Source organism: Amphiura filiformis, chromosome 13, assembly GCF_039555335.1.
Source record: "Amphiura filiformis chromosome 13, Afil_fr2py, whole genome shotgun sequence".
In the NCBI taxonomy this organism is placed as follows: Eukaryota; Metazoa; Echinodermata; class Ophiuroidea; order Amphilepidida; family Amphiuridae; genus Amphiura; species Amphiura filiformis.
The window spans coordinates 37,327,823-37,389,344 of NC_092640.1; the positions used below are offsets into that span (position 1 = coordinate 37,327,823).

At 34.7% G+C, this 61,522-nt stretch overlaps 1 long non-coding RNA gene across 1 annotated transcript; it reads left to right on the forward strand.

Annotated features, from left to right (window-relative positions):
• The first annotated feature begins 11,920 nt into the window (after window positions 1-11,920).
• LOC140168299 (uncharacterized) lies at window positions 11,921-59,240 on the forward strand. Its single transcript, XR_011861191.1, has 3 exons — window positions 11,921-12,258; window positions 16,638-16,799; window positions 58,783-59,240. It is a non-coding gene; the product is annotated as an uncharacterized lncRNA (long non-coding RNA).
• Window positions 59,241-61,522: the final 2,282 nt, after the last annotated feature.

Genomic DNA, 61,522 nt, shown 5'->3' on the forward strand with positions numbered 1-61,522 from the left:
TGCTTGTAAAGTGTCAAGGGCTACTTGACTTTTATATTGCTGTTATTGATGCAATGAAAACAAGCTTTGAATACGAATGTAATATCTGGCGTGACGATGTAACACTTTCTCGGCAAGTACTGACTTTAACTTGGTTGTGTAGGGGTATGTTTGGGGAGGCGTGTGCCTTTAAATGATATGGGTAGGTGGCGTGAAAGGGTGAGTGGTGTGTTTGTCCTTGGTTGTGTGGTTGTTTGTATATACCCGTGATTTCTCTTAAACAACACCTAATTCCTGGGCGAGGTACTTAATTATGTATTCAATTGATTGAGTGTCATAGGTTTAAGAAGATATAAAACAAACAAGCAAAAAAATATACTGCATCATTTAAAAGAAATCGTATTATATGTCTAAAAGAAATCAACATGATTTTAAACTATCGATAACTTTGATTACAAGTTTGTGCAATAAGGACGTTATCTGACCATGTTTTTCAATATTATTTATTTCAAGTGTGTCAAAATGTGGCCAAAGCTTGTAACTTTAACCTTGGAGATGTGGTTGGGGTGTAATTTTATTCCTTTTGCCCTTACCAAATTATCAAATTTCTATATAATTTCCCGTTCTCCCTCATTAAGGCGGGTTGAAGAGGAGCATCACCTAGCAGTTTTTGCACTTAATATTGAGTCAAATAAAGCTAACACGCAAGAGAAATACATGTACCTTACTGTGGGTTCTATAATGATTCACATGTGCCTTGTTTGTGGCCTGAGAATGATTTTTTCTCGGGAAGGTGAAATCACCCAAAACTCTTTGTTTGTGTGTTTGTTTGTTTTATTTATTTATTTATTCTTTTGCCTGAGTTACTCATTCAGTGGATGTTTTAAGGTATCCTCTGTTCTTCCATGATGCCCACGAGGCCCTGTAAGATGAATGTGTTATTATCAAGTATTATTTTAGTTAAATGGCTAAAATATGGCTTCAGACATCCCTCTCTGCGATAGCAATATCCATCGTACTGTAACTGGTGACCTTTAGTCATAGTCATAGTCATTACGTTTTTGCGAGTGGCAATATTTCATAGTTATTTATAGTTCTAATTTATAATTAGTTCTAATTTCATAGTTATTTATACCTGGATGAATGATAATCTTCATAGTCGCATATAATAAATAATTTCTGATCGGAGTTTGCTTAGCAAATACTGAAACAATTGTAATTTTTGTATTGAAAATCAAATTACTTTAGTATCAATGATAATGACGTATTTTTTATCTGTATTCCAAGTTTGTTTTCCATTTGCTACAGGAAATGTATCAATCAACAAATGAAATTAAATTGAATGGAAAGTTGATGTCAATAAAATAGAAATAAAATAATGCATGACTTGTCTTTGTGATATTCTCCAGGGCAACAAGCCACAGGTCATTCATTACTACTAATAAAACTGCATAAGCCCGGATGTGACTTCGTTAATTATATTAAAAGGTGTCTAAAATTATTGGGTCCGTCACGATTTGTGATGTAAAATTATCTTCGTATTGCTGCTTCAGTTAACCTTTATCGTGTTGTTTAAAGTTTTTGCGATTATATCTATGTCTAAGGCTCGGGTGGAGTCGGGCCGTAGATAGCTGGTCGGACCAATTTTACAGGGCAGGCAAGTGTAGCCAACAATCCGGCTTATTACCCTGATCGGAACCGACTGTAACGAGGTATTTTATCATGAGTCATCTGTTTGTTTTTGTTTTTGTCCTGTGGGGAATCGCACCCGGGGCCTCTCGCACCGAAGGCAAAGACCTTAACTTGTGTGCCACACTGCTCCCGCGTGGCACACTGCTTTGAAATACACTAGGCCTATTTGTTTTTGACCTAACCAATTGTAGGTCTTCTTCCACCTGGATTTTCACCCTGATGTGGCAGTGACGTCTGCGCGTTCAGGCAGCAGTTTCGCCCGCGCATCTATGCGGCGTATTTAAGCGCGTGGGTGCGTACGCCAGCGCTTTGATCGAACGCTAGCTAGTTGAAGCTGCGCCCGATAGTCATGCACCTAATGTTTGGTACGAAACATTTGATCAAACTACTCCTCCAAACGACCAGTTACAATAAAATCAATTTTGATCAAAATCATTTTATCTCAATTTTATAAAAAAAACTAAATTGCACAGGTTTCTGAATTTCACAGCTCACTCGTGAGATAATAACCATAATAAAAGATTTTGAGTCTATACGAGCTGCACTCACCATTGTCATTCGTTTGTTCCTAAATTGCAAAATTAATCAGAATTTTGACGGATTCTAGGGTATTCTGGACACTGATAATTCTTTAATTAGTAAAATGGTCAATCCCAAAGCGCCCTCAATCGATTTACCCCAAAGCAACACCCCATCTACTATATGTGAGAATATTTTTAAGCTGTCTATATAATACCCGATCTAAACACATTAAACATGAATTATAGAGAGTGAAGCAGCCCAATTCTGAATTGCTATGTCCTAGCAAAGGATACATATATAATAAATAATGATGTGAAGCTCAGGCAAACTGGCACTATAATAAAGGAAAGAAAAACCAGAACCGTTCCATCATGCAGTTATTGTTAACTACATGTATGCACACAACACAGGGGCACTCACAATAGGCAGTTGAACCATATACTGGTAGCGCTGTGTTGTAGCTATACGAGATGAACTAGTTAGCGTCATATATGAAAAAGTATAAGAGCTATGATTTTAGTACTTTCTCTATTTTTCAATTACCCGGTACAAGCTTTAATAACGGGGGAGCATACATTTTTATGAGAAAGAAATATACCATCTATATCCAAACTCCCGTGTTATTCCAATGCACATTTTGCTTCACCGGGCCGCCCTGGCTTGGTCACATTTGCAAGAGGCGTGTCACGAAACCGTAATAGGTACAAATTTAGTACTTTCTCTCAATCAAGTATGGTTTATTCTCTACGTGTCAATACATGTCCTTATAATAACGGTGGAGCGCCTTGATGAGTAAATGACAGCAAACCAGTGAAAAATACCCCCAAAACTCAGTCAGTAGAGCTCCGACCGTACATGTCAATAGCGTCATTATCAATTGGATTAGTCGACCGTAGCGGACAATTCGATCGCTCATTGGATTAATGTTACCACGTGGTAATAAATTTGCGTTGGACAATCGATTACTATAATGGTTTAGTACTGCATATCACGGTTTAATCTTAACTAAGCGGGTTTATGGCTGGAAAGGTCACGGTGAATTTGCCGTGGACATAAGTGCACTATGCGGATTCGAACCAGCGCACACTCACGATTACTTGTCGTTGAGTTCACCACCACACGCCACAACTGCTTGGCAGGCACATCCGCCATAAACTGTTATGACGTGTGGTGGTGACCTCGACGACATGCAATCGTGAGTGCGCGCTGGTTCAAATCCGAATGGTTTTATTGTAGTGCCAGTTTGCCTGAACTTCACTTCTTATTAAATATGAAAGCAGAATGTTAACTAACTATATAATATGTGGTCATAAGAGTATTAAGGTGTTTGTTTCTCTATTAATAACTACTTTGCCAATATATATACCCACCAACCCCTCAAGTCATATTACTCTTCATGTGGGTGGTGCAGCCAAGCCTCGGGTTCAATTCACGCACATCCGTAAATTCCCTTGAAATGTTCGCCCTGCAAAAAATAATAATAGATTTATTAAGTTTTGCTGTTTATAATAATACGCTATAATGTGGTTTTAACTCTTATGAGCTAAGCGATCGATCAAATTATCTGAAAAGCTTACTCACAGAAAATAGAATGCGATTTGTATTTTGATTTCTATGACTAATTAAAACTAAATATTGGAAAAAACTTATCGAGCACTAACCTCTTTCAAGTCATATTAGGTCATTAACTAAACACAGCCGAATTAAAAAGTCGCCACTAGTTCCATCCCTAAAATCAGAGTCTGATAAGTTTATGGCAAAATAATTTATATAATAAGTTTCTATACACTTTCCTTCGAAGATTGGAACCAAATTTGATATAAAAAGTTTAATCATCGTGAGCATAGGAACCGTTGTTTGGAAATTCGTGCAGTTTTAAAAATGACATAGGGAGTTGTATCACGCAGAGCTAGCGTGAGTACCAAGAATTACGTCGCCTGAATAGGCCTGCAGATTAATCAACATCTACACATCTACACGCATTTGAGAGGTCTAATTTCATTGTCATTAAAGGTTTACCCATGCATGTCAAAATGCAAGTGTACAATGATTCCTGTACGGGTTGCTTCGGGCCACATAACAAGCCGATACCATGCATTGTGTTTTGCGTGGTCAATTCGTAATTTGTCATTTTTAAAATTTCCAAACAACGTTTCCTATGCTCACGATGATTAAACTTTTGTTATCAAATTTGTTATCAACCTTCGAAGGAAAGTGTATAGAAAATTATTATATAAATTATTTTGCCATAAACTCATCAGACTCTAAATAAATGGGGATGGAACTAGTGGCGACTTTTTTATTTGGCTGTGTTTATGATATATATAGTTAATGAGCTAAGATGACTATCTATAATATAGTTAATGAGCTAATACATGTAGAACTGTTTATAATATTGTTAATGAGCTCATGTGACTTTTGATTATTGATAAAAACAATACAATGAAATTTAAGTGTGTGTATATTATGAAAACCATGAAAACGATTAGCTTCAAACAAAAGGCATATTGATTAGTGTACTTTGCCAAACTCGATTAATCTTGTTTCGAACTTGTTTATAAAATGGAGTAAAATGAGACTCTTAAGGGTATACGAGGTATTGCTGGTCGAAGCAGCCCAAAAAATCGATTTTCATTATCTAAATCAATATATTATTGAAACATAACACTTTGGTGTTTTGCAAAAGTTCATTTTACAAATCATATACTTTGAAAACCTGCTTAATTAATGTTGTTAATGAGTTATGTACGTTTTACAAAAGTGTTGTTGTTTCAGCCCTCTTTACAACATTACTCAAGAACCACAGGACCTACAAAAATATATCTGTGGTATTTGCATTCTTCTACACGCTCGCTATGAATTGAGCAATGCAATTTTTGCTAACGCTCACTACCATTCGCAAGATGCTGTGGACTACATTTTTTGCTTCTTCGACCAACAATACATCGTATACCCTTAAGCCATTTCCAGCTTTCTCTAATCTTCATCATCATCCCCCATGTCAAATACAAATTCCATTAAAAAGAACACCCCATTAAAAGTTGCACAAAATGCTAATTGAGCAAATGCATAATTATTCAACGCACTCGTCTCTATCGCACTGGCATGTATGGCATTTTCAAAAACTACCATCTGAACATAGGGGTGCTATGTCGGGGTAGTTGGGTGTGTGTGGGGTTGAGGGGTACATGGAGTGTGTCGGTTGGGTTTGGTGTGTGCAGGTTTTGTGGGTGGGGTGTGTTGGAGGTGAGTCGGGTGCGTTTGTGTGGTAGTGGTTTGGAGTTTGGAGGGGTGGTTTCATGGGTGTTAAGGGGGTATTAGTGTATAACCGTAATGTGTCTTAAATATAAAAATTGACGTAAACCAAATAAAGTACATCTAATAGCGTATTATATAATTAGCTTGATATCTAATATGATATGAAGCAGATATGGTAACATAAGATATCGTCGTCTGTATTCCATAGTGGCGTATAGTGGGGCGCCGCGAATAAATAACTTTTCGAGAAAATCGGGTTTGAAGAAATGCCAATTTAAAATCGAGTTGTGTAAATCAGACATTCATTATATTCTGTAAATGATGTGAAATTTCTGTCGTAAACTAAATAGATTTTATTGTTATATATTTTTCAAAAGAAATAAATACATACTATTGCTGGCAAACTGAAAATAAAAAGCACAAAACTATACGTCACTATGGAAAACAAACAAAACGCAATACCCTAACCTAACGTTAACCTTACGCCACCTCGGTCGCCGTGTAATCCCTATGGCGTTACTTTTCGTCGTTTGTATTCCATAGTGGCGTATAGGTCCGATACGTGTACGCCACTATGACATACAATGTTTTTCATTTTTGCCGATATTTCTTAATTATAAAATGTGTATACAAAGTGGCGTATGGTCGATACGCCACTATGGAATACAAAAAATGTCACTTTGTAACTATACGCCGCATTTAATTAATTAATTACGAATTATTTAGCCATGATTATGACTGAAAGAGAACATCATTAAAAACATTTGTGCCAATTTAAAAAAAAAATAACCAAAAATCACTATACGCCACTATGGAATACAGCCGACGATATGTGCAAAGTAAGAGTCATTTGATCATCCAAGACCGCGATTTTGAGCATTTGAGCATCCAATATTACTGTTTTTGATAACCAAACAACTAATAACCGATTTTTGAAAGCAAGAGAAAACCAGAGATCCCGGAGAAAACCAGCGAGATCGGGCATGGAATCGGGATAAAACCAAGTACATATACAGTCCTTGAGAACGGCCGGGGCTTGAACCTGGGACCTCAGTGGTGTAAGCCGAGGGATCTACCGCTGTGCCAACCCGCTCTCCTTACCTACATAAACATTGAAGCAGTTTTTAAGCTTGACATATAAATTCCCGTTAAAGGGCAGATCTATTGCAAAAACAAGTTTATCTTCATTCGAAGAGAATAATTATTACATTACAAATTGACACTCGTTGCAATTTTTTATTCGTATTTCTCTTGAAAAAAGAGAAACTGTGTTTGTAAATTCTGCCTCGTACACCAATTTACGGTCCTTCCCCCGCTCGAAGCAAAATTGATTTCCATGGCAGGAGACTGGTGATGTCACAGTAAATGAAGAGTCATGTTATACATATGAGTTCTTTTGACATTCATTCATGTGAATAATATGCGGTCTTGTTCCACGAGAAATCGGGAAGGTTCGAACAAAAGGCCATTGAAATTGTTTATTTGCATAATAAATACAATATCGATATACATCACGCTGAAATTCTAAAATTGCACGGTAAAATTGGTCTAATATTTTGTATTGTTTAGTCCAAATATTTCCCAAAAACTTGATATACATATGAATAATAATATCACAATTTACTAACCTATAAAAAAGAAGAGGCTGATTTTATCCATATGTTTAAAAACCATTAAATTTGTAACACTTGATTAGACTTTTTTCTGAGGACAACAACAGTATACGTTCTGTGCATTGAGAGCGTTTAATGTCCCTTTTCTCAAAACAGGCACATCTCATTTCATGACTGTCAACTTTTTTCTAGGTCAAATATGTCTCGTTCGAAGGAACTCACCGTTTAAGTTGGTTTTTGCGGAATATCAATTTTAAACGTCTTATTTTCTCAAAAAAGAGTCATTTTCGTTGTCTTCATAATATTAGCTTGCCAATGATATGATGTTGTCCGAGCCATATATATGACCTTTAAGTTCACTTATGGAGACAGTATTCTTATAAATCTATTAATGTAATGTATTTATGCAAATCTTTAGGTGTCAAATAAAGTTGGCTTCTGTGAAATTAACAATAATGCACTTGAAGGGCTGATTACCATTATTAACATGCTAGATTTGCATAAGTTGGCACCTTAGAAACCAATTTTTTGAATTAAAAAATATCCGTCTCTTAATTGAGTATCTTTAAAGCAAAGAAAATTTTATTTGCTGACTGAATGTGAAGCAGAAATCTACATATTTTTTCTTGTCGTTCTTTAATGCAAAAATGCAAAATGCAAATGAATATATGAATACAAAAACCACCTAAGTCCATACTTCGGCCAAATTGAGTTAAGCATGGGTAATTGTTGCTATACATAGGCCTGTCATATGTATGAAAGAACAACTCAAATTCATTCTCTGTGTCTATTAAGCATGTGAAAAATAGCATGTATGAAAGAATCACCCAATTCCATGATTTGAGTCTTGTAACACATTGATTGAAATCCAGTATGTATAAAAGTCCACTTGTAACACATTCATTGCCAGAGAGTGACTTTTGAACAAAAAATGGGTTTAATAAAGGAAAGTATGTGGTTTATATTACATGGCAGAATGCTTATCAACATTATACATACCTGTGTGCTTTATTTTGTATTATCTTACTAGTGGTAATCTCATTCTAACAGTCCAAAATTTAAAATGAACCCCACGAAGTCCCTGAAATGCTAATCGTCATACCTAATACAGGTTAATCCACTCATTTGCACGTAAAACTTACCATATTGACAAGGTAAATCTAACTGAAGGAATTAAAATGATACACAGGTTTTTCTCTCAAAATCACTTCCTATGGACTTAGGTGGCTTTTGTATTCATGTATTCAAATATTTATCCACATACTTGTAAGTTGTTTGTCAAATAAGAAGAGGCGGTAAAGTACACCATTTCCTGTTGTTAAGATATGATTCATTAAATAGTTAAAAGAAAGGCAGGGACAATTAACTCAATCTGGTTTATGCAATAATCAAAATAAGAGGTATTAGTTTAATCCTAAAAGTACATTCAATGCACATAGGATGTAAATGTAAATGAATATATAAGTTGAAACAAAGTTTGTTTCCGGTAGACCGTGTACATCCATTGTATCGGGCTTTATCCAGTTGAAGTCCATACAACGCTTATGAAGACATGACCTTAACCTATTGTCGTATTCTCTATGCATAACACAACAATAATCAACAATATAGCTAGTTCTATACACATTAATGATTTTAAGTATGTAAAATTCCAAATTATGGAACGTTTTCTGTTTTTGGTTGTCATAATATTGGTAATTCTATACCCGGTATGTCGGAGTTATGTACTAATAATATATATAGCTTCAAATTTCGGTGGGCGATTGGTCTAGCGCATTGGTACTACAATACTGACATTAACTCGATAGCCATGATAACGTCAAGACATGTCATGGGTTTGAGGCCCTCATCTGCCAAACTAGACTTCTTTTTTGAAAATTCCATTTTAGGGAAATTAGGCTAGGCGTATTTAAGTATGGCGTAGGGTGGTGTGAAACGAGGTCATCCTCTTTGTCATGTTTGTGAAACAATCAAAATAACAGGTATCATTGTAATCCCTTAATCAATCAATCGATCAATCAGTCAATATTATTAATGGATCGATCGATTCATCAAATGCACCGAAAACATAAGCAGTAATATGGTGGATGTGGCATTTAAGACAGAAACACCACCATATTCTAATTAGGGTTAGAGGTTAGAGTTAGGGGTTAGGGTATGTGTCACGATTAGGGTTAGGAGTTAGTTTTAGGGGAGTTTGTCTTAAGTGCCACATTTAATAACATGACATGTCTTCAAACAGATGTGTGCGTTCATGGGTTGCTTCTAAAATGTTGCATATTTTGATAAACATTGTATACAGTTCACCGGCCTTACCCTTAGGGTATTGATCGAGAAAGTTCAAAACTCTAGAATATGTCTGAAAATTCAGATGTTCCATTATTATGAAGTGTTTTGATCTAATAATTATCGACAACATGTTTATTATCAATAGGTTTGCTCAACTATACATTTACGTGTTGTTTGCAATTCTGGTGAACTTGGCTAACAACACAAAGAAGAACGTTTATCTATTTCATTTAAGTGAAATATTATAGGAAACTACGCAACCGAGTCATGATACAGACAGCAACAAAATTAATGTACCAATCATTTCCACCACCCCATATATCCTATTCAATGACACATATGTCATAACTAGAACCAGCAGCCAATAACTGTCATTTAGCTCGACCTTAAGACCTCATTATTTAAACCCAGTCAAGAAATAAAGACACGGTGATCCAAAATCCAAGATGCAAATTAAAAAGTTGCAGATTGCGCCATTGGATGACTTATTGATTTGTAAAATACGCGTTCTCGATAAGAGAACTATAGCGCCGTGATTTACATTGATTAGAATATTGAGATGCAACTTTTTCTTTCATTCCTTCCGTGGATTTGCGATCATTATTTTGACACAATTTGTCTTTACTTAGGATATACAAGGGTGCGCATAACTGGTACGTTAATTCTGTTGCTGCCTGCATTTGCCGTATATGTAGAATGTAACAGTGTCACTATCATGCTACAGGTACTCCACATACACGTGCTGTAGTGTATTAATAACACAACTAAAAACTGAGGGATACCCCTTGTGGTACTGCCATTGGGCTATTCTATTTAAATTCACACTACCCCTATGAAAGAGTTTGGAAATATCTGCCACAGGGGGAGTATGAATTTTAAATGGAATGGGCAGTGCCATTTTGATTTCATATACCCTCTACTAAAGATTCAACCTGAATCTTCCCCTGAGGGAGACTGTAGCTGCTATGACAATTCCATTTGAAATTAATACTCTCACTGTGGAAGATATTTCAAAAATATTCTACAACTGTGGATTTTAAATGGAATAGCCCATTAAAACAAAATATCATAACCCGACAAATGTGTTCCCAGTGTAATGCGCTGAATCACTCGAGTAAACGCACACATGGCTCGAGATAATTGTAAACCCACACTTTGCGTTCATTCTAGGAAAATAAAATTCGACCCTACCCCCTTACCGGGGGTAGAGTCTTCACACTTCGAAGAGTTATTATTTTTCGCTTTTACAAACATATTCTATTAAAGTGTAATAATGTATTATATATTCATACGCAGCGGTAAACGTAAATAAAAAGCAAAATTAAATTTCTACGCTACTCATATTTCATACACTTACCACATTTGGTACACTTTGAGTATCGTAGAAATTTAATTTTGCTTTCTATATATTCCGATATTAAGTTCACTTTGATTAGAATAATAATATCGTTTGCTTTAAAAATTGAATGCTACATTAAACTCCTGAGCACTACCTGCCGATCTTATATTGCCTCTGATTGGTCAATTACATGATATCTTCACTTTAATCACCAATCAGAATGGAGCTTTGCAAATAACTCACCCCAATTTTTTTTGCGTGTCGAAATTATTCTAACAATGTTGCTGATTGGTCCAATTGATAATGGAGCTTCTTTTTGGCCAATCGCCAGGTAGTTCTCATGGGGTTAAATCGGAATAAATAAAACTCCATCGTGACTATTCGAATGAAATAAAAACATAATGCCATGTTAGATGTTTCTGGACACAAATATGCGTGTTAATTTTTTGACTAGGGAGAAGGAGAATTATAAATGCTTTATGCATTCAACGGATTGCCTTTAGTACAGAATTTTTATTTACTTTTCAAGCTCAAAACAATATCCATTGAGCTTTATTATGAAATCAGAAATTTTAATGAAAATACATCAAGTACAATGTCCATTCTATTAAAATGCTTCACAGGGTGCAAGGTCTTTTAGTTGTGTATTATTTTGAAGAGTAGTTCATCGTAGTTCATCTGGTAATGGCGGGGCAGATGATCCATGATAAAAAAAAGACCTCGTTACAGTCGGTTCCGCAGACGACAAGTTTGATTTTTTTTAAATTTAAATTTCAGAATTATACATTTACATATTTGGAATCAGCATTAAACATGTATTAAAATAAGTACAAACAAGACTAGTATTGGCTCAATATATCTTAAAATAGCTATTTTGATCAAATATACGTCGTATGAGATCTTTTACTTTTTATCTTAAAGCCTATGACCAGCACGCTGAGCAACATACCAAATACAATTAACGTATTGTACTTGATATGTTCAATGTTTGATTTGAAAATAAGCTTATCATCTAATAGAAAAATACTTCTGAATACATTGGTTTCCTAGTGAATAATTTCCAATAGTGACAACCTGATGTGCATAGCCATGCGCAAAAAAGCGGATGGAAAAGTTATCTAAAAAACGTCTTTTGACCCCGAAGTCAATTTAAAAAGTCTCCACCTCCTTGGCAACCCTTATCCATCACTTTTAGGAAATTCTATCACCAAAGCCACAAGCAAACAGCAAAGTGTGATCACAGGATAAAAGTGTCATCCACTGCGTAATCAAAGTACGTTAGCTTATTTCCCATTATTTATTAACCATTCCACGGGACACAAAACGTCTCTATTATGCACTCTAAACAACGTCATTTTTTTCCTCTTATAACCCACGCCCGCCCGCCAACTGCACACGTGAGCATTATTGTCTGTATAGTCTGCACCAAAGTTGATATAAATTTGATCGAATAGAGTATTGACGACAAAAGGCGGGAAAAATTCTCTCTGGGTTTATACCTCCTCGAGATGTTACTCTTGTGGATTACTACATTTTGTTACTTATTATTACCAGTACTAGGAAACGGTAAGTCTTGGTCTAGTGACTCTTAGTAATTAATGGTTTACAGTGCGTCAACTAATATAGTACATCTGTGTGTTATTGCTCTCTGTATGCGAGGGAATGTATGCGCTTAAAAGTTAGGAAGTTCGCATTGTTACAAAAGTGAAATGCGGAAACTTTGCTGTAGACATTCTATCGAAAGCAATTTATGTTTTAAATCGTTTTATCATCATTACTATTGAATTTTAGTGTAGTTTTGGTACATTTTGGTTCAGATTACGCAAATCTGTTAACATCTGCTTACTTTTATTCTCAACATTTTAAATAGTTTTATCATTATTATTATTAATGAATTTTAGTGTCGTTTTGGTACATTTTGGTTCAGATTACGCAAATCTGTTAACATCTGTTTAATTTTATTCTCAACATTTTAACGGTAAAAAATGTGTCTTTGCAAAATCGATCAATGCAGTTTGTGCGTTCTAAAAAACGATTCAAAAACGAATCATCATTCAAAATAGGCTTTGCGTGAACACAAAATAGTTACTGCAACGTATTTTAAGGATTACCCTCCAATGGTAGTGACATTTATGTATTTGCTATTTTCTAGAACAAACCGTGAATACGGTTTGAGTATCATATATGTTACAATGATCAGTTGTTTACTTCTTGCATAAAATATACTACAATTCATAATCATGGGCATTTATAATAGCACCTCCATTTCTTGGTGACAAAGCCTCTTAATAATATTATAAGCGTTTGACTCTGACGCTCTTTACAAAAGACTTGTCAAAGCGGACGATTCCAATAATGCTTTTACATTTCATCATACTTCCATTGAGATTTAATGCTAATGAGCATGTCCATCTATCAGTGAAAAAAATCACTTTACATAACAACGGTTTAGATTCTAACGCTCTCGCCAAAAGACGCGTTCGTGTGAATTTGATCGAGTAGGAGGATAAGCTTACTTGTTTTGACCTGCTTATTTTATTCATCATAATAATTGGAGTCACTGATGGTCCTTTTAATTAGTAAGTGCGTTTTGTCTGTAGAATGACCCTTACAAGTGTTCTGACTGTCTCGTTTATTAAAGCATCAAGTTTCCTTAGAGAATTTGAATCATCACATTCAGAACATTGGAATCATTAAGACGTTATTCACATTAAGGGTATACGATGTATTGTTGGTCGAAGCAGCAAAAAATGTAGTTCACAGCATTTTGCGAATAGTAGTGAGCTTTAGCAAAAATTGCATTCCTCAATTCATAGCGAGCGTGTAGAAGAATTCAAATATCACAGATATACTTTTGTAGGTCATGTGGTTCTTGAGTTATGTTGTAAAGAGGGCTAAAACAACAACACCTTTGTAAAACGTACACAACTCATTAACAACAATATATTAAGCAAGTTTTCAAAGTATATGATTTGTAGAAACAAATTTGCAAAACACCAAAGTGTTATTTTTTCAATAATATATTGATTCAGATAATGAAAATCGGGTGTGTTTTTTTACTGCTTCGACCAACAATACCTCGTATAACCTTAAAGCCATACTGTACGGTGTTATACTATGATTTTCAAACAACCTGATTTTATTTTTTGACATATGTTTACACGTGTTCTAGCTTACACCTCAATAGAATCAGTCAGATTTCGTTTTTGTTTGTCAAGTCAACAGAGCAATTTTGATATATCGTATTCAGAGATTAAGTCTACCATACAACTCCACATTAGACGGATAAAATAGCCAATGGGATTTCTTTCACTTTACCTCGTTATTTTGGCTAAAATGGACACAAACCTGTCCTGACAATAATTACTTATAATGACCATCCACCACAAATGGGCCCAGAAGTCGGCAAATGTGATTTTGAGCTGCAGTGGAAAATATCCAAAAAATATATATTTTGAGAAAAATTTGATTTTCACAGATTTGAAATATTTCATGCTTCTCTTATACAGCTGCAAAGTTAAACAGCTGTACAAAAGCTTAAAATAATTAAAAAGTTACATTTTATGGGGCTGGTTTCAACAAAAATAATCTATTTTAGATAACGTTAAGTGCAGTTTTCTCAGTGTTGCACTCTGTTGTAAGGCACATTTTAAAGAAATGCAACTTCATTTCAGGATATCGTACAAAGTTGGTATCATTTTTAAACTTCAGGTATGATTTTACAAATCTGTATAAATCTAAATTTTACTAAGGGCTGACTTCTGGGCTCATTAACATTTTAATAAAGAATAACAATACATAATACTTTCGTAAAAATCGTACATTATGGCTTTACAGAAAAACAAAGTTTAAAATTTAAGTTAAAATATTCAAACTTGCAAACTGTTTGTTTCATTTTTTCTGCTATCCACATACTTGACATACAAGCACATTGGTGGTGTACGTGGTAACTGCGAATATTTTTTAAAGTTCTATCGCTATATCAACAAAATTTCAAGTTTTTTGCATTTGGGCAAAGAGCATGGGTGTGCTAACATAACCTGGCGATATCAACACGAAATAATATAGGTATTTGGTCACATCTTAGTCAATGGTAGGGTAGTTTTTTCGTGCGAACACTTGCAGCTACATACAACTGATTTTTTTTCATATAAAATATACGCAATGACAATTGTATTGACTTATCCTTCACTTTTAAGTCAAACCTATAAATCTTAGTTAACACTTTCGCAGTGATGAATGATTATGCTGATAGAGCCGTCAATTCCTATAGCAATGTCCATTCTATTAAAATGCTTCACAGGGTGCAAGGTCTTTTAGTTGTGTATTATTTTAAAGAGTAGTTCATCGTAGTGCATCTGATAATGGCGGGGCAGATGATCCATGATAAACAAAAAGACCTCGTTACAGTCGGTTCCGATCAGGGTAACGCAAGATTGTCGGCTACATTTGCCTGTCCTGTAAAAATACCCCGACCAACTATCTACGATGACCGCTTTCACCAGGTCACTTATGCCTGGCCAAAGGTTCGTCAGCGTCATCTCCTAGATTTCAGCTGTTAATGCCAAGATATGCTCAACATTAAAAAAGAGTGCAGAAGCAATACTCAAATGTAACAAATGTAGTTTACCTTTTTACGGTGTCCTGTTTCAAGACACTTTGCTCATTTTGCTTAAAAACTGATTTGTGTAGATTTCTCAGTACGATTTTGAAGATTGACATTCATCCAGTTATTAATAACTATGAACTTGAGATTATAATTCGATATGGACTTACGTTTTATGAGTGGTCAAAGAACTTTTGCCGCTTTAACATCAGTTGGCCTCAGTGACGATGCATTCGAGATAGGATGTGAAATACTGTCACTCATAAAAAAGTAAGTCCAGTAGATCAGATTATAATCTCAAGCTCATAGATTTCTTTGTATTCATACAACTTTTACTTTATGTCCAAGTTATAATTTGATTTGTTAATGTGCCATTGCTGATCGGTGAAGTGGGAAAGTGTGATCGGATATTTATCCGATACCTTGGCTATGCATATTCTAATTCGTTAGTCCAGTGACTGATTTGAACAAAATACTTAAAATTTCTGTACTATAGCAGTTGATGTGTTTTTTAATTAGTCTGCTCCAACAAACACACAATGATTGACATAAAATTTGTCGGGTATAAAACATTCTTATAAAATTCAAAACATTTTTGATAAAAACCTGCTACAAATTTTCTAATGCATTAATGTTATTTTTAAATTATATTGTGTGGCAATATTGCGTCAATACTTAAAAAGTATAACAGTAATACACAGTATAATTTTGACAACATTTTAAAAATCTTGTTGTGGCGTTAAAACCTGATATTTTGCTAGAATTTTATTATTACATTTTGATCAAAACCGAATCGTTTATAGTCCACACTATAATAACGTTTGAAAACATTACATGCTGTTTGATAGAAAATAAATCAAATGTTAAAACCTGTTCGCTAGATCAAATACCAATGTATATCTGATTCAGTAAATTACTGCACCACTTACAGGTGCTTTTTCGGCACTATTACCTTATTCAACACTTGCACAAAATAGGAAGTGAATGCTTCTTAAGTATTTGCCCACTGACGAGAGATGAAACTAATTCAATCTTATTCCATAATGTGTGTTATGAAAGTGCTTACAACTTTCTGAACAGCATTCCGCCTTGAATGCATGATATTATTAACACCATTGACTATTATACATCTAACTTTTTCAGTTATTTATATCGCTCAGAATATAATGCTTTCGATCTAAATCCCACTCAGGTACAAATAATTCCAAAAAGGATATAATTATTAAACACATTTAAAACAGCATAATCGCTCATGAATTAAAATTGAATGAAGCTGAATCGTACTGTAAATTTCCCGCCATTTTAGTTTTAACTTTCCCGCCATTTTTTAATCCCTCAGAGGAATGCTTTCAACGTAAGGATCCAGGTCCATGTAGAAATGCCCAAGCCAGATGGTACTTCGATAGTTCATCAAGACAATGTCAACTATTTTTTTGGGGTGGATGTTCAGGTAACACTAACAACTTTGGAAGCCATAGTGATTGTGAAAGCCAATGTGCAGGTGAGGTTTTGATTAAAATCCAAATAATACTCTTTTTGTTCTTGTTCTCGTTGTCTTCGTCGTTGTCGTCACTGTTGTTGTTGTTTTGATGTTTTGTTATTATTATTGATATTGATGGTGCTGGTGATGGCGGTGGCGGTGGCGGTGTTGGTGGTGATGGTGCGCGTCGTTTTTTGTCATTACTGTTCGTGCATCCAAAATCATGATTTCACAGAGGGAAAACATTCTAAAATTTCGAAAGTTTTTGTGTTGTAAATGGTGTTTTATATTTTGATGTGTATTCGGTTCTCCTCTCCTAAAGGATTTTACTTCTTGGGATAAACGAGCTTAAGGAAGAATTAAACTATTGCAATGCAACCCAGCGTCACTAATTCGTAACAGATTACGGACTGTCATAAGATATTTCGGGCAATCAACTTTCCAAAACAGTTTCTCTTCTTCAATATTTGCAAGTTCATTTAAGATTCGTTGTTTTGGGTTTCGGGACATTTTCATTTTGACCCTGCTAATATTTTAAAAACATATTACAACCATTGGCTTCTTTTAAGACCTTGGTAATTCACATCATTGAAAGAATGTTCGTAATTTACTATGTTTCCGGAAATGGCGCTATATATAAAGCAAATCTGAATCCACAATAGAGAGCTACCAATTAATATAAGAAAATGACTTTCCAAATACACTACTAAAACTCGTTACATTTGAAAAAGTCGCAATGATTAAATAAACCCAAAAGGGTATTGAACAAATCCATAAAATCGCTGCATGCAGCATTTTATACTGCGAATTTTGACACCTCAATTGTTACTCTGCAGTCTCGTTGAGAAAAGTTACAAGCATTTCAACGGTAAAGGGTAGGATTTCTAAAGTTGTAATAGCCCTTATACACAAGTGCATTATAATCAATAAACACGCTATAAATTCATAACAGAAACATTTGCTGTAATGCGATGTACGATGCTCCTGAAGAGGTGTCTTATTTGTTCTTGGTCAATTCTGTTCCACTTTCTCAAAATTATGCGGCGCAAATCATATAGGGCTGTGTCTGGCTTGATGGATCTGTTAGTCATCTTCTTCAGATTCCATTTTCCTTTAGTTTTACTGCTTTTCATCGATTAATTAACCATGCGACAAACATTAATGAAACATAAATGAAACTGAAACATAATGATTTAAATTTGAATGAAAATGGCAGACACAATAAAACATGTATTTGTTTCATTGGTGTAGTGACGTAATATCGGGGTTTTTGTCTGTGTGATTTAGACCTGCTTTTGTTTGATATAGAGATAGTCAATTTACTGGGGCATGCCAAAATTCACCATGTACAATTCCATACATTGTACATTAGCAGTTAAGTCAATCGATAAGGCGTTCGACTATGGTGCGAGAGGTTGCGGGTTCGAACCAATATCAATGCACCCAAAGAAAATTAATCAGTCCTGCAAGACGCGAACGCACAGCGCGTAGTACGCGAAACTGTTAGTAAGTGCATTTATACAATATGTGTGTACTCCTCGTTGGCTATGTGGTACTAAAAATTTATGAATTATAGATTGATAAATGCGTGTCACTTGCTGGGAGTGAATTTGTACAAAATCATACACGCGTACTGAGATGTTGATGCGTCTATACACGAGTAAAACATACCGATAAATTTTTGCTATTTTTATAACAAAATTGTCACTAAAAATGTTTAAAATACGAGCAAATATAAATAAACCTGAAAAAAAATTACCGCATCCGAAAGTAAGTGTTGATTAGCTTTTCGGCTTCCTATCGACATATAAATGTATGGATTAGGTAAACTAAAAGGGAGCTCCTGTTTTTTTTTTTTGTGTTCTTTGTATTGCAACATTATTTATAGGGAGATAATGAAACATAAATATGAGACAATGTAGTGGCGGCGGAAGAATTGAAATTTAGGGGGAGGGGATAACTGGCCTTCCCTGACCTAAAACTATGTAAGTCTTATGCGATTAGACGTGAGGGGGGTTGTGGGACGAGCATATTTTGTTCCGGTTTCTGGGACTTATTTGCGCGCGTGAAATTTCAAACTCTTTTTAGCCCTAAATTATTATATTTCTGGCTATGTCATGGGCTTAGAGTAGTGCGCACGTTTCATAGATCCCAAATGCCCTGATCACCGAACTCTTAAGTTGAATAATAGTTAAGTATGTTAAAATAATAAGTACTTATGAATGCTTATTTAACAAAATTCGTTAAATTAGTGTAATTAACGAAGTGTTATATAGACAAGCAAATTGGTTGAAATGAGTTGATGGATATTTACAAGTATTATTTTTATTCTTGTGAAGCGACCTTGAATGAAAGAAAATTATCCACTCCAATCATCTTGAGAATTAGTCAAAAGTACCTCTGATTGTTTTTCATTGAAAGTGGGAACTGGTAATGAAAACCTTTTAGACCGATTCTACGTATTACAGGGTGTGACAAAATGATTGGTACTCATCAATTTCCAGTGATCATGGCCAAGACTACCACATCAAAATGCAGCATATCATCTACCTAATTTGTAGATTATATAAAGGGTAGTCATTTTCAAGAGGATATAGTGTTGAATTTGGAAGAAGCAGGTGTTTTATTAGACAACAAAACTAATGGGTTGGGTACCAATCATTTTAGTACACCCTGTATATTAAACTCTTTGAATGACAGATTGCAGATGAAAAGCCACTAATACGATCCATTGATTTATAATATTAAACTTACTTTTAATTCATCATTATTTATCGCTTTGCCCTGTTTCTGTTTCCCGTGAAATTTTAACGACATCATTGATTGAGTTTCATTGACGCAGTTAATAATTACCGTATTTGAGTTGCCATTTTAATTATCAAGTAAATGCGTTAAGTGTTGTTGTCGAGATTTAAGAAATCTTCTCAATTGAAATAATTTGGGTTACAGCTTGTCTTTACTTACATATATATAAATAACGGTTTTTTTATGATTAACGCACTGAACCAAAAAGCTTTCGATCAGATGATGATTTCAACTTTAAAAGTGTATGCAATCACTGAGGTTGCCTCGGGAGATTATACCTTTAAAAGACTTGATCTAGTACAGTGAGCTGAAAAATAAAAATATTTTTTCAAAAAAATTGGTGCACGCAATCAATGGTATACTCGTGAAAAAAGACAACACGCAGACTACTGTTGGATGTTAGTTTTAGAAGAAAACATATTTTCCCACAATGCAATTTTGGAGACTGTTATAATTTGTTTTAACGTCTGTCAACCCAGCAATCACCAAAATCTTTTTTTAACGTTTTAAACATGTTATACTTTGGGTTTTGGTTTAGATAAAAACGTTTTAATAACATTAAATGACGAGTTATAATTATAAAGGTCATGGAAATGTTTTATAAAAGCGTTTTGTATGAAAATACACTACAACAATATTTTTAAAATGTTTTTGAAATGTTATTGTAAAATATTTTTAGCAAACATTTTTGCTTAATATTCTGTAAACATCAAAATAACATTATGTTAGAATATTAAACAATATTTGCGGTAGGTTATCAACAAATAATTTGAATGTTATGAAAACGTTTTATACCCTTTATATGGCCTTTGTATAACCCGACATTTAAACGTTTTCTGGCAACCTATTCTAACCTTTTGCGAATGATGTCGAAAACGTTTTGTGTTTGCTGGAAAGTGGTTTATTCATTAACATATCAATTATTCTCAGAGAAGTTCAATCGTATTTTTTTTTCAGATGCAAGTGTCCAGTAGAAACGTTATTTTTGAGAGATGTTATTTACAATCAAAATTTCAATTATGCGAATCATAATCGAGAATTAAATAATGGCCGCTCTTTTGAAGTTATTTCTATGCTTTTAACTTTAATAGCACTATTAACTTTCATTAGTATAATTATCCTTCGGTGGCGACTGCAATTATAGTATAGTAATACTTGCTATTAATTAAAGGGGTTATCTTGATGTAAAGGGTGAGAAAAGTGCAACCAAGTTCACTTTTCAGTTATAAAAATTATTTCAAATAATACATTCCTAAATAAGCTTGTGTGTAAATATGTAGATGGTAAAATTAAAATCATTCCTTTATGACATTTCTTTTTTTCTTTCCTTTTTCTTCCTTTTTTCATTTTCATTCAATCTTTCTTTCTGTCTTCTTATGTATTTCCTCCCTTCTTTTTTCCTTTAATATACAATCTTTCTTTCATTCTTCCTTTCTTTCATTACATCTTTCTTCTTTTTCCCTTTCTTTCTATGTTTCTTTCTTTTTGCTTTCTTTCTTTTTTCATTGCTTCTTTTTTCTTTCTTTCTTTCTTTTTTCTCTATTTCTTTCTTTCTTTCTTTTAATCTCTGTTTCTTTATCTCTTTCTATCTTTCATTCAATTTTTCTTTCCTTTTGTCTTTTCTTTCTTTCTTTCTTTCTTTCTTTTTTTCTTTCTTCTTTTTTACTTTCTAAATTTTAGTTTAAACCTCAGAGAAAATATTCTTAAAATTTACAAAATACACTTATTGAGATATTGTATTATAATCAGAGACAAATACATTATGAAATGAGTGATTATTGTGTGTGTGCTTCAGGCAATATCATTTTAATGCACTACATAAAACGGTAATCACAATAAGCACTTGAATATGTAAATTTGCTATATTGTAGGCGCCTTTTATAAGTTACAGTGTAATAATAGAAATCAATTGATTGCCAAATTTATAAGTTAAAATAATTTAGACATTTTGGATTTTTATGACATTATTTTATATTAAACGTTTTTAAATGCCGCACCCTCCAATTGAAAATCAACATGGAAGATCTACAGATAAATTTAATGTTTGCTTTCCAATCATTCATTGTATACGTGCAATTATTAGTATGCAACGATTAGGATTATGAACGCAATAGATCAATAACACACTTATGAATTCATAAATGATGATTATCAAAATTGAAAGAAAAAATATCATGTCTGTGTCACTGTCATTATACATTACAAAGTCTTGTATTGTGTAACTTCAATAACACCCACCCATAGTTGAACAATATTGAATTGTAGTTTTGGTCTTGATCACAACGTGGTTTAATGTTATCCTGCCTAAGCTCTTGAGTGACGTCTTTATCGACATCTTTGTTTGTATCCTTTGTTAGAAACTTAAAATTTGTATCAAGCCGTTTAAGCTTTCCGTTTGTTATGTAATCATAAATCAGGTTTGAAATTACTAAGTTACAAAAAAAATTTCACAGTGCAATATTCATGAGCAGAGAAGTCGAAAAAGTCAATCTATATTTGAAAAAGTTATTTAATTTTCGAAACAGCCTAGGCTTATTTTACTGTGAAACAAGTACAGACCATCGAAATATTTCTACCGAGATTACAAAAGAATACCCTGAGAATAGACACTTTAGTGATATTTCAGCAAGCATAAAAATGCCGGGTTACATAAAGGTCATGAAAATGGTTTAAAACGTTTTGTATGAAAACACAATACAACAATATTTTTAAAATGTTTTCAAAATGTTATTGTACAACTCTTTTTGCAAACTTTTTGGCTAAATATTTTGTTAACACTTAAATAACATTATGTAAGCATATTTGCAATAGGTTATCAACAAATGTTTTTTGAATGTTATGAAAACGTTTTATACCCTTTTTATGTCCTTTATATAACCCGACATTTAAACGTTTTCTGGCAAACTTTAACCATTCGCGAATGATGACGAAAACGTTTTGTGTTTGCTGGGATTTACACTATTATACACTACTTTATTTACGTCAATATCACATGCAGGAGGATCGATATAATAGAAAGCTATATGACTTGCAATATAGGCTGGTTTAAATTGACTTTTATTCAAATTACTCGAAAGAAATGAGAAGAGAGAGAGGGGCGGAGAGAGACAGAGAGAAGAGAGGGCTAGGGGGAAAGAGGGTGCATGTGTGCATTTAAGGGGGGAGAGAAACAGAGGAGAGAGCATATTGGAATCGGGAAGGGAAGGAGGGGGAGAGAAGAGCTCGAGAGTGGAGTGGAGATATAGATATAGTGCAGGGAAAAATTGAGTGTGTGGCAGGCGGGGGAGGAGGTTATATAGGTGGGGAGAGGGTTTCCGTTGTGCTTTCCGGGGACAATAAACCAATTCATGATCAAATCACCTCCATCACCATGCATTGTTTATACTTCATACAAACAAACAAACAAAAGTTTTTGATGCCGGTTATACTTCCAGCACCTATGCCGCACCAGTCCCCTGTTACCGACCACGTGTTGATCTGATCCATATATAATTGTTTGTGAAGATTATCATTCATCCAGTTAGTAAACAATATTAATATTTAGCGATTTAGTTTTCGTAATTTTTCCAAGGTAAAATCAAATCACTTGTATCTCAAAACTTGATATGATGTTGATTAACCCTAGAGCTACGAAAAAGGGTCTAAGATTATTTATCCGTCATAAAAAACGCACGCTTTTACGCCCAAACGACCTAATGTAATCGTAGATCCATCCTTTTTGCTCATTTTAGTGATACAATTTGTACCCCAGCACCTAAATAAATGTTATACTACCCAGGGGTAGGATCGGCCATCAAAGATGACCATACAGGGGGTGAGACCCACCATTGGTTTCTACAGTAAAATCAATGATTTTTATTTCGCTGTTGTAACATTATTTCAAAAGGTACTTGTTAGTTAGGTTGAGATAGTCATTTCCTTTTATTTTTAAGAAACAATTTTTTAAGCCGAAAATCAATTATGCCTATACTTTTGCACATAGCCAGAATCTCTCAAAATTGGGCACCCTCCCATTATGACGTCATAGCGATATTATGTAGGGAATGTTTGTACTTATTTTGGTATCACTGGATAGAAGAGACGCATAGCTATATACTGGTAAAAAATATAACGGTAAATGACGTATATAATTGAAAATTAGGGGGATGCAACCACCCTTCGTAGTCCGTGTTACAAAATATGGCTCAGTAGTTCTAGGGTCTTTTACTGAGCAGACATCTTGAGATTCTTTAGAGATCTTTGCTCGAGCGTATTAAAGGTACAGTCAGTGATCCTCCACCCCACTGTATGAGTAAAATAAATTCATACGAATAACTTTCGAGTAAATGTAAGTCTATACAATTCTCATTAGATTTACTCATGGTGACAAAAAAAGTAGAAAACGACATGCGGCAGTGCTGAAAAAATAATGAGTCTCTCTTCAAATGTGCGTTGTTGTAAGTGTCCTCATGTACGGACAACAACCTTCAATGTTGAAATATTAATATACCTGTCGGTCTTTTTGCTTGCAGAGTATGTTAACACACCCTACTTCTTGAGCAAGTACACAGTGTAAATAGTTATTATGATAAGGATAATGAACTGAGTGCAATGCATTAGTCAAGATAATCGTTATTGCATTTAGCTCGAGAGCCGATAGGCTCGAGAGCTGAATGCAATAACTCCATGGCAAGTGCGATTATCTTAACGAATGCATTTGCACGAGTACATTATCCGTCATATACTTTGAGTGTATTAAAAACAATAGGCAATATTAATTGCTGCATTCATTATATTAGTTTGAATATTAGGGAAAATATCTTAAATTTTAAAAACACCGTCAGGTCATTGACCAGGTACCATTTAACTGATCAAGAAAATCAATCACTGTATAAGTTAGCTATCAATGGTATCGATTGCGCCATACGTCATACTTTAGTAAATTATTCACGCATGGTTTGTAACCAATTGACTTTATGTTGTGATCATTTAATATCGTGGTTCCGAACACAGAGAGCACTGAACCAGTTGACCTGGAAACGATCGATTTTGACGTCCCACTAGTACTACGGTGAATGGAGATGAGAGAATAAACTTATATATCAATATCAACTGGACTTTATAGTTCTATAATTTGAACTTTAAAATCTACTTATATTAAAACACACGACAGTGGAATTTTACAATTTGTTCAGTATTATAAAGCATGATCATGATATTATGCGCTAGTGTGTTTCCCGGGCGTGTTTATGTTATTTTAGATATAGGCCTACATGTATTTCATTTGTAAAATGCTAAATATTTGGTAATGGTGTAATCTTGTATAATTATGGTCGATCTGTTGTTAGCCCTTTTTAATTAATAGAAGCTCGATTATTCTCATTTGATGTTTGATCATTAATCATATTTATGGCAATGATAGTTGCAAAATAGAACACAGTTTGTAACCTATGATTTACATCGTGCGCATGAAAAAATACCATAACCTATAACTATTTTAACACCACAGAATGTATATTCGTACTTTTTTGATGGTATATATATCGAACAGACAAGTTATGTGAAAGTAGTATTTCTAGTATTTGAGCGTGCACGTATTATCTAAAATCTATTGCTTAGCGTGCGGGTTTTAGATAATGCATTGTTTAGCGTGCAGGTTTATATAATCTGGGCTATGAAGGGTAGTTCGCGAAAATAATGCACGTGAGAAGAATACATAACGATGAATAAAAACGGGCACTAGATGTATATTTGCAGATAAATCGAATCTCTGATAGCGGCTTTAAGTGGTAATGGGTCCTTAAAGGCACTTTTATACACTCTCAGAACCACATATATAGCCAATCAGAAATGCCGTTAGAAAATATGCGGATTGCATAAATATTGTAAAATTATTCTCCCACTACGCGCTGCACGTACTCGCCTTGAAGGAATGATACATTTTTCTTGAAAGTGGGTGCATTAAGATTGTTCCAATTTTCCGACATTTTTAGTATTGTGTTTGTTATTTAAAAAAATAGCAGAAATTGCAAACATTCTTTATCGTGTAAAAATTGATTAAAATAAATGAAGAGCTCTTGTTGATCGAGAGATTGGACACAATAATACACTTGCGCTGAATGTTAAGACGTCCAATGCAAAACCTCCTTTTACAATATAGCATTAAATAAAACGTAATCACAATGGGCAATTCCAGAAATTAAAGGCACTCCCCTAAAGAAGACATGGGATTCCCAAATGTTTCACCATTTTTTGCTCTGTGAACACCCCCCCCCCCCCTACAAAAAATGGTCAATATTTTCACAACCCTTAAGAAATCATGGGAATTCCCAAGAAAAAGACACCTTTTTTTATTTTAGGCTTGGGAATTCCCCAAAATGTTGGCAAAAATTTGCCTGTCTTCTTGGAATTCCCAATTTTTTAATCATTTCATTGTCAAAATGGGAATTCCCATTTCTTGGGGGAAGGGGGGTAAAATTTTGGTCTGGGAATTCCAAAAAATTTATGGTACAAACTTACATGTCTTCTTTATAATAAGCACTAGAATATGTAAATTTGCCCGATTGAAAGTGCTTTTTACAAGATACTGTGTAATGTCAGGAATTCATTGATAGCAAAAAACGATATTTAATTTGTGATTTCTATGGCATTATTATAAGCTAACCGCATAATAATGCTTTGAATGTTAAAGTTTAAGCAATGTCTGGAGATTAATCAAATATGTATTTTCTAATTATCCATTATGAAGAGCTTATTTCCAAACCGTGTTACGTCCACAAACCCATGTTTCTGATTTACCTTGGGTTGTGATGCTATACATGCTATTATGAGTTCAGTTGGATGCACCATTGCAAAGCAAACAGTGGATGGACACACAGTAACTATACTGTGTGAGGCCATTGTTTCCAAAATGAGAACAATAGTCTGCATATTGTTATGGAGCATTGTGGTGGTAAATAATGGCTTGTTGATAGTACAACTCATTGTTGCTAATGTCAAACTTGTCAAAGTAACTGTGATTGTATCACACAAGTAAATGAGACACATGTGGTTGTGGACTTAAAACACGGTTTGCAAATAAGCTCTTCATATATTGTCAACACGCAGCATTAGTAGGTAACGATTAGAATTGTCATGATTGTGTACGCAAAAGATCAATAACACAATATATTTATGAATTCATAAATAATGATTAACAGAATTAAAATAACAAATATTATATCTATATGAATATTACAGTACAGATTATGTACATTACAATTTCTTGTGTTGAGCAACTACAATAACACCCACCCACAGTCGAACATTGTATAATTAGTGACTTTCCTACTAATAATGTTTTACCCACAAGAACATTTTAAGCGCATAACTATTATCAACATCAAAAATGATAAGTCATCATTGTGAATTTAAAAAAATAATCGCATACCGTAAAACCTCGTCTACAAGCATATGACAGTGTTTTTGATGAAAGCTAAATTAATACGATACAAGCGTAAATATACCAATACAATAGATTGGTCTTACAATAATACTTATTTGCATATGCTTGGAGCTGTAATTTATTTATTCAAGTTCCATAATGGCATCTGGATTAATTTAGCTTTCGTCAGAAGCACTCTATATGCTTGTAGACGAGGTTTACGGTATGTCATTACGCTTCATGGTGATAGTACTAAAAGTTGCTCTACTTTATTTTTTCCCTATAGCATGTTTAGCGATTTAGTTTCGTAATTTTGCCAAGTCGTTTCCAATGTGCGTAATGATCAAATGATATGTATCTCAAAACTAGATATGAAGTTGATTAAGGGCTCTGGTAGCAAAGTTTGGACAGTTTTTTTTTTGTGGGACATGACAGATATTTTATTTACTTGAGAACACCGTGTGTAGATGAATGAGTTAACGTGCCCAAAGCTGCTATACATATACGTTTCGCTTTGTAACATTCCGACATACAAATATACCAAATTTATATTCCTTAAATGATAAAAGGTTTGTGTTGTTATCCAAATCTATAGATATAAGTCACTTATTACCGGTAATAGGTCACTATTACTGGCAATAAATCACTTATTAGTATTACCGGTAATAAGTCACTTATGTCCGACCGTGTGAACACGACTATAGCAAAAAATGGAATGATTTAGGGATGAAACTGTCGATTTGGCCTTGATGGAGACTTCATCCATGCCTCTTCTCTAAATAGGCCAACAATCAGTCTGTTATGTTTATACTGTGCTATGCCACAGGCATTCTTTGTTCAATATCAATAGTCTTGTGTCCATATTACCATTTATAGTCAGATTTATTTGTAGGATGTACCTAGTCTGCCGGAGAAGGCGATAAAGTGGTTAAGACCATTGTGTGCCCAGGACTAATGGAAATAAGTATGTTAGTTATCACGTTATGGGTACATTTGGTAGCGATAAAGCCAAATTAAACGCAATTCACGTGTTTAAGGGATCTAGAATGAGCGTTTATGGCGTTTCGACAGTATTTTTTGGATGGACACACAGTAACTATACTGTGTGAGGCCATTGTTTCCAAAATGAGAACAATAGTCTGCATATTGTTATGGAGCATTGTGGTGGTAAATAATGGCTTGTTGATAGTACAACTCATTGTTGCTAATGTCAAACTTGTCAAAGTAACTGTGATTGTATCACACAAGTAAATGAGACACATGTGGTTGTGGACTTAAAACACGGTTTGCAAATAAGCTCTTCATATATTGTCAACACGCAGCATTAGTAGGTAACGATTAGAATTGTCATGATTGTGTACGCAAAAGATCAATAACACAATATATTTATGAATTCATAAATAATGATTAACAGAATTAAAATAACAAATATTATATCTATATGAATATTACAGTACAGATTATGTACATTACAATTTCTTGTGTTGAGCAACTACAATAACACCCACCCACAGTCGAACATTGTATAATTAGTGACTTTCCTACTAATAATTTTTTACCCACAAGAACATTTTAAGCGCATAACTATTATCAACATCAAAAATGATAAGTCATCATTGTGAATTTAAAAAATAATCGTACCGTAAAACCTCGTCTACAAGCATATGACAGTGTTTTTGATGAAAGCTAAATTAATACGATACAAGCGTAAATATACCAATACAATAGATTGGTCTTACAATAATACTTATTTGCATATGCTTGGAGCTGTAATTTATTTATTCAAGTTCCATAATGGCATCTGGATTAATTTAGCTTTCGTCAGAAGCACTCTATATGCTTGTAGACGAGGTTTACGGTATGTCATTACGCTTCATGGTGATAGTACTAAAGTTGCTCTACTTTATTTTTTCCCTATAGCATGTTTAGCGATTTAGTTTCGTAATTTTGCCAAGTCGTTTCCAATGTGCGTAATGATCAAATGATATGTATCTCAAAACTAGATATGAAGTTGATTAAGGGCTCTGGTAGCAAAGTTTGGACAGTTTTTTTTGTGGGACATGACAGATATTTTACTTACTTGAGAACACCGTGTGTAGATGAATGAGTTAACGTGCCCAAAGCTGCTATACATATACGTTTCGCTTTGTAACATTCCGACATACAAATATACCAAATTTATATTCCTTAAATGATAAAAGGTTTGTGTTGTTATCCAAATCTATAGATATAAGTCACTTATTACCGGTAATAGGTCACTATTACTGGCAATAAGTCACTTATTAGTATTACCGGTAATAAGTCACTTATGTCCGACCGTGTGAACACGACTATAGCAAAAAATGGAATGATTTAGGGATGAAACTGTCGATTTGGCCTTGATGGAGACTTCATCCATGCCTCTTCTCTAAATAGGCCAACAATCAGTCTGTTATGTTTATACTGTGCTATGCCACAGGCATTCTTTGTTCAATATCAATAGTCTTGTGTCCATATTACCATTTATAGTCAGATTTATTTGTAGGATGTACCTAGTCTGCCGGAGAAGGCGATAAAGTGGTTAAGACCATTGTGTGCCCAGGACTAATGGAAATAAGTATGTTAGTTATCACGTTATGGGTACATTTGGTAGCGATAAAGCCAAATTAAACGCAATTCACGTGTTTAAGGGATCTAGAATGAGCGTTTATGGCGTTTCGACAGTATTTTTTGTGGGACATGGGAGCACCTTAGACGTATCGAATTGTATTCTGAATACGAAGCATGTCTTTCTGATATCAAATAATTTTCATTTTTTGAAATTCACGAATTTTATGACAAATTATTAAAATTTGATATTTTTCAAATTTTTGATATATAACAGTCCTCGAAATAAATTTTATAAATCTAATGATATATTCTTAAAGTGTATGTAGCAGGGAGGAAAAGCCGATGATCAATTGAAAATTTTGACCTTTTATATTGAAGATATGGATTTTTTTTCCCAAAAGACCTATTTTTTTTGGTGTTTTGGGAAAAAAAAATCCATATCTTCAATACGAAAGGTCCAAATTTTCAATTGATCGTCGGCTTTTCATCCCACCTACATACAATTTAAGTATAAATCATCAGATTTATAAAGTTTACTTCAAGTACTGTTAAATATCAAAAATATCAATTTTAATGATTTGCCATAAAATGTGTATTACATTGCGAATTTCAAAAATCAAAATTATTTGATATCAGAAGGACATTCTTCGTATTCAGAATGCAATTCGATATGTCTGATGTGCTCTAATGTCCCACAATAAATACTGGCCAAACGTTCATACCCCACCCCTTAAGGTGGTACTACACCCCTTAATAAATTTGTGACTAATTTTGCATTTTTCTCAAAAAAATAACTACACACTGGTAACAAACGTTATGTATATTATTGGGGCATGGGATCCAATTACTTAACAGAAATTTCAGTGATTCAAGACAAGTGGTTCATTATATATGCTAAGAAATGAGGTACATTCTAGCGGTACCTCTTTTCTTATCATAAATAACGTACCGTTTGTCTTGAGTCACTGAAATTCAAGTGTAGTAACTGGATTCCTTGCTCCTATAATATACATAACTTTTGTTACCAGTGTGTTATTATTTTTTGAGAAAAATGCAAAAATAATCACAAGTTTATCAAGGGTGTAGTACTATAGTACCACCTTAATTACAAAGATGAATGTAACTTATAAGCCTAGTTAGGGCATCCACAATAGACGAGTGTAACTATATTAAAGGTATAGCCATTATACATACCTATTTATTCAATTACTTATCTAGATTCTAGGAATTAGGTATGACCGGAACTCCGACCATTTCTCCTCTGGCTGTGATAACTATATCTGTCATTTCAAACGTTCACAAATAATGAGCCATCAGTCGTTGGAAAATCATGTTAAAGCTTGCAAGAGATGTAAATCGTGTCTTGTGCATATAGTTTAATCTTATTTTGAGTCCTTTTTGGCTTGCTGAATCACTAATGGAAACATCGTCCCCCATCTGTGCAGCGATAGCTTTATCAGCACAAATTGGATGTCTTACCATTTCAAACTCATACCATTTACATTGCAAGAATACAAGGAGGAACAAAAAACCCAGGACAAAATCTGGACAAGATGCCCAAATTAATGCAGGGTGACACATTTGTTATGCATTAGCAAAAATACACGAGAAATAAAAACATCAGAACACACCAGGAAAACCGAGCAGTAAGAATCCATCAAAATTGCAGGGCGGCGTGTGCGATCATAAACTTTCGGTTTGGATCTGCCTACAAAAGAGAATATCTCGACGATATGTCCAACATTTTCCTGGGTAATGAGCCCACGTGATCCGACTTCAAAACACGTCAAATCACAAGTATACCCATTGTCTGAAATGTCGGACACATGCATGGTCAAGGTACTTGGTTTGTTTTCGTTCATGAGCCATTGATATGTTGGTTTCAAATGGCACAGTTACTTTAGTAACTCAACAAGATGGATGGAATTTTCCTGCTTATTTTGGATGAAACTATCAAGCTTGAATTTAGAAAAAATGACATTTACTTGTAGGATACCCCCTGTTGTGGTGAAGCCCGAAATATCGCTGAAGATGAGGATATTGTTGTTAATATCATGACCAATTTATTGCTTTAAGAGCCGACAAAGTATGTTTGAGGAAGGTATTATGGCGACAAGTGTATCTACCTTGGTAGATACTTGTTCGTTGCATTTTTACATGCATATTGAATTAAACTATACTGGCTAGTGCACACAAGAATGCTATTTGAGTGGTGCACTACAGCTGTTTACTAGGGCAAATTTAACTTGACACTTTTATTTTCCTGAAAATCAACACTTCTCCTCATTTAAGTAATTCGTAATTTAGTGATTAAGGGTACTCACTCTTTCTAATTAGAAAAGAAACAATTCTTTTGACAATTTTAGACCCTCGTCTTTCAATGAAAATATAACACAGTGTTTGTATGCCTCATTTCCATAGTTTAAAATTGGTTTTCGCTTTGAGATAATGCCACAAAGTTTTGGTGTTAATAATTGAAGTGTTTTTACACATTTAGTAGTAAGTTTTTGGTGTCAATTACATAAGAATTTTTGAAATACTTCAGAATATGAACAGGAGAGCTCGTCATTTGATGGATTTCAACCCATATACATTGCATGTAAGGTTGCGAGTAAAACTATCTTCTTTATATATAGCAGCTCAAGCTCTGGTAGTTCTGATTTTGGGAGGAGAGGCTGCATATCGTGCAACAATGTGCTGAATGTAACTGAGTGCACTCATAGAACTGACTTGTTCGCCTTGTTGGCGCAATTCAAAAGGAGTAAGTTTGGACAACTCAAAAATAGCGTAAAAGTTGCCAAAACAAAATTCATTTTAGTTATCCAAACTTAAAAAATGCTGAAAAAGCTCAACAAGTTCCGTCAACTAATCAACTTTGTTGGCATTACTTAAAAAGTTGATGTAAGTCGTTGCGTCAACTTTTTAAGTAATGCCAACTTCTGAATTCAAGTTCAGGGAACTTAGAAAAATAAACAAGGTTCAAAGAACCAATTAGTTGAGTTATTGTAACTCATCATGTAACTCGTTCATATTAAGTTACTGGTACTTATTGTTTTGAGTTATTCCAATTTGGTACTTTGTTACTTAATTCATGTAATTGGATCATTTTCTGCACAATTAGCAGTATTCAAATATTTATTTTTGTAATCAGTACAAAATTTTGTATACTATAGCACACCTCTAGAACATTATGCTAACCTAGTTTCATTTTCTGAGTTGTAACAACTCAATAAAGTAAGTGCAAATGAGTGCGACCAACATAATGATATCGAGTCAGCGTTACTCAAAATTGTACTCGTTGGCATTACTCGGAAAGTTGACGCAACGACTTACATCAACTTACTGAGTAATGCCAACGAACAATTTCTATGAGTGTGTGAATGGCCATTACCACTGAACTGGAGGACTGTGCAATGTGCCCCATACAATAAAATGCTTATGCCTTTACTTAATTTACACTTTAAAGACAACTGCCACGTTTTGATTTAATGGGTCATAAGATTAATGTTAACCAAAGCGAGTAACTGAGATTGAAATATTAGACCATTTTAGGATTTAGCATCACAGTAATATTCATACCTGTTCAATGTTGTGACGCGTCTCCCAACAAACACAAAACGTTTTCGATATCATTCGCGAAAGGTTATAAAAGGTTGTCAGAAAACTTTTAAATGTCTGGTTATATAAAGGGTATAAAACGTTTTAATAACATTCAAAAACATTATTTTTGATTATTTGCAAATTTTTAAACATAGTGTTATTTAATTGTTGACAAAGTATTTGGCAAAAAATGTTTTCATTTTTGTTTTGTTTTTTTTGCAATATCATTTTGAAAACATTTTTAAAATATTGTTATAGTGTGTTTTCATGCAAAACTTTTTTAAACATTTTCATGAACTTTATATAAACCGACATTATGTTATTGAAACGTTTTTACCTAAACCAAAACCCAACATATAACTTGTTTAAAACGTTTTTAAAACATTTGTGTGTTTGCTGGGTCAGCAGCAGCTATTGTTATCTAACAAACCTTTTTACAACGATCTATATAAATTCTACTAGCTTCGTGAAATATATCCAGTAAGATTTGATGGCAGATTTGTTCTGGTATTAAATAAAAGGAAAGGAAAAAAATAAAACATTGTATCATGTTTATAAATTATTTCAGCTCCAGTGTCACCTCAAGTATATTGTTAGAGGTGGGCCATTGATGACCAGGGATGGACGGGTTGATTTTTAATTATTAATCTACTCTTTTTCTGTTCTCCCACTAGAATGTCACCTTAGAGCCTATTACAGTAGTTTGACAAACCAGGTGTCCTGTTCAATATTTTGGTTAATCTAAGCTGTATTGATTTGCGTGTATATATATCTACATACGTAAACCTCATTAACAGTGAATGGAATGTGTCCAACATGACTCGGGGTGACAACTTAATGCTGAAACGTAATGTAATATTTACGTACATTGCTTTCAATATCACGACACCTCGAACAACACATTGGCAAGACCAAAACTTAAAACTAGAAACATTGAAGGTACAGTGATAGTGTGATGTTTAAAAGAAAAACTGCTTTAAATTAATAGATTAATAAAGATTGGACAGTGGTTGGTTGTTGTAATAAGACACAAGATACAAGATTTATTTCCCATAATAAGTCACATAATAATCAAATATAAATATAAGTATAAATTTAAAAAACAAATAAACAAAGACAATATCAAACAATAACGAATTATGGCGGGAATGACCAGAAGGCCAGTAAGGCCAGAGGGAGTCAACCCCTTTATAGGTCTGTCACACTACGACGGACTGGATCAACGTACATCACCGAATACAAAAATATTTTATTCGGTGGAAAAATCACCAGTCCGGCAGAAGATTCGGTGGGATTTTGGGTCCGATTCCCGTTCGTCTCTCTATGCGTTGTGGCCGCTAATAATCTTGCAGGCGTCTTATATCCGATCGTTCAATGTCCGACAAATGACCGGATTTGGGGGTCCGATTCCCGTTCGTTTCTCTATGCGTTGTGGCCGCTAATAATCCTGCAGGCGTCTTATATTCGATCGTTCAACGTCCGACAAATGGCCGGATTTGGGGTCAACGTCCGACAAATGACCGGATTTGGGGTCCGATTCCCGTTCGTCTCTCTATGCGTTGTGGCCGCTAATAATCCTGCAGGCGTTTTATATTCAATCGTTCAACGTCCGACAAATGACCGGTGAATCCGTCGCATGTGGCACCAACAGGGACGTCCACCCTATCAGAAAAGTGGGGAGGAGAGGGTGTTTGAGAGGGTTTTTGACCCCTTAGAGGCAGTGACGTAGCAAGCACTTTTTCAGAGGGTGAACAAAGTGGGGAAAGACAACTTTTAAGGGGGGAAACTTTGACGGAAATGGTCAAATATTGGCTAATAAGTACAAAAGGGCTACAAATCTGATATATCAGGGCAACCAGCGTCCGGGGGCAATAGAGGTGAGAAACCTTTGGACAATGACGGCCCAATTGAAGCCATTTGTCATTTTTTGGATCAATTTTAGCACTATTATTGGGTACTATTTTAGTTTGAAACAGCCGCAAATTGGTGAAACGAAAGCCTAATTGAAGCCATTGAAAAGTTTTGACCATTATTGTATAATATAAACAATTGTTTTAAAAATAACACATGGATGTCCATAACAGAAGCAAAAAGGAAGAATTGACCATTTTTCAAAATGAAGGTCCAATTGAAGCCATTTGCATGGGGACTGTAGGGCCTATTTACATTATTAGGCCTAGGCCTATTGTGTAAAAATTTAGTTTTAAAAATGGAAAATTTGGAAAATTGTTTTTGGTGCATCATTTTTACACTATTATTGCCTTAAACAAAAAAACAAAGAAGGCCCGAACTGAATTTGCAAAATTTAAAATGTTACACTGATCCACTGACACTTAGATATAAGACTTCAGACTCGTAATTTCAGGTAAAGCATTCATGGATTGATATGTTAAAGTCAGTAATAGACCTAAGTCCGTCTTAAATACTGACTTTGGTGACAAAATGTCACGGGCCCTACAATCTACATATCGACGGGCCGGCAGTAATTTTCACAGGCTTTTGGGCCAAGGAACCTTATTTAAGCACTGCCTATAATAATCACAGGCCTATACTTAGGCTTACTACTATCCTGGGCCTACTCAATAACGTACAATTTAACCTTTTCCATATTTTCTCTTCTTTTTTCTTTCTTGTCAATCACTAAAATTTGTAGGAATTTGATATTGCGTCCTCTACCCTTCAGAAAGTGCCCCTCCCTCAATACTACTTACATGCATAGGCCTACTAAATTACTTGCAATTTAACTTTTTCTCTTCTCTTCTCTCTTCACTTTTTCTCACTTTCTTTTCTTTTTGCTCTCCTTTCCCCCCTTTTTCTACTTGTCAGTCACTAAAGTACTGGGGAAATATGATATTGCGTCACACACCCTTCAGAAAGTCCCCCCATGATCGATGCACATGTTCGCCATAGGCCTACATCCGGCACAAGCGCCTGCGAAACCTTGCAAACACCTGCGGTATATAAACGAAAGAATAACGAACAAACCCAGGGTATACAGAACAGTACGAACACACATCGGACAACTTCCGAACATGTGTATTCGGCACACTACGTATTGTCGACGGACTAAACAAACATCACCTAACACGAAACGCATTTGGCGGATAATAGCAGGACATATGAAGAACATAAAACGAACATTGACGAACACTAACGGATTTGCTAAAATACCATCCGTTTCTTATACGGAAGACCGATCCGGTGTAGTGTGACACTAAGACGGTCTGGGTAAACGTACATCACCGAATGCAAAAATATGCTATCCGGTGGTGAAGGCCTCACAGGAACGTATTTGCAACGAACACGGGCCGAGTGCAACGAACAAAGAACGAACATGAACGAAAGGAGAGCGAACAAACTCCGGCAATATGCAGCACCATACGAACACACATCGGATAAATACCGAACATGTGTATTCGGTACACTCCGTTTCAAGTTTTGTGCATGCACAAAACTTGCCGACGGACAACGAACATCACCTAACACGAAACGCATTTGGCGGATGATAGCAGGACATAAAAAGAACATAAAACGATCATTGACGAACAACAACGGATTTACTAAAATACCATCCGTTTCTTGTACGGAAGACCTATTCGGTGTAGTGTGACAGGCGCATTAACAAAGAAATGTTACCATCAAACTAAATAAAAACAAACAAACAATACAAACAAGAAACACAATGCTCAAGAATTAATCATATTTTGAGATCAAGTCACGTTTATATATTTTTCGGAAATGTTTCCCTGAATTGGCTGTTTTTATTGAGTTTGGCAATGAATTCCATAATATTGGACAAGCAGTACGAATGGCATGGTCAGTAAATGTTTTATTGTTCTTCATTAAGTTGAATTTACTAGCGTTTCTCGTTTGGTAATTATGAATATTGGAACGTAGTACAAAGAAATCATCAAATACACCCGGTAATTCATTATTAGTGTACTTGTACATAAATAAACCCAATTCAAGGCGTCGGCAAGAGTTAAAATATTATAATTATAAATTATAATTTCATAATTACAAAGTCAGTTGCAAACGTCGGAACGTCCAGCGTGGATGAGTGGATGCGTAATCCCACATCACGAAGTTTAAGAAATATTGTAAAGGGTTTCCTTTCAATGCCTTTGAACTAAATCCATCATCATCATCCAAGCTATTACTATTTAACTTCAACAAATTGCAACCATCGGTCATGTTGTGACATTTTATTGTGCCAAGGTATTCAACGTCGTGACTTTATATTAAAGGAGTATTTTGTGATCCTAGCATACTATTTTTATGACATTTGTCAGTAGATATTTGCGACAAAAGCTTATTCCCAAAATTTCAGTTGATTCTGATTTTGCGTTTGCGAGATATGCATGATTATGTGTATTGCACTGCTCCATAGACAATGTGTTGTAATATCGTTCTGGTGTACCAGAACGTCATTCAAATTTCCTGATATTTTTTCTAAACGAACCAATCTGCAAGAAATTTTTATACATAAACATTATGTAGCCAAAGGCTTCCAGTGGTATAAAAATCTCAACTTTTTTGTAAAAGGTGGGGGATAATGCTGTGGATCACGAAATGAAGTGATGATATAGAAGCTATTAGTAATGACCCGTAGTGAGGAGTTGTGGCAGTTATAGGTTGTATAGGTACGTTTTGAAATTTAAAACTTAAATGATGAGAGTGTGTGTTCTTTTTCACCTTTTATACTGTCTGGTACATCATTTTTGTTTCTTGTTCTTCAGGTAGACATGTTGTATATATGCACAGATGAATCATACAGGGTGTCCCAAAAAAAAGAGGCCCCACATTGCGCCCTCTTTTTCTCCTACTTCTGAAATGTTGATTAAATATATTTTGGTATGTAAAGAAACCTTAAGTTATTAGCTTTAATAAACCAAAACAATTATTTCAATCGGCTCACAACTTTTGAAGATATGCTCTTTTAAAGAAATGTACCCGTTTTCACTCTGTCCACGGCTACTTCAAAGATTGAAAAGGAGTACACATACCATGCATGAATATCAAACATTCCTCGATGATATCTTTATAAAATAACTTTATTTATGGAATGGGCTTTACTGGTGGGTTTATGGGCAATGGATTTTGTTAATAGTGTCATTAATTTGTGGGTAAAATGGATGCCGAATGGGACTTCTTTTGCTTTACTTGCAATTACTTATTTTTTATGCCTTTTTGTTTTATTATGTTTCTTACTTTCTTACTTTGTTGTTTCTTGCTTTTTTTTTTTTATTTACAACATAAGTTATTTCTCTTTTTAGGATAAAAGGTAGCCCTAAAGGCTGTTTGGTTTGTCTTTGGTTCTTCTGAAATGAGTTTACTGTGCTGCTCTGCCCTCTACCTGGTTGCCTCCTTGGCGAATACAGGTTTCAGCCCTGGTCCTCATTGCATCAATTGCGTTGCGTACCATACTTGTGCGCCGGATACTTGCGTATACATTCAGTAATACGTTTGCGAAGATCTTGGATTTTGCCACAAAGGAAAAATCAAGTGGTGTGAGGTCTGGTGAACGTGCAGGCCACTCCACAGCGTGAGCCATCCCAACCACTCTGTTTGATATCCGTGGACAGAGTGAAAAACGGGTACTTTTATTCAAAAGGGCAGATCTTCAAAGTTGTGAGCCGATTAAAATATTTGTTTTGGTTTATTAAAGCTAACGATTAAAGGTTTCTTTACATACCAAAATATATTTAATCAATATTTCAGAAATAGGAGAAAAAGAGGTCCCAATGTGGGGCCTCTTTTTTTTGGGACACCCTGTACATACATATTGAAACATTTCTTTATAAGGAACAAATCTTATAAATCAAACAGACACAAAAACTTCAAATCCGATTCAAAATATGTCTATGAAGACAGAAGCCCAAAAATGCATCAGAAATTATGAGTTTATGAAGTAGTTCCTTTGAAGCCATTTGGAGGATGGTCTGGTGACAAGTGGAGTAATTTACGGTCCGTTCATACTCAGCACTCTACTATTTGTCATTTGTCGCAAACTGTGTCGTAAACAGAGTCGCAAACAAGCAATAGAGTACATAGTTTTGTGGCAATGATGAACGTTATTTTCTACTGTAAAGACAATTTTAATTGACCTTAATCTGCATAATACCGTATATTAAAAGGGCATTTCGTGATCCACAGCCTCATCCCCCACTTTTCTCAAAAAAAGTTGAGATTTTTATATCACTGGAAACCTCTGGCTACATAATGTTTATGTACAAAATATTTCTTGCAGATTAATTCGTTTAGCAAAGATATCGTGAAATTTGAATTTCGTTCTGGTGCACCAGAACGAAATTACAACACATTGTCTATGGAGCAGTGTAATACACGTAATCATGCATAACTCAAGAACGCAAAATCGGAATCAACTGACATTTTGGGAATAGGTTTTTTTCGTGGATATCTAATGAAAATGACATAAATAGAGGATGCTAGGATCACAAAATACTCCATTAAGTAGTAAAATAAAATCTTGATTATCATTTTGATTATGATAAACACAAAATATGTCAACTTTGTTGTTATAGACCAAAGTTTTTTGCAAGGATATCTAAACTATCCTAGCTTAGGGTAGGGTATCCACCAAGGCGGAAGATTTGTTCTGGTAGCACCAAAATAGCACATGAATATTACATAAATGGAAAAGGGTAACATTGTATCATGTATATAATTTATTTCAGCTGCCTTGTCACCTCAAGCATATTATCAGAGGTGAGCAGTGTTGACCAGAGGTGGGTGGGTTGATTTTTAATTATTAATCTACTTTTGTTTACTGTTTTCCAGGATGTCACCTTTATAATGTTAGAACCTATTATAGTAGTTTGACAAAACAGCTGTCCTGTTCAATATATTGGTGAATCTAAGCCGAATTGCTTTATTATGTATTTGTTTCACTGTATTCATATCCATCAGCATCATGTGAAAGTGAATGGTATGTGTCCAGTGTAACTCGGGGGTGACAACTTTAATGCTGAAACCTAATGTAATATTTACGTGCATTGCTTTATCCACACCAATTCACCTCTCACATCACATTGGCAGGACTTAAACTTTAAAATAGAAAAGAAAAATAACTTAAAAACTGAACAGTCAATGGTTGGTTGAGTGTGCTGTTGCAGGCGTCGGACTCACCCAGTGTCATAACGTGTATAACTCCTTTGAGTGGGTGCGTAACTCCACACCACCTCGACCACCCCCCCCCCCCCCACGCTCATACACCCAAACACCACTACCACCTCATACACCCAAACACTCACCCCACTCACCCCCCTCCCTTGTATGAGCGTATTTTGAATCAAAAGATGCGACTTTTTTTCTAGTTAAATATCTCTAGTTGTTTATAACGAGTGCAAGAAGACCGTAAGTCCACTGGGCCCCTCAACATGTATACAGTAAAGTTGCGTATAGTTTCGTATAGTTTGGTAATGTTTTATACATGTTCAGGGGCCAATACATATCGATCATAACCTTTCATTATGTTTTTTCACCCTGGAACATGTTTTAAACAAATTATAAACCCTAAGAAACTATACGTAACTTTAGTGTATACATACATGTTGAAGGGACAAGTGGACTTACGGTCTTATTGCGCTCAGGTCAACCAGAAGAAATGGATCTTGAAACATTGATTTTGAAACATGCATTGCGCCCATTGACTCCTGTGTTGATGTAACTTTATGCTATTTATGTAGCATGAAACCTGTTTATAGTTTCATAAGAAAGAATAAAATTGTGTTTCGTGCAAATTATACAATACACAAATGGTTGTTTAATATGATTGATATTAAGTTCATTGGATACTAATATCCCTTAACATAAAAACCTAAATGTATCAATTCTAATCTTTGAACTTTGTAGATATTTCTGTTAACACCTCTACATTTGCTTGCACTATAAAGTTTGTTGTAAATTGAAGTAACCACTTATGAGTATAAAATTGAAAACAAAAATCAAAGAAAACTCTTACCATATATCTACAACTCAAGCTTCTTGGTATTTCTTAACTCTCTTCCTGCGGGTGGCGAATGCAGACGACATGTTTCCAAAAAATTTTTAAATTCAAAAATTTCAGAAATGTAAATTGTCATGACCATATTTGGAATCAGCATGAAAAATGCATTAAAATGAGTCCAAACAAGCCTAGTCTTGGTTCAGTAGTTCTTAAGATAGCTCTTGATATTTTGAGAAAATATTTCAAAACTTCAACTTTTTCCGTTGAAGCGCATGATGTAAGTCTCGTGGTCTTTAACCAGTAACCACCCACGCAGCATCTTGATAGCTATGTTACTACTTCATGTTAAAACCGTAAGTGCTTGTTTGTTGATCATATGAAATTTGACATAACGATTGAGTACACAACACTTAAGTGTGCATAATCCCCAACATTTTCGCACGATTTTTTTTTTTTGCGAACGCTAAATATTTTTGACTCTTTTTGCCGATGCGTTAATGCGATAATTAGGCTGGGGCCCTAGGAAACCCCCAGTAGAAAAATACGAATAAAATCAATCGGGGACCATGGCGCTGTTTGTTATTTTTAAGGTACCAACATTAAAATAATGGTCATATGAATTCAAAATTTAATATATACCAAAATCGACCAAAAGTCAGAATTACCGCTTTTTCCAACAAATGCACCAAAACTTCTATTTTTCAGAAACCCGACTAGTCATTCAGCAATCGTTCAATCATTTGCATTAACTGATCTCTGGGCATGTAATATACAGTTACCCATTTTGCCTGAAGCCGTATAGTACTCACAAGATCATTATTTTTGTGAACGTAAACGGTGCACACCGACATCGCCTGGCTAATAATTACTTGGTACAGCAGAGATACTAAAATAAATACACGGGATCGATACACGTTAATGTGCTATGCACGATGTTGATATTCAGGCGAAAATCTTTGAATACCGGGGTAGAAAATGATGAATATCTCCCGTAAATGATTTCGTATAAAGAAGCCAGATGTGGTTCCTTGCACTTGAATATACATGTTGAACAGATATGATAATCGTTAGCTAGCGTCTTGAGATTTTATATGTGCCGAATTATATATAGCGCAATGTATAGGTCAATCGTGGAGGTAGTCTAAAAGCAGTGACCTATGGCGTACCATGCTATCTCACACCATAGATTTTTGATAATCTATGCTCGAGGTCAGTCACCGGGCTATTGTCAGTAGCTTTAGTCAGATGTCCTTCGGCCCATTATGCGTCTCAAAACTATTAAACAGGTCGGAACAAAATGGCCATGCGTGGCGGTGGATTCAACCTACCATGGCGATTTCTGCCATGAAGATATCGGGGCGATGACACTGTGCGGTGCGTACGTCATTTGTGACCCGTTACAGCGAAAGGTACCTTATGTCGGCTCCTACTTGTGTCTCTTTTTCCACATTGTTGGCAGAAAAATATCAAACAATAATGACAATCTGAAGTGGCGGTCATATCAAATCATCTCCAAGTCAACGAGGATCAGAATGTCCTCTCATTGTTAGTGGGTGGGTATTACATACCTATACAAATACAATACAATGCTTTTGTAACCCATCACTTGAACAGGGATTAGCCATAGCAAATAAAGACTGGAGCAGTATAATAACAAACAGTTCTATATGCAGGTACAAGCTTATTTATATCCTCTTCAACAATAGGATTAATGATTGGTTTAGAATGCATTTGGCACTAGCAAAATCAGACATATGTAGCACCCGACTTAGGGTACCTTTTGCGGTAACGGGTCACATTTATGAACTGTAGTCGGATTGGATTTGTAGCAGCTATGTACCATTTCCGTACTGTTGAAGGTGTCGGCGCAATATAACCTTTCTGTTGATGGAATCAAAGGCCTTTTTGAAGTCTACATGTATACATGTAACTTCAAAGGGTTGAACGGTAAAAAAATATTCAAGCCATTTCAAGACCATACCCTAATCCAACCATATCCAAAGGCCTAATAATGAATTAGAAGTTTATAAATTTCCTATAATTTTCACCAAAATCAAGAATTGTCATTTTATTTATGATGAAGCTAAATTTACTTGTATTTTAACAAATGAGTGACGATGTCATTGGAACCTGAAAGGTCGCAATGACATCATGCAGTTATTGTTGCCTAAATGTATGCACACAACACAGGGTACTATAATAGGCAATCGATCCCTACTGGTAGCGCTGTGTTGTAGATATAGGAGATGAACTAGTTCAATGAATATCAAAAAGTATAAAAGCTATGATTTTATATAGTACTTGCTCTATGTTTCAATTACTTATTCTTCTCAAAATATCTGAATTTTCAACCCGGTACAAGCTTTAATAACGGGGGACCATACATTTGTATGAGAAAGAAATCCTATCATCTAGCCAAATAGTTATTCCAATGCACATTTTGCTTCTCCGGGCCACCCTGGCTTGGTCGCATTTGGAAGAGGGGTGTCACGGAACCGTAATAGGTACAAATTTAGTACTTTATGTCAATAAAGTATGGTTTATTACATGTCAATTTTTAAATCATTAGCATAGTCCTTATAATAACGGGGGACCGCCTTGATGAGTAAATGACAGCAAACCAGTGACAAATACCCCAACACTCGGTCAGTGGAGCTCCGCTCGTACATGTCAATAGCGTCAATATCGATTGGATTAATCGACCGTAGCGGACAATTCGATCGCTCATTGGATTAATATTATCACGTGGTAATAAATTTGCTTTGGACAATCGATTATTATAATGGTTTAGTACTGCATATCTCGGTTTAATCTTCACTGAGCGGGTTTATGGCTGGAAAGGTCACGGTGAATTTGCCGTGGACATAACTGCACTATGACATCACAGATCCATATAAAAATCTATTGAGTACTGATCCAAAAGACAACCTATGCATGTACTCATTCGCTCTACTTATTTGAAAGAGAGAGAGAGAGTGCTATTATACCATTAATGTCCTAGCCAAGCTTCAGTTGAAGGTAAAAATATTGATGCATCAAAATATGTTCCAAAACATTGGTAGAAATTTATAAAAATTGTGGGAAATCTATACTTCTGATTCATTATTAGGCCTTTGGATATTGTTTGATTAAGTATGTTCTTGAAATTGAATTGTTTATGTTTGTTTGTTTGTTTTAACCGTACACCTGCTTTAAGAGGAAGCTGATACAATCATTCACTTCAAACTTCATTTTCTCAGCCAAATGAAACACATCTTAACAAAAGAATATCTTTGCCAGCATTGTAGTTTTATCTGAGATTTTTAGGGGAAAATGAGAAGTGACATTTTTCATTTGGCCAAAGAAATACACAGATTTTACTTAGAATTTTGTTGATTACAATATGGGGTATATTGTGTCCACCCCTTATTACGTATTATACTACGCAATAGAGCGGTAACGTCCTGAGTGTACCTTGTCCTTCACAACAAGTTCATGATCTTCATTTATTTGAAAGCGTCTCGCTCTGTGTAAAAGAATGAAATCCACTCCTTTTGGAGTGACCTAATGGACCACTCCAAAAAAGATGAAATTTCACAGGTGAAATTTCACACCTTTGACAAATAAAAACATATTGTAAAGTTTACTCTCACAAAATACAAAATTTCTACAAAAACAGCGCTTCTCGACATAGAATTGAAGGTCGCGTTACTTACACTTCTATTCAAAGGTTGAAATTCAAACTATTGTAAGTACTTTCTTGGGTATCTACACAGCTGATGTTGATATTGTGGAAATCAAAAGCATACTAAACCCTTTCTTAATGTCAAAATTGAGATCAGGTGATAAACGCTGTGGAATATTTATATAATCATAGCTGTTAAATATTCATTAGCATGTACAATTATTGGAGAATTCTTATGGTTCAATTGATGTGTCCGGTTTAAATGCAAACGGTATCTTTGATTGGTATAGTGACCACGATTTTGATATTATTAATTATTCATTTATGATGAATTATGAATTTATATACAAATGAATTGACGAGAATCAAACTCTGTAACTTGAGGTTTAAATAAAGGCCATCCAGGGCTGCTTGCTGGCTGGCTTATTCCAGTTGAAATCCATACACCTTTATTGGAAGACATAGCCTTGATCTCCCAGGATTCAAATGGAGTCACTCTTATATGCACCCAAAATATTTCACAATATTCATTAAAAGCTATTTTTGTGTATTATGTATTTTGTCATCAGACATTAGTTTTCACTTGTTTTGATATTTATGTCAATTTGTTTGTACATGGAATGTTCTAGAAAGCCAATGGAAAATGTTAGCAAACAATCATAGCCTACATAATGTGAACCACTAGAATGATCATGAGTTCCACAGAATGACGTGGTTTCGCTATTACAGTATCCATGTACACAAGTGAATGATTCTGATTGGTTCGTGTTGAGGTAATGAGCTATTTTTAGAAATACTGTACTATGTCATAAATAGTGCAGATTATTTTAGAATGGTGACAAATTAGATATAAGGTCTAAAGAGTAGAGGATTTCATGTTATTTTAATTGAAGACCTGAGCGCAAGAAGACCGTAAGTCCACTTGGCCCCTCAACATGTATACACTCAAGTTGCGTATTGTTTCGTTTAGTTTGGTAATGTTTTACACGTGTTCAGGGGCCAAAACGAATCTTTCACAACCTTTCATGATGTTTTCACTCTGGAACATGTATTAAACATTATAAAACCCTAAGAAACTACGTAGCTTTAGTGTATACGTGTTGAGGAGTTCCTAATATAAATGGTCACACGTCTGTCATTTTGCAGTTGTTGTTGGACAAGATGTGGCTTCAACTGTCAACTACATTATTTTGACCAAATACCTCATACTTTTAAATCTAGTGACAGTTTGCAAACTGTATATTTAATTTTGATACACCCTGTATAATAAACAGTGAGATTTTGGCCTGGGTCATTCATGTAACCTTATTTTGTATTTCCCAATTACTGTGTGGTAGATTAAGGTCATATCTTCATAGGGGGCATAGATTACAACCGGAACAGCCAATTTAATGTATTCACTCTATTAAAGAACTCTCCTCCAATACCTATGATTATACCAGGTCCCCGACTGTAAAAATCGGACCAGCCAAATTTACACGCTACAGAGCCTGTAAAGTAGAATCCCGCGAATCACAAATTGACACACGTATGGGAGCTGCCATGGGGTGCTAACGGGTGCTAACGGCAACGCGGGGGGTCGCCGGGGTGCTAACGAACGTGTCGCCAGCATATCGTGTATAGGGTGCATTCAAGTGCGCCGTCGCGCCCGGTAGTTCCTGGATACGAGATGACAGGGTCAATGTCCGCTTACACGCAGTAACATACTTCTGAACTTGCTGTCAGGGTCCTGATTATACCAAGCTCAGGCTTGCTTTCCCTGTCTATACTACCAGCATCTGTAGCAGCCCTAATTTGACTTATAGCGCTTTAACACATCTTGTTGCTTCTAGCCAACCATTTTATGTTGTCTAAAGGCTATTTTATTTTTAAACAACTTTTTTTTAGTTCACCCATTTTAAATTACATCCATAACACTCTCCTCCGTCACTGGGAAAGCTGGGAAAATTTAATAAATCAAGTCGCAATAGAATACTTCTCATTGACCACACGGCATAAAGTTTTAATGTAAAGAAAATTATCTTATGTTTAGTATTGTTTTAATTACGTTATATCATGGCGACACACCAACATACGTTACAACCACAGACTTATGTGACAACAAAGTAAAGAGGACTTTATCAATGAAATTGCAAAATGGAAGTATAGGAGAGTGGTTTCAAAATGAATATAGATAAACATAGCAAATGCTTATAAAAACGTTTTGAAGATATTTTCTTATAAATATAATTGTTCTAATGATCGAAATTATTAATAACGCCCTGTCGTATGAATATGCGACGCCACAAAACACTCAATGGCGTAATCTAGGAGGAACTTGATCAGATATAACAAATAATGAATAATAAAAAACAACGAACAAAAATTTTAAGATAAACACAAGACTATTTATATCGTTCGTGATGGTCAAGAGTAATATTGTTTTTACCAGGCTATGCAAACTAAAAGAAATAATAATAATTTTTCAACACGAAAGAAAATTGAGGTGAAGAGATGAGAGGCGTTAAAATACTATGAACACATAACTATGTTGTTTTTCTGAGTACCAATAAGTGTTAATTGTTTGTATTACAGAATTATTCCTGATCGCAATATGGTACAATCAACAGATGCGCTTTATGCGCATAATTTTGTAATGTTATACCCGGTGCTGCAGAATAATCTTGTCGCAGTGACACAGTTGTAGTTCTTCCACGTTTTGATTGTGGTAAATGTGTTGTATAATTTGTAGCTCAATAACCAGTCATAAACTATACATTAAGAATATTTTAAGAGTATCCAATGTTGCAATTGAAATAGGCAGGATTTTCAATAAACATCAAAATTGATGGGTATCAATCATTTTGATACAGCCTGTAGGGTAGAAAATAAGCCTTTCATATCAAGGATGTCCTATGGGCGCTGCATTGATTGTTTCAATATATCCGGCACCGTATTATTTTTAAATGATGGCCGATACCTGATATTGATACCACTCGTCTTACAAAATAAGCATAGAGTAATACTTCTATATCGGTGTGACTATAATGCAGTGCATGTATCTCATTGTTTAGTGTTTGACTCCTTAAAAGTCGGTCAAACATAGACGAAATTTCCACTCTTCTAGATCAACACTTTTAGTAGAAAAAACATTTTGCAATGATATGAGACAACTATATGAGTTGCTTACAATGGAATAATGTAATATGTCGGATGATCAACATAATTCTTTTTTTCTCAAATCAATGTCATCGAGAGGACCTTGTTATTGCAGCAAACTCAACTTAGTGTAGAGTGGGTGTGAGCAACCACGAAACAAAGCCCTGGTGCTCCCTTATTTCTCATTTGCATAACAGACTAACACCGCCATTGTGTTTGTTCATTTATGTATGACGAGCGAAACTTGGGGACCATGGAATGAGGGTAAATTCTCAGGTAGAGTCCAACGCCGCAATTTACAAGTAACGACTGTTCTTAATTGCCGCCTTTTATCTAATGGCTACGCCTAGTAATACTTCTTTGTATACGTTGATTGTACAGTGATTGAATCACTGTACAATCAATGTTTGCAAAGGATTTATTACATGTCAATGAACTCTATATATTTATTTGGTAAGTATGACTTCAGGTATAGACTGTATGCATCTTACGTACTTATTACGTAGGATCCTTACCCACAGGCATGTGCCCGGGGTATGTGCCAATATTGCGTAACGGCAGAGGTAAATATATTTGTCTTTGATACCGAGTAGGATGTAATGGTTGGGTGGTCGAGCTGTCTAAGACGTTGTAATTTGATGCTGCTCTGATCGTTGCGTGTAGAAACTGATTTATATTTCTTTTTGTATTATTTATTTATTTATTTATTTATTTATTTATTTATTTATTTATTTATTTATTTATTTATTTATTTATTTATTTATTTATTTATTTATTTATTTATTTATTTATTTATTTATTTATTTATTTAATGACGTATTGGGGCTCGAGAAAGCATGCTAATGAGCAATTGTCACATCCTGATTTCTATTATCCTCGCTTATGATCTAGCAAGGCCGGAAAAGTTAGTAAATCAAATCTTAATATAATATATTATACTACAGGGTGTCCCAGAATGATTTATACCGGAAAAGTTGAATTTGTATGAAGAACATTACTATTGGTAGTATTGTTTTAATCTCTAAAATCTACATATAGGTAGCTTTTGTAGAAATTTTAGATTTGAGAAATTGGACGTTGCAGGATATTGCGTAAAAACAACCTATTTTTGAAAACCTGTAAAATTTCAGCACAAAGTTATTTGGAAAGTGTTATGCAGGTATATTTGTTGCGTTCTGTATTTCTACTAAAAAGTCGATATCTATCGATTATTTATGATGTTACGAAGCAATCCTTGTATGGAATAAAGGATTGGCTACGCTTGAGTGACCTTGTACGATTCTTTATTTGGCGGCGGTTTTGAAGACAATTATTGCGGTGTGTGAGTTTCAACAATTGAAATGCCGGCAGAGATAGATTTGTCATAAAAGTATGTCCTCAGTATATTAGCAAACCCATAGCTACGTAACGGAGAAAAATTGATCCTTGAGGAAGTTATATCCACTATAATAATGACATTTTGGGGTAAAAATTGTGATCAAAATCGCATAAAAAGTATGTTTTTCAACCTTCTGAAGTCATATTGAAATGTTTCACTTACTCCCATATCAGGAATTATTTAACGTTGTAAGCTCTACATCTGTGCCAAATTTGATGTATTTCCTATAAAAGAATATAGGATTTCTTCAATATATTGCACAGTACGGCAGGACGATGGTGATAAAGGATCCATGTGTTATGATATGCCTTTGCACTCTAAATTACACATACCGTTTTCATATATTTTCAGTAACATCAATGTCACGCCAAAACAAATCAAGTTATTTATATGAAAGTCACAGAATAAGTAGGAGACATGTCTAGTATTGTATCACACTTATTAAAATTGAATACACTGTTGACTAAATATTTTTATTATTTTTTCCAAAACCGGTATAAATCATTCTGGGACACCTTGTAGTATACTCTCTATCAACGCGACATCTAGTTTCGATTTAAAGACAATTATCTGTTACTAAGTGTTGCTTTAGTGATGTAGCAACTTCTATGTTATGTCAATGTCGTAGCGACACCCCAACACACGCTCAGCCACAGACTTGTGTAACAACAAAGTAAAGAGGAGTTTATCAATGAAATTGCAAAATGGAAGTATGGGAGAGTGGTTTCAAAATGAATATAGATAAATATGGCAAATGCTTATAAAAACATTGGGAAGATTCTTTCTTATTATTGTTTTACTAATCGAAATAATTATTAACGCCCTGTCATATCAACATGCGACGCCAAAAAACACTCAATGCCGTAATCTAGGATGAACAATATCAGCCATAACAAATAAAGAATAGTAAAAAACAATAAACACAAAGGTTTAAAATAAACATAAGATACTTGATCATGATGGTCAACAGCAATGTTTTCATTTTACCGGGCGATGCCTGGTATCATATTTACAAACTATAGAAACACGAAGAAAATTCAGGTGAGGTGAGAGGCGTTAAAAATAAACAATGAAAATACTATGAACACATATGTTATTATTCTGAGTACCAATAAGTGTTAATTTTGTAATGTTATACCCGGTGCTGCATAATAATCTTGCCGCAGTGATACAGTTGTATAAAAAGTACATACATTTTAAGTTGCTGGTAACCAGTATTTCAAAAAAGGGTGTAGCTATGATATTGATGTGATGGGATTCAATTTTATTCAATGTCAATGATGACAGGCAGATCGTTCTACGGTTTCACGATTTAAATTACTATATGACCCGAGAAGGCATTGAGACAACCAGCATGCATGTGAAATGTTCCAAATGTTAATAATCCAGAATGAAAAGAACATATTAACTTAATCATGTTTGTCTGCCTATGCACAAGTGCGTATATTTATGGCCTTACAGTATTTTCTAATGTTCTATATAGATTAGGTATGAGGTATATAATAGTTTAAAATCATTCAATCGTCTATACTGTGTCCATACTTGGGTTCTCTTTAAAGCTAGTAGAAGTAGCTTGTCAACTGTCAACATATTTACTTAATGACGGTTTGGGGCTCGAGAAAACTGACACATGTATTCCCACCTATGCTTAATTTTTTTAAGACGAGGAAAAATAAATACTGCAGTAAGTTTATTTGGCGCGCGATCTCAGTAAGTCATTTTCTGATGGCTGTGCCTCTTACAAACACACTCCCTCTGGAATCCAAACCACGGTTCGCTCTCGTCACATATGTTAATTCACGCTTGCTCTGTTGTCAAGTTGGGACATGTGTAAACATTACAAATATGCCAAAACATCAGGTTTGAAAAAAAAACCTTGATATGCTAAAAAAATTCAGTTTTGCATCTAGGATTTTTCCTAAAATCGTGTATATTCAACCGATTTTTTGAGGCCAAAATTGATTAAATTTGGCTGAACTTTAAAAAAAAATATGTTTGCAAAAACTTTTTTTTCAGATTGAGGGTAAGTTTAGCCTGCAGATAAAAGATAAAAGATAAAAACACCTACTGACCTACCGACCCTATTTCAAATATCGGTAGAACAGTTTACTTTTTTGTTAATCACCTAATGGATTTAAAGCTCATAGCAGCAAGAAATGAACGTTTATAGATGTCCATATTTTTGTCATGTATTAGTCAGAGAGTTTGAAATCAACGTAAGAGTTTAAAAAGGATAATCATGTATTATGGTTACATAAATAAATATTACCATAATAAGACTAAAACACCAAGGATCAAATGATTATACAAGAGAATACCTAGCCTTTATACTAATACCAATATGTGATGAAAGCAAAATCAGTCGGAAATATTGATTCTGAGATATAGCCAAATAAATTTCCTTTTGTTTCCTTTTGTTTTGGAAATTTTTTGACTACTCACATAATTATTGAACTAGTAGCCCTAATGCAATGAGGTTTTCTACAAAATAAAGCTTTGCAAATGAAGACCTGAGCGCAAGAAGACAGTAAGTCCACTTGGCCCCTTAACATGTATACAATCAAGTTGCGTATATAAAATAAATAATATATTGCGTATAGTTTCGTATAGTTTGGTAATGTTTTATACATGTTCGGGGGCTAAAATAAATCTTTCACAACCTTTCATGATGTTTCCACTATGGAACATGTATTAAACATGATGAAACCCTAAGAAACTATACGTGATTTTAGTGTTCATACATGTTGAGGGGCCAAGTGGACTTACGGTCTTCTTGCGCTCAGGTCTTCAAATGCTGTTTACAATCTTATACGAATATGAAAATTGAATATGTCCGATTGATTTTGCTTGATCACGTTATGTGATACGATCAAGCAAAATCAGTCGAGACTCAGAAATATTTAATTTGTAATTTCTTATAGGATAGTAAAAACATTTACAAAGCTGCATTTTGCCGACAACCCCATTGAAATTAAACAATCAGTTCCAACTATAGGATCTATTAAAGAATGTCCAAAACAACAGGAAACAAAAGCCAATTCCTTTGTTTGGCTATATCTCAAAATCAATATTTCCGAGTTCCGACTGATTTTGCTTGATCGCATCACAAATATGAGCAAGGAATACCAACTTGATGTGAGTACCAAGACTAGCAATAGGGCAAAGGACGATACAGGTTGAGACATATCGTGAACAATACGGCTTGTAAACAGCTTCAGGCTCCAGCATTTCTTACCCTTATTCAGTTCTATTACAGTTAGGCAACGCCAAAGAAATCTCCAAATCTATTACAAATCTAATAACATACAGCAGTAGAGAAGCAACAGCGTGGACTAAAAACTTCATCAAAGTAAATGTCAAACTGTAATGAACATAAAGTAAAAGGAAATCCAATAGATTCCCTAATCTAAACAAAAACATGTCACAGTTTCAAAAACTATCATACAGCAAAACCCAGCGTAGTGAATAACTTATGCATTACTACTTGTTAGTCATTAACACAAATCTAAACTAATGCTATTTATTCTCCCTTACATTGTTGGAAAATAAGGTCAAAAGATTGACTCTATAAAATAGATTGTGTGTGTCTATTACACTTACTTAGTTTCTGATTTCATTTATAAAAGAGAATGGTTCCTAGTGGGAGCGGAACATTTTAGAAAACTTTCCTACGCATCTCAGATTTGTTAAACCCGAAACATTAGCATTGCTTCTTAATTGTGTTCTAGCGTCTTTGCATAATTATTCAATAATTTTTACTACACGTTAGAAATCAACATAGGTATTTTGAATGTTGCGGAAACTTCCTTTCAATTACAAAGACTGAATTGGATGTTAAAACCCGACCGTATATTCATTTAATCATGAGAGTCAGCATTTTTCATTCTCAGAACAAAATCCTACCGACTTTGCATATTCATACCAATAAACGAAGATCTTCAGACGTTGTTGAATTAAATTTCAATATCTTGTTAAAACAATCGATTACATTACCATTACAAATCACAGTGTTTTTATGTGTGGTTTTTTAATTTTTTAATTTACAATTTCATTTTCTTTTGGTTAGTCTCAAGTCTAGATTTTAAAACACGGACTACATTTTAACACAGAAGATTTGTAATTGCTTATCATCCTGTAATCCATGAACATTCATTACTAGGTCAACACAAATCCAACATTGGTTACAATAATCTCCTGCTTCGATTAGGAATGCCTGTCGAGTGTAAATAAGACACTTATAGTTAATGCGTTGTCTTATTTACTGCCAACGGTGCTTTTACTTATCCATAAACATTATTGTTATTTGATATTTATTGACTTATCTTGAATGTAATCGTGAATTAACTAACGGATGTTTTTAGTGATTACGCAAGCAAACAGATGCACATGTTAAATACCAATAATATTTATAAAGGGGAGTGGGAAGGTAAGAGCCATATTTTTCCAGGTTTTCCATTTAACTAAAACATTGCAGTGTATTTCTGAATCTTAAAATCTTCAGAAATGAGTCACGATGAATCAGTATGCTTCGACTATATTTATAAATACGTATTTATAAATACGCACGTGACCCATGTGTACGACATACCAAGACCATCAAGCGTGATCAAATCCTCATGTCATTGAAAAGGATAAGAACTCTCTATAAATAACATCAAATTTTATTATTGATTTAATTTAAGCAATTGAATAGCAACATTATTACACAGCGGATTCCGAGTTTGTAATATACTATCAAAAACAACATTTTGGAAAGTATTTGCCGGCGGAAAAAATATTTATCGACGGAAACGTTTATAATCACAAAGTTGAACAAAATTTTGCTGCACAGTAGTCTTGTGTTGTTTACCGCCTTTGCATTCAAATATACAGGAAGACCACCAGCTATGTAGAAGGTCACTTTGAGACTTACTGTCAGCTGTTATGGCGGAGGTGGTCACACGCGTTAATACGTATTTATAAATATAGTCGAAGCATACTGTTTATATCTCCTTTTAGGTATTTCAGTTTGGGAGTTAAGATCAATAATTACATTATAATGCATCAAAAGGAAAGTTTAAAGCGTTTTCCCCTCCCAAGGAAAATCATACATATTGGGGGTAATGACCCCCTTATGTCAAGCATTGGTATCTCCTTTATAGCACATATACTATTCCTCTTGTGTGTCAGCTTTATTTATCTCAATATTTGTCTCACACTCCGTTAGGTTGTGCTCCCCTCTGACCCGTGCCACCTTCGTAAGTATCAACGCACACGTTTGAAATGAAGATGTTAGACTCAAGCAGTTTGATATTTCAAGGAATGTGAGATGATATACATAGGATCATTAATCAGACATTAATTGTATTTGATCAAATAACAAAAAGGAAGGAAAATATACCCTCTGTGGAAGAACCTGATTGTCTCCCACTGTGTCATTTTCAAAATATAATTATCTGCTCATTATGAGCTTGGACGACCTGGTCTTGACGGAGCCTGACCACTCTCTCCTACTTGTCCGGTTACATACTAAAAACATTCCTGCAAATAAGTCGTTTTCAATTGCTGCTCCAAAATTGAAGAATCCGCTCCCTATGAACATCTGGCTCTGTGATTCCATACAAGTCTTTAAGAACACCTTAAGACTAATTTATCTCCTTATTAATGTATTTTTGATGTATGTTGTTTGTCATTTATATGTTCCTCCATGATGCTATTCTTTATTATTGCTATCAATGCCGTGATCTAAATGAAATAGCGCTTTATCTGTTAGGCATAATGTAAAACATTTATATTGCAAAGTAATTCACAGTACAATAAAGTTTCGTCTCAAATTGTTAATTGTAAAAACTGCAACAGTCTTTAAGAAAAGTTTTAACCTACTCAACAAAAGTGTTCGTTCTGTAAGTCTCTCTCTGAAACGTTGTCGCATCTTTACAGGGAACGCATTACACCACTCCAAATTTTTCATAGTTCTCAGATTTATCTTTGGACGCAACAACTGCTTGACGAAGAGTTTAATGTGGTTTGAAGACAGTGCATATGTTATAGTTGCCGAACATTCTTTTGATTTTTTCTGACAAATATTTAACGTAGGGAACTACCACAGAGGCATCTGTTTTTTGTTTTTTTGAAGAGCAACATACTGTCGGCACAGCCTCAAACACATGTTGTGAGCAATATCAGAGCACCACGGTTGAAAAATCCGTGAAAAATCTGTGATCCAACACAGATTTTTCACGGATTTTTCAACAAGTCTGATGTTTTACGGAAAATGTTTCTCTAATGATACTGACATTAACAACGTCGATGTACTCGATGTACGTCGATGTAAGAAAAACTGTTGCCAAGAAAAGCGAGAGACACAATTTCCTCAAGAAAGAGACCAGCCCTACCCTTAATAAACCTTTTTGAAATATGGCAGGCATAAAAGGAGAGGGCGTACTTTGAAGTGAGTAATCTTATGTCAGCTGAGAAGCGCATACAAAAGATTACTCACTTCAAAGTACGCCCTCTCCTATTGTGCCTGCCATATTCAAAAAACTTATCGAGACAGGCCGAGAACTTTTCAAATCTGTGACACTTACTTCTAGAAACACTTTCCAAAAGACCAAAATGGACATTGTCAAGAAGTAAAGGTCATATATTATTCATTCACAAGTATCACATAGCTGCATGATGACAGAGTATGGTTACTCTGAAATTATTCAGACAAAAATGTGAGTGTTGTTAATGTCTACTACCAACACGTATATTCCTACACTCTGTAACAACCTTATCTTTACCCACGGTTTTATAACTTACACTGTATTTAATATTTTCCCGCTAAATTATATATTCCGATAGTCATAAGAGAATGAATTTGTAGAAAACCTTCTGATAATTACAAACACTCGCTGAGCAGCAAGACCTACCCTCTAAGCTTTTAAATCCGATAAGCTGATTATCTATTTGTTTTCATGAATTAGAAGACATTCTTTGATGTATTACTGAGCTCAATCATCTGAAATTACTGGAGCGTGAGTCACCCAGGCTGGTGGTTCAGCATAGTATTTTATTAACAGAAGGTTTTCTCCAAATTCGTTTCCTAATGACTTCTCTTATGCAATAAATAATATATAGGGCAATGGTGTATGTAATGTTCACGTAGTCTTCACATGAATAGTGTAGTCACTAGAGAGCTGAGACATCTTGTGTATATTTCATACTTCACTGTAGGACGGCGACCGAATACTTACTTGTCACTCGGGTTAGTCGCATTTACTGACGGCAAAGGTCACGTTCATTGGTCACTTCTAATCGCTCGTTGCTAGCAAGAAGAGTATGAGCAGCATATTGTATATCAAAATCCATTACATGAAATAACACACCTGTGAGGAGGCGGCTTGCGTAAATCTGGCGGGACTAATGCCCTCGTGAATGTAAACAGTAACGTGCATGCCTACCATGGCCGGAAAGATGTCATGTTCAATGTTGGCTTTTCTTGGTTTAGTCAAGTGCTTAGGCTATACAGTTTAGCATTTGTTACAATCTCCTCAAAGATTATAACGATAACAAGATTAAAACAGTGGGATGTTTGAAGCTAATTAAGAACAGCATAAGAGGTGATTAAAGAGTTTAACTTCAACACTACACTATTTTTCGCTCATCAACGTTTCTTGTATCCGCATACCTGTCTCTCCAACTCTCCGACTATTTGTTGTCGAATCGTCACGACTATTTGCTGTCGACTAATCGCGACTATTTGCTGTCAACTAGTCGACTACTAAAAAAATTGAAGTCGACAACCTAAATATGCACCGCACTTCCTTGCTAATAATAATATTAAGTTTAAATTTTAGTTTAAACTACCCACGCATATGTTCTTCTAATCATCTACCAAAAAAAGTAATTACCCCATTAATGAGAGACCATTATTCAAAAACGGTTAATCGTATGGGATATGTAGACGAAACAGAATTTATTTCTGCACATTATAAAACACTGTTTGTAGCAATGGTCTCAATATTGACGCCGCATCGTACATTTCAATGAACGTAACCCAAATTTGAAAGTTGCAGCAAAATCCTATTGCCTTGTATTCAGTTGTCATTATTCACATCAGTGATCATTATTCGCGTGATGTCAATATTATTGAAACATGAATATTTCAATATTTCATCTGACAAACAAAGGTCCTAAATGGGCTACAATTGCAAGTTGTCCTTTCAGTGATAAAGTTAGATTCAAAATTTTTTGTTTGGGAGGTGTTACCAACATATGTACCCTTGGTCTTCCATATCTGTTGACCTTCTTGGTCTCAGAAAACATGAAACTTGTTATGTTTAAATACGGGATTAAGTAAACAATGACCACTGATGTGAATAATGACATTTTTATTGATTATCACATGTCTTGACTTCTCCAAATTAACGAAACAAGAAGAATAAATCCAATGAGAGCCGGAAACATTTCCTTCCATGGATACTAAATACAAGGCAATAGGATTTTGCTGCAACCTTCAAATCTTACCGGGCTACTTTCATTTAAATGTACGCTGCGACACCAATATTGGGACCATGGCAACAAATGAGGCGTCATAATGCACAGATATAAATTCTGCTTTGAATGCATATCCCAACTGTGGTATGCAATCAACCGTTTTGGAATAACGGTCATTCATTTTTATTATCTAAATCAATATATTATTGAAAACCAACACTTTGATGTTTTGTGAAAGTTGTACAAATCATATATTTTGAAAAATTGAGTTATGCACGCTTTACAAAAGTGCTGTTGTTCAGCCCTCTAACATAACTCAAGAACCACCGGACCTACAAAAGTATAGCTGTGATGTTTAAATTCTTCTACACACTCGCTATGAAATTATCAATGTAATTTTTGCCAAAGCTCAAGATGCAAGATGCTGTGAACTACCAATTCGCAATAGTTTAAAACAGTTGCTAACCTTAAGGGGGTTCCTTGTTTGTTGGTAGGTGTTTATAATGTCTTGCCTGTTTGATAAACTGTATATTTTTTGTTGTTTTAACTTAATCATTATTAAGTAACTATTTTGTTGAAACATGTCCAGCTTTCAAAGAATGATACAGCCAAGAGGCTCCAAATAATTGAAATTCAAGTGTGTAATTTGTGTTTTGTTTTTCATTATGATATTATGATAATACATATCATTGTATTCTCATATGTATTTATGTCAATGCATGGATTTCTTACAATGGTCTAGAATTAAATAGACACTATTGAATGCATATAAATTTGCATATTCAAAGATCTGTTTAAACATTCAAGATTCGAATCTACGCACTTGTCGTCTGGCGCTTGAATGAAGAGTAGCGCTCATATGGCGACAATAACTTGTAATTGTATTTGATCTTGATATTTTATAACAAATGTACATCATAAATAATATTACTTTAAATAGTCATTGATAATATTATAAGATAATTATTTCCTTATTTTTCTTTTCTTATTTTCATCCAGGTATGACTTCAAAATTTCTCAGACTGTTCTCTCGGCGACGATGATCAGCTAGGCACCCAATTTCTGTATAATTTGCCTTAATTGAAACAGCGTAGTGACATAATAATTTCCTACCCTAGAAAATATGATTTGCATTTGTCCGGAATAGCGTTAACCCACTGAGCACTACCTGCCGATCTAACATTGCCTGTGATTGGTCAATTACATGATATCTTCACTTTAATCACCAATCAGAATGGAGCTTTGCAAATAATTCACCCTAATTTTTTTGTGTTATGAAATTATCTAACTATGTCGGTGATTGGTCTAATTTATAATAAAAACTTCTTTTTGGCCAATCGGCAGGTAGTTCTCATGGGGTTCACTTGTCAATAATAAGAACGGATTGTTTATCAGTATCACCGTACATTTGATCATGAATATGAAGATTTTCGCAACAAAAACGCCATAGTGCACAATTGCTAACCAAATGATGAACTTGTATGATTCCATAAACTTCTAAAACCCAATGTTGAGAGACCTTGAAGTCTCCTGATCAGTCGCGAGTCCTTGAAGTATCCCTGATCTGCAGTCATCGGATAGAAGACAGAGCGATTCCAATGCAGCATTCGTATGTTTAACAATGTGTATTTTCAACGATGCATTTCGTACCGAAGAGGATAACTTTCAGGGACAATACGATGTCTTGCTATTGCACATACCGGATATAGAGATTATTGCCATGTAGCTTTTATGTTTAAATCATTTTGATACGAATATCTCTTTTTTAAATAATTTTAATTTAAGCAAGTCTAAATTAAAATGGAAGCAAACTTGATAAGAAAATCATATTCGGCATAAAGTAAAGAGCAAATATACATTAAATTAATGTGCGGTATAATCTACATGTAAAACATTTTAACTTACGGTTACTTGAAAGTCACATTTCGCTTTTACAAACAGTAATTGTCAATATTAAATACCAGATAATAATGATAAATAATATAATATTTTCACCTATGCCTTTTAAGCTCAGTAAAAGCAAGTCTAACGGAGAATAAATGTACAAAACTTAAATACCTTTATAGCATGTAATATATTATGTTCATGTGTAATATACACAATACAAATTTGCGTAGATGAAACACAAAATTGGTTGTTTCTAAGGTATATAAGTGTGAAATATCCTGTTCGTTAGTATTTGTTAATTGAATAATTTCCGTAACATCATGTAACCAGGTGGGCGAGGTACGCGAACGCCTGGCGTAAAATCTGTTAAAGTCATTGCATAGCCTGTAATAATATGTTCATGTGTAATGCACAGATTCAAAAATTTAATAGTTGTGGGGGAGGTACGCGAGCGCCTTGCGTAGAAGCGTATTAACGCCATTGCATAGCGTGTAATATGTTCGTGTTTAATGCACAGACAATACAAATTTGCATATTTGAAAAAAAAAAACACACAATTGGTTGTTTATAAGGTATGTTAGTGTGGACTATGCTGTTGAATAGTATTTGTTAATTGAGTAATTTCCGTAACATTATGTAACAAGTTTGAACTCCTTTCACACGTGGGCGACGTACGCGAACGCCTGACGCAGAATAAAGTAACGCCACTGCATATTGTGTAAAATGTTCATGTGCAATGTACACACAATACAGATTTGGGTAGATGAAACAGACACACAATTGGTCGCTATGCTTTTTAACGTTTGTAAGTGTGGTCTATCCTGTTTGTTAGTATTTGTAAATTGTGTAATTTTCGTAACATTATGTAAGGGAGCGATCGTTATTTATGAGGGAATGGGAAAATTTAGGGGGGAACACGAAATTTTTTGGGGTCTTTAGGGGAACCTGAAATTTTAGTTGACACCAGGAGGGGGATTGTTAAATTTTAAATGGAGAAAATTGGGAAAACAAGGGGAACGCGAAAATTTTGAGCGGAGGCGAGGGGGGAACGCGAAATGTTTTGTCGATATTTTTTCCAAAACGCCCATTCCCCCCCTGCCGTAAATAACGATCGGTCCCTAACAGCTTGAACTCCTTTTGCACTTGGGCGCGGTCCGCGAACGCCTGACGTTAATTTGATGTGATTCAAGAGAGCCAATCGGTTACATCGGTTGAAGTGACATTATATTGACGTTACACATTCACGTTCCGCGTGCACGTTTAAAATCTAATGATTCGTGCATTTACAATACATATATAATGGAATGATATGAAAGTTTCTTAACAACTTCGGTGTATGTAAACAGAGTTAGTTATAATTATCTACCCTTCCTAAGCATCTACCAATCGATGGCGCGAGTCCTTGAGGGCGCACCAATTGATATCCAGGATGGGCATGCGAGTTTTTTGTTGTTGTCTTTGTGGACTTTTTTCTTAAAGAGAAGTTTCGCCCACTAGTGAGAGTTGAAAAAAATATCAACGCACTGATTAGTTAACCAAATTCCTTCACCCAACTATATGTAAAGGTATACTAGTATATTGGAATTGGAAATTTAAAAAAATGGTCCACCCTAAGCGTCCAAATGGCTCTAAAGAATTAGCTTAGCACGTAGAGTACTGGTAGTGATTTCAACGTACTACAGTTTAAAGAGTTGCCATTTGTATTTTCAACAATCAATTGTGTTTTCATACATAAAAGCAATATTTGTAATCAAATTTGTTTAGAGCCGTAGGTGCCGACATAAATTGGAAATTAATATCTTCATTTGATGAACGAGTAGAATTATATTAAAACAAATATAAAATAACATAA